General features: G+C 37.3%; 1 protein-coding gene across 1 annotated transcript; it reads left to right on the forward strand.

Moving 5' to 3' along the window:
• The first annotated feature begins 41,270 nt into the window (after positions 1-41,270).
• Positions 41,271-46,362, forward strand: LOC102025977 (chromosome unknown open reading frame, human C8orf22). Its single transcript, XM_005396047.2, has 5 exons — positions 41,271-41,439; positions 41,886-41,981; positions 43,089-43,166; positions 43,268-43,367; positions 44,267-46,362. Exons 2-5 carry the CDS (start codon positions 41,927-41,929, stop codon positions 44,277-44,279), a joined length of 246 nt encoding a protein of 81 aa, XP_005396104.1. The 5' UTR covers positions 41,271-41,439; positions 41,886-41,926; the 3' UTR covers positions 44,280-46,362.
• Positions 46,363-72,089: the final 25,727 nt, after the last annotated feature.

The following is a 72,089-nucleotide window of genomic DNA, read 5'->3' on the forward strand; positions in this document are numbered from 1 at the left end:
CTGTCTAGAATCTACTCATTGAGTTTTATCTGTGACACTGATCAGTTCTGTGATATTGGCCAGACATTTAGATATATTGCATAGAGTTCCTCACTCAGAAGGCCCTTGAACTACTCTCACCGGGCTTCATGTGTGGGCTGTCTCTGTGCTTGCACAGTGCCCAGTGCCCAGTGCCCAGTGCCCAGTGAGATCCTGGAATGGGTGCTCCATGAGCAGCTGACACCGTGGTTCGGGTTTGGGCCTTGCTTGCATCCCCAACTCCTGGAGGTCACAGACACGGGAAGTCTGTGATTGCTGTTGGTGCAGCCCACGGCTAGCTCCTGTGCATGTCCTGAACTGCCTGGAGACACAGAATGAGGTGGTTCACAAACTGTAGACCCTGAAATTCGTGTCTGAGTTTGCCTGTACCTTGAACTACCTGGGGACACAGGTCCACTATCCAGGATTGCACCACCAGTGCAACACAAGTCTGGATCATATGTGTGCCCTGAACTGTGAGGGGACACTGGACCAGATGGACTGACTTCAACTTATATCATAGTCTGTGTCTGAGACCTGGGAGAACTAGATACACTTCACCATCTGCCAGAAAGCCCCAGACTAAGCAGTGCATCTCAGCAGACACTGAGAGGCAAGCCTGACCAACAGGAAAACTAGGGTCACTCGCAGCCTTTGCTGAGCGGCCAGGGAAGAGAGAGACTAAGCTTTCTGCACCTGGTATCAAACATGACAAGATGAAGGATTAAACACCATCTCAGAACTCCACCCCACTCAGAACAAGTCCAGGAGACATTAACATAGGAGAACTTGGTAAAGACACACCTGAAATTGCTGAAATGATTGCAGTGGAAGTAAAAAACAACTTCATCAGGCCATAGAAGAGCTCATATCAGAAATAATCTCTCAGTCATAAATGAAATGACAATAATAATGAAAGAAATGCTCAGCACATCTGAAGAAGAAACATATAAGAAAATAGAAGAATATAAGCAATGGATGGAAATGTTAAATGAAAAATATAGCACTGACTTAGAATGCATGAACCAGATTCAATGAGACTTCCAGGAAATCAAAGCTTCCATTGAAAGCTGCCAAAACCACTTGAATGAAGCCGAAGACAGAATTTCAGATTTTGAAGACAGCATGGCAGCTAGCAACTGTGAAAGAAAGGATCTCTTAAAATGAACAAGGACCCAGGAAAAATTAATTCAACAGCTGCAAGTCGAGGCAAAGAGGAATAATGTACGACTAATAGGAGCCAATGAAACAACAGGAGGCAACACAAATGACATAAAAAGAATACTTACAGAAATAATAGTGGAAAATTTCCCAAGTATGGAAACAGAGCCTGATATACAGTAAATGAGGCATATAGAACTCCAACTAACCATAATCAAAATAAAACTACACCCAGACATATAAAAGTCAAGATTCCAGATCTTCAGCAAAAGAACAGAATATTAGAAGTTGCTAGAGAAAAGAAACAGATTACCTACAAAGGAAAGCCCATCAGAATCATGGCAGACTTCTCAACACAAATCATCCAATCGAGAAGAGCTTGGAACGAAGTATTACAGGACCTGAGACAAAACAGCTTCCAAGCAAGACTGATGTACCCTGCCAAATTCTCCTTCATATTCAATGGAGAAATAAAATATCTCCACCACAAAGAACAGCTGAAGAACTTCATGAGAGCCAAACTACCATTGCAAGGAGTACTAAAAGACATTCTAGACAGAGAAAAAAATGACCACAATTTCAAGAACAACAATAGAAAGGAACCCTCAAGAAGAGCAAGCAATTAAAAGGTAGGGAAAGTAGGAAAGCAAGAGCAAGTAAATAACATGGCAGTGATAAATCAACACATATTGGTTATAACTGTAAATGTAAATGGCCTCAATTCACCAGTCAAAAGAGGCAGACTGACAGTGTATTAAAAAACAAAAACCAACAATATGCTGTATAGAGGAAACACATTTTACTCAAAAGGAAATCCAGAGACTAAAAGTCAAAGGATGGAAAACAATCCTCCATGCAACAGGAACCCAGAAAAAAGCAGGAGTAGCTATTCTGTTTGCAGACCATGCAAACTTCAAACCAACAACAATCAAAAGAAATAAAGAAGGACACTACATACTTGTCAGGGGAAAACTGCAAGAGGATGAGATAACAACTATAAACATGTATGCACCAAATATCAGAGCACCAAACTATGTAAGACAAATCTCAACAGACATGAAAACCCATATAATTAATAACACTATAGTAACAGGGGACCTCAATACCCCATTGACACAAAGAGATAGGTCAACTGGACAAAAAATCACCAAAGAAGTAACAGATCTGAACCAAATCTGCAAACAAATGGACTTAGTAGATGTGTACAGAGTGTTCCACTCCACAATATCAGAATACACATTTTTCTCAGCTGCACATCGGTAATTCTCTAAAATAGACCACATCCTAGCCCATAGAGCATACCTACCTAAATGCAAAAAAATTGAAATTTTCCCATGCATATTATATGACCACAGTGCAATGAAATTGGAAATTAATGACAAAAGGAACTATAAAACTCCATAAACACTTGTAAATTAAACAACAACCTCCTGCAGAACAACTGGGTCACAGAAGAAATTAAAAAAATACCTACAAACAAATGAAAATACAAATACAACTTACTGGAATCTGTGGGATGCAATGAAAGCAGTCCTCAGAGGTAAATTTATAGCAGTGAATTTGCATATAAGGAAAACAGAAAGAGAACAAATAAATAGCTTAACGCTGTACCTCAAACTTTTAGAAAAAGAAGAACAAGTCAAGGTCAAAGCCCAAAGAAGGGAGGAGATTATAAAGATCAAAGCAGAAATTAATGTAATTGAGACAAAGAAAACCCCACAAAAAATTAATGAATCAAAGAGTTGGCTCTTTGAAAGAATAAATAAAAGTGATAAACCACAAGCCAACCTTATCAAAAAAGGTAGGAAAGAACTCAGATTCATACAATAAGGAATGAAAAGGATGAAATTACTACAGATTCCACAGAAATTCAGAAGATCATTAATACCTACTTTGAAAATCTTTACTTCCATAGGATAGAAAACTCAGAAGAAATGGACAGATTCCTAGATATGCACGAATTACCAAGGTTGAGTCGAGAAGATATAAAGATCCTGAACAACCCAATATGAATTAATGAGACTGAAAATGTGATTAAAAACCTACTGACAAAGAAAAGCCCAGGCACTGATGGATTCACAATAGAAATTTACAAGAAATTCAGAGAAGATTTAATACCAACACCCCTCAAACTCTTCAGTGAAACCGAAAAGGAAACAATTCTCCCTAACTCATTTCTGGAGGCAAGCATCATACTGATAACAATATCAGGGAAAGACTGAACCAAGAATGAGAACTACAGACCAATCTCCCTAATGAATATAGATGTAAAGATACTCAATAAAATAATAGTAAAGAGAATGCAGCAAATCATTAAGAAAATCATACACCACAACCAAGTCAGATTCATTCCAGGAATGCAGGGATGGGTCAATATTTGCAAATCAATAAATATTATATGCCACATCAATAGAGCCAAAAATAAAAACCGTACGATCATGTCAATAGATGCAGAAAAAGCTTTTGACAAAGTTCAATATGAATTCATGATCAAAACTATACAGAAAACAAGAATAGATGATCTTTACCTCAACCTGATCAAGGCCATCTATGAAAAACCAACAGCAAACATCATACCAAATGAACAAAACCTAAAAGTTTTACTTTAAAATCAGGAACAAGACAAGGATGTCCACTGTCACCACTCTTGTTAAGCATAGCTCTGGAACCATTAGTCAGAGCAATTAGACAAGAGAGAGAAATAAAAGGATTAATGATAGGAATGGAAGAAGTAAAACTATCACTATTTGCAGACAACATGAAACTTTACATGGAAGACCCCAAAAACTCCACAAGAAGACTTCTTGAATTAATCAACAAATTCAGCAGTGTAGCTGGATGCAAAGTCAACACCCAAAAATCCATAGCATTCATATACACAAACAACAAACAGACTGAGAGAGAAATTAAGCAAACTATACCTTTCACAATAGCATCCAAGAAATTGAAATATTTAGGAATCAGTCTAACAAAAGAAGTAAAAGATCTAGTCAATGTAAACTACAGTACTCTGAAAAAAGAGATTGAAGAGGTTTTCAATAAATGGAAAAATATCCCTTGCTCATGGATAGGAACCAACATTGTGAAAATGACCATAGTACCAAAATTATTGTACAGCTTCAATGCAATTCCCATTAAACTACCATTAGCGTACCTCACAGATCTAGAGAAAACAATCCTTAAATTCATCTGGAACCAGAAGAGACCCAGAATAGCAAAAGCAATCCTGGGCAACAAGGACAAGTCAGGTGGAATCACAATCCCTGACCTGAAACTATACTACAATCCCACTGTAATGAAATCAACATGGTACTGGCTATATAACAGACTCGAGGATCAATGGAACAGACTGGAGGACACAGACACAACCACAAACACCCTCAGCCACCTAATCTTTGATAAAAGGGGCAACTAAACTCACTGGAAGAACGATAGCCTCTTTAATAAATGGTGCTGGGAAAATTGGCTTGCCACCTACCAAAGACTGAAAATAGACCCAAGTCTATCACTATGCACCAAACTCAAGTCAAAATGGATAACATATCTCTGTTAAAACAGAAAGACTAAATCTGCTGGAAGAGAAAGTAGGTAAAAACCTTGAAGGCATAGGGGTAGGCATAGAGTTTATGAACAAAAACCAAACTGCACGGAAATACTTCAAAGAATCAACAACTGGGATTTTATCCTACTGAAAAATTTCTTCACATTTAAAGAAATCACCAGCAGAGTAAAAAGAAAACCCACAAACTGGGAAAAAATTTTAGCTGACTGCCCCTCAGAAAAAGGTCTTCTATCTAGAACATATAAAGAATAAATAAATTCAGCCCCCCAAACTCAAATATCCAATCCAAAAATTGGCAGCTGAGATGAATACACAGTTCTCAGATAAAGAAATACAAATGGCAAATAAATACATGAGAAAATGTTCAACATCATTAGTCATTTGAGAAATGCAAATTAAAACACAATTCAGAGTTCATCTCACCCCAGTAAGAATGGCTACTATTAAGAAATCAACCAATAACAAACGCTTGTGAGGCTGTGGAGAAACAAGAACTCTTCTCTAGTGCTGGTAGGAATGCAGACTGGTGAAACCACTGTGGAAATCAGTTTGGAGTCTCCTCAGCAAACTAGGTCTAGAGGTTCCATTCAACCCAGCTATTCCCCTTCTGGGTATTTTCCCAGAAGATCTGAAAACATCATATCACAGTGATATATGTGTACCCATGTTCATAGCAGCACAATTTGTAATTGCTAAATTGTGGAAGCAACCCAAATGTCCATCCACTGAGGACTAGATAAAAAAAATTGTGGTACTTTATATAATGGAATATACTCAGCTACAAAGAAAGATAAACTTGAAGCTTTTATATGTAAATGGTCACAATTAGCATACTCATAAGTGAAATAAATCAGACCTGCATGTGTAAGCATCACATTGTCTCACTAATGTAAGACCTGAAAGAGTGAATAAAAATTAGGAGTTATGATAGACATTCTGAAACGAAAGGAAAATGCTCAAAAGTAAAGGGCAACTTGGGTGTGGGAAAAGAAAAGTGAAAAAAGCAGAAATTATGTAAGTATGTATATACAGGATAGCTAACATAGTTCTACTACTGTCTTATATTGCTCTACAGAAAGAAACAATTAATGATTACTTGTTTTATCAATCTTGTATGCCTCTATTTGTTTTCCTGAGAAACCACTTTGAAGATATCAATAAGTAATAAAACAACCACAGTTAATTTCCTACAACTTTGCCTGTAACTCCATTTTGTTTGTATTGTTCTTATGCTATTTTGTAAATGGATGTCTGTCTGTTAATATATTTTCCTTCTTTTATTTTTTAAAATAAAAAAATGAAAAAAAGTAGATCTATTGCATAGTTTTACCATTCATTTGTTAAAGCCTGAAAGAAGTGGAGGCTGCAGATTCTGAGTTCCAATTGCAAATATGGTAGGTTCTGTTTAATGAACATAGCAGGAGGTAGTCATAATGTTAATAATAATTTTATTTGTAGTTAACATTTATTGAGTACTGACTCTATTGTCACAGAGCATCGTAAAGAGTTGGCATGACCTACCTAATGAAACTTTCAAACAACCTCCCCATCTTTGCCTATATCACTGCCAAAGTCAATCAGCTTTCAAGTGATGCCCTTGAGCAAGGAATCAGAGGCAGCGCTGCCAGCCTGGAGCCTACTGCCTAGATAAGACTGAATCTTTGACACGCTAGATTAGTCCTGTTGGACTCCCTCTCTTTGAAGAAGAGGTGGAACTTTTCTGTTCCGAGGGAAAATTGGCTATAGGTAGTGAGATAAGTGTACAAAGGAGAAAAATAGGAGATTTGACTATTTCAAGAAGGTGCTTGATCTTTGCTGAAACTATAAAGTACTTAACCATATCAAGATAGGAGACTGGCAGTAGTTCCAGGCAGTGCTTCAGTTTTATGTTACCTGGTTCAGAGAATATGAAACGAGAGCTCACATTTTTTTTGTCATGAACAAAATTTCATAACAAAATTGTAAGAGAATAACAGTAGTTGACACACTGTGTATCATTATCTTCAAAGTCTGCAGACATAAACCAAAAAGATTCTTAAAAAAAGAAACAGAATAACAAAACTTTCTCTTCAATGATGTGACATAAAGGAGTAGTATAAATGAAATAAATTAGCATATATATTAAATATATTTTAGGACAACTAAATATGTTGTTTGTGCAAGGATTTAAACTTCTCCCTAACTTCCAATTTATTTCTTTTCTATTTCTTTCTATCTCTCTGTCCTTCTCTCTCCATACATACAAAAATATAATTTATATAATATTATATGGCATACATGATTATATAATATATTAATAATGTATCATAATATACAATTATACATTATATATTATATCATATCTCATATCTCATTTCAAATCTATTGCTAGGTGACTATGGGGGCAAATAATCCAATCATCAGTAAATAATAAGTAATACAATGAACAAAAAATGCAGTTACATTTTCTATTACTCTGAATAAGCATTAAATTTATGATGCTAAATTTTCTTGTACGGTGATGAATGTATGTAAATTTCAAGTATATTTTATGTTTATTAAATGTAGGATAATGAAATGTTTTATTAGAATTATTTTTAATTACAAAAGTAATTAAATGAGAAATATTAAAGAGACAAAACCCAGGTGTCAGAATACATTAATGATAGGAGCATAAAATGGAATTCAGGTAAAGTCATTGATTATATTGGTATAAAATTTTGGATTTCATGCCCCAAGGTCTTAAAATTAATCTACTACCCCTTTACAGATCACTAGATCTCCTACTTCACTATAACAGAGGGCAATGTGGGACAAAGGAAGGGTTGAATTTTTTGTTCATTATATTATTTATTATTTACTGATGATTGGATTAGTTGCACCCGTAGTGCCTAGCAATAGGTTTTTAAACTTCTTCTTAGCTATTGTACATTGTTGTATTACTGTGTCTACATAGCTTATTGTTCTTTTAGGAAGTGTTTGGATAGGAAAGCTGTGAGTTTCCTTATAAACATGTGTAACAGCCTTACCCTTAATCTGGCCTTAAATCATCTTTTTTTTTTTTTGTTTTTGTTTTTCTCCGGTACCGGGAACTGAACTCACGACCTTGCGCTTGCCAGGCAGGCGCTTTTGCCGCTGAGCTAAATCCCCAGCCCCTATCTTAATATTTCATATGAAATTAGCTTTATGGGTTTTGGGGATTGTTCTTGTTGAGATTGCAAGTAGAGTAAATTACTCTTTGGCATAAGGGAGGTTAAAGATGAAGGCGGCCTGTTGAATTATAGTTACCACAAATAAATTTTAAAAATCATATTCTTAATATTGCTTTTACCTCCCCTTTTTGAAGAAAAGGCTTTATTTCTAAATAACAAAATGAAAGTCTTGACTCATTTGAAGCTGTTTGAAATGCATGAAAATAGCATTGGATTTAAAAAAAAAAATTGTAAAGTTCAGTGAAAACTTACCCTGCAACTGAATGCAAAAGAATACAGTGTCACTAGGAAATACAATGCAAAAACATTAACAAAGCTGATTAGGGACAAAAACAACTAATAGTAACTCAGCCTGGAATATCTATTTGTAAAACTTCATGGCCTTTTATGAGCACTAGAGAGAAAGTACTTAATGGCAGGTGTTTAAAAGTTGTAACCCAGATAGACCTCTATAGAGTTAGTGTTCATATTTTGTGCACAGGTGGCTTTGGAATGAAAATATATTGTCTGCCAAATAGTACAGACTTATAACTACTTTACTATCTTATATTTTAAGTCACGGAGGAAAGAAAAGGTGAATTTTCAAACTAAAAATACCACTTTTTCCATTCACTTTATGCAGTTACCTTTATCAATTATCTTTACTTCAGTATTCCTTCAGTTAGGGTGGTTATTTCATACACAAAGACTCCATTGTACAGCAATTCCAGTAGGAAAGAAATCCTTCAGTTTTTATTTACCTTGGAAATGTGGTCATGTCTTATTTATTTATTTACTTCGTTTTTGTGAGACAGAGTCTTGCTTTGTAGTTCATGCTGGGCTTGAATTCACTGTGTTGGTTAGGTCTGCCTCAAGCTCCTAGCAATCCTCCTGCCTCATCTCCAGAGGGTTGAGATTACAGGCGCACATCCCACGTTTGACTTCTTTATTTTTGAAGGATAATTTTTTCAAATAAAGTATTCATGGTTGACTTTTTTTTCTCATAACTTTTCATATATCACATTACTACATTCTAGATTCCATCATTTCTGCTGAAAAATTGGTTTTCAATCTTATTGAGAATCTCCTTTCCTTGAAAAATTGCTTTTCTGCTGCTGTTTTCAGTATTCTATCATTAGATTTTTACAGTTTGATTACAACGTGTTTGAAGTCTAGGTTTTTAATTGCACATCATATACACCTGAATCTTGTTGAGTTTATAGTGCTTGGAGTTGGTTAAACTTTATAGATGTGTACTTACATGCTCTTTATCAATATTGCGAGGCTTTGACCATGATTTCTTTAAATATCTTCTCCCTTTGTTATTTTTAGACTTCTAGATATATATGCAAAAGTCAGTTTGATATTATCCACTGCAGATTTTTCTTTCTTTGTTCAAATTAACTGTGGAAGAATTCTGATAATTATTTTCTTTAAAATAGCTATTGCTTATATTTGAAGGTATATGTAATATATAATACAACAACCATTGTTAATTTCCCATCACCTTATCTGAAATTCTGTATTGCTTATATTGTTTTTGTGTTCTTTTGTAAATGTCTGTATGTCTGTTAAAAAACAAAACAAAACAAAAAACCCCAAAATAAATAAATAAAATAGCTATTGCACACTTTGGCTCCAGAATTTCTATTTTGGACTTTTTTTTTTTTGGTTTTTCTCCGGTACCGGGAACCGAACTCACGACCTTGCGCTTGCCAGGCAGGCGCTTTTGCCGCTGAGCTAAATCCCCAGCCCTATTTTGGACTTTTTAATAGTTATTACCTCTTTGTAGTCATCTTCACTTGTTTCTGCATTGTTTTCCTAGCTCCCTTTAGCTCTTTGATTTACAGTATTTGAGCAGTACATCCAGAATTTGTGATTCCTCCAGGATTATTTTTTGTCAATTTATTTACTTATTTTTTGCAAATAGGGTATATTTTCCAGATTCTTTGTATGCTCTACACTTTTTTTGGTTGGAATCTGGATATTTGAGCATTGTAATGTGATTTCCTTCACCCACAGAGACTGATCTCTTTTCATTTTTACCAACTGCAATTGTCTACTTAGTAAATTTTACAAACTATTTTTGCAAAAATTGCATTTCTTGTCACGTGTGATCATATAAGGGCTCTGTTTCTTAGTTTATTTTCAACTGGAACTTAGAAAAAATTTCATTCTTAACTTTTTTTTCTTGATTCTACTTTTGCCTCACTGCTGTACAAGTGACTGCTCCTGAGTTCTGACAAAACTGTTTTGGCAAATTTCTTCTCGCTTTTCAGTGTTCTAGTGGAGGGACGTGAACCTACAGCTACTTTGCCATTTTGTTTTAAGGAACTATCTTAATCAAGTAAGTACTGACCTTGGGTCAGAGGGTTGCCTCAGGGAGAGATGTAGCACTGAACCTTGGGATGCCTGGGCCATTGATTGCTCCAGTGTTCACCCATAGATACTTTCATGACCTTCAATCATCAGTATCTTGAGGAACCTTGGAAGAATTTCACACATAGTATAATGCAATGAAGAGGGCAATACATGGAAAATATAGACACAACTGCTTTTTTTCTGTGTCATAATGACCATGGTACTTGCTTGTGCTTCACTATCCTGTTTTGTAATTAGAAGTAAAGCCAACACGGTGATGAGGCTCTTTCAGATGTTTTGATCTAATACTATATTTCTGGGTTTCAGAATCTAATTTATTATTCAACTTTTAGGCCTTAAAGTAGACCTGAAATCATTTCCTAGCTACTTGTTTAGATATCAGTAAGTTATTAGTGATTGAACAGCAACATAACACAAAGTACATTCGTTATTTGTAGCAGCAACGTTCCATTATGTGACCACAAATGTCGAATTAGTAAATAATGAATCTTTGCTTCTAGGGTGAATAGAGGGCCAGGTTCCTCGTTAACTGGCTGTTCCATAAATTTGCTTTACTTGTGTTTTCACTTGACAAACTATTTAATATACATTATTGATATATTAACTTCAAGAAAACAAGAGCATTGTAACTTGTGCCTGAACAAAGCTTATCTAGCATACATCTTCCCATGGGCAAGCACAACCCTTTTGTATTTAGGAGTACTAGCCAGTGAGAATGTTTGACTGTCCTTGGGGGACAGTTAAAAGAGGAACAGTACCAACAAAAAGCACAAAATTTTAAAAAAAGGAAAAATATGTACAACCATGACATTAAATAGAGAAGACATTTTGTTATGAGAAATGAAACAAGACTGTTACCATCTTCATTTCAGGTAGAAAGGTACAAATCAGTTGACTCAGATTATTGTTAGTCTTTATGTGTATCCACAAATGACCACACAAAAAAAATCAGAAGTACTAATTTGGGCATTACAGACAAATTTTAATGAGTAAGTTCATTCACAGATGTAGAACACATGAATCATATTTGACTGGGTGTAGTTGGAATAATCATCTTTTTCAAAATAAAGAACAAAATAAAATTAAACATTGCACCCTTATCTGATGGTATAGATTAACATCAATAGCTGCCATTTTATTTTTATGATTTTGAAAACTGACATTTGTTAAATGCATCAGATTAACATTTTTATTCATCAGGTTTCTGTCACTGTGACTAAATAACTGGAGAAATGAATTTAAAAGAGGCAAAGTTTTATTATAGTTCATGTTTTTTTGAGGTTGAGGTCATGATTTCTTGGCACTATTACCTTTGGATCAGTAATGAGACAACATCATGGAAAGGGATGTATCACTCAAGAAGCTGTTCACCTCATGGTGGAAGAGAGAGAGAGACAGAGAGAGAGACAGAGACAGAGAGAGGGGGGTGCTCAGGGTCCCAATATTCCCAGTAAAAGCATATTCTCACTCTTTCTTTCACTGACTTTCTTACACTAACCTCCTACTTTTTCTCTCTATTTTCAGTACTTAAGATTGGATCCAGGGCCTTTGCACTAAGCTACACAATCAGCCATTTTTTATTTGTATTTTTAAAACAGAGTTTAACTAAGTGTTATGGTTGATATATTGTGTCAACTTGAGGAGTTAAGAGGCTTGGCTAAGTGACTCAGCAGTTCTATATCCTGAGCCTGTGCAAGTGGAGGGTACAGAGATGGTGTGGGTGTACGCTGATAGCCAAGATACAATATAAGGGAAGAAAAGAGACTTGTTCCTCCCCTTTCTGCTCTTGCTGCTTTTGCTGTGTTGTGCCACCTTGAAGTGTTGCCCCTGTTCCATGCCACCCTGCCTTAGAGCCAGCTGAGTATGGACTGAAACATCCACAAACTGTGAGCTAAATAAACTTTTCCTTCCTTAATTTTGGGTGTTGGGTGTTTTGTCTCAGCAATGAGAGAAAAGTAACCAAGACACTAAGTTGCCCAGGTTAGGCTTGAACTTGCAATTCTCCTGCCTCAGCCTTGCAAAGCACTCATATTACAGGTGTGTGTCATGACACTTGACTCTTTCCATCTCTTAAAGGTTCCATCATCTCCCAGTAGTGTCACAGCCCATTCACTGAACCTTTCATACATGGAGAATATTTAAAATCTGAACCACAGAAGTCTTCATCTTTAGTTGATCTCTAGTATTTATAAATAATATGTGTATCCAGATTTAAACATTATATAAGGTGTACCTGTATCAAAATACCACATGGCACCCCATAAATTAATAAATATATGTATATATAATTCTATGTTTTGCACATCAAATACATTTCAACTTAAAAGAAAAATCCTACCTACTTAATCATCACTGTAGTTAAGTGATCCTATAATATTTCTAAAGATTGGCCAGATTTTTCTAATAGAATTGTATTTTATAAATAATAAGTAAGGCCTGTTTTAAACCATTAAGAATCATTTTGTTTATCTGCTCGTATTGTTGCTGAGTACCTATCATGGTTTATTTTCCAAGCTAGAAATGAAGAATATTGTCTTCAAATGAACCATTTCACTGTTGATTGCCTGGGTTTATTTGAAATAATCAACATTCTCCAGGCAAAAAGGAAAACAAAAACAGAAAATGAAACATTGCTCTTTCATCTTATTATACAGATGAAAATGATTACTATTTATTTATTTTTACAGACTAGTTAGTGAAAACTATGGAGACAGTCCCTGAAATATTTCTTCTGCTTACAGACACCAAATTAGTGTTTACTGCAGGCTCACAGAAGCCAGAATAATCTTAGGTACAAATATTCGAAACCATGTAATGTTGAATGTTTTAATTAGCTTTGGCTGTGTAACAAAAATCCCCAAAACATACTATTTTAAAAACAAGAATAAATTGTTAAGTTCATTATTCTGTGGGATAGTAATTTGGTCTGGGTTTGTTTCGATGGTTTTTCTTACCTGTTACAGAGCAGTCGGCCACCATGCCGAGGAGGTCTAAGCAGGGATGATTCACTGCTAGACTGCATGGCTGGCTGCTCAACAGCCAGTAGAGTTGGCAAGCCCTATTCAGATGGTAGCTGGAGAGAATTTCAAAGACTTTAATGAAAAATTTACAATTCTTCCTGCCACTTTGGTTTGGAACTGGGAATTGAATGGTTTCTGATATTTTATTTTGGTATTAGCATGTCAGAAAAAAGTATCAGATTCAATGAACATGAAAAGAGGTTCCACTGTATAACAAAAAGACCTGCAAATTTATGTCACAAAGACGTGGATACCTGGCATGAGTAGTTGTACGTTCTTTGCAGATAATCTATCACATGAGCTAAGCAAAGGAAGGTAGATCATTAGAGTGTGCAGTAATTTAGAGAACAAAGTACATAAATTTGCCAGCATATGAGGTCAGTTGATTAGTCAAAACTACAACTAAAATCTCAGTATAGAATCAGTCCCATGAAAACACTCTATTGCTCATCACTAGATGCTGCCACCAGTATTCCTTCTACTGATGGTACCTACCACTGCCACAGATCAGTGGTGACTACTACTTCATTAGAGTTGAATTTTACTGTCTCTTACCAGAGAGGATGCTTCACATGTCTTGCATTAAGGGTACAATGGCTTTGCTCCATTGAAAACATTTACTTGTCTACCCTGTGCTAAGGATGTTTAGGAAAGTGACCTAGTCATTTCTTTGGCTTTCAGAGAGGGAATAGTTGTTATACTTCAATGAGACCATAAGGTGGGAACCATTAAAAAGATTCAGGTTCTTGAGAAAAGAAAAGAAATATGCGAAGTACTTAACACATGTGACCAGAAGACAAGTGTAAAGGTATTGAAAAAGTGAAGAACTTACTTTGTTCTTTGTTTTGATTCTCTCTTTTCCTGTGCAGAAGCCCCCACAAGTGGGTGTAACCAAGGCTTGCAGTGTTATCATGGGGATGAGCCATTTGAAGTCCATTTAAAGAGGAGTGGAAGAGTCAGATACCAACGCTGGGATTTCCTAGATGAATTACATGTACCATGTGGTCATCCAATATGCCCTCTGGTCTGCAGGATTATTCTCTAGCAGGTCTCTTGAAATGCAGAGGAAATAAGGCAACATGAGGTGGGTAAGGAAGAATGTATATATCTGTGATTAAAGGGATTTCAGTTTGATGTGTGAAGATGCAAGACAGGCAGATTGGTGCTCAGGTAATATCTGAGCTGTCAATCCGAATAACTCACACCTCATCCTTCTCTGCCCCCATAAAATGACACTAACAATGACACTTACCTCCCAGCTTGCTATGATCATGAAATGTACATGAAGGATACTCGCAAGGAAGCTTTTGATAAATGTTGAAGTCAGCCTTATTCTTGGAGAATTACTTAATTATATAGGTAAAGAAGTCAGGGTACAAGAAATCATAAGTCTAGGAAGCATATAAGATTTGAGCAAAGGTCATTTCTAAGCTAAAAAAGTACACTGCATATTATTAAAGTGTTCTTTATAAAAGTATTAAATTTCTTTGTAATGGAAACAAATTTCTAACAGTGTCTACTTTTCTATGACAATAGCATCTAGTGCCATTGGATTCTAACTACTATAATCATTTTGTACAAAAGGCGTGGGTTAGCTTTCCAATTACACGCCACCTTCACTAAGCGATTTTTCTCATTGAGAGTAAATATCTGTAATTGTGCTCTTATTGTGTGGCTCGAAACAAGGTAGACACTTCACATGAAATAGTTCATTACTCCTCATACTGCCGTGTTATTGATTTCTTAAGTTTATAGTTTAAAAACTTATCCATAGAAGGCTAAACAAGTTGTCTAACATCATAAAACAAGGAGGTGGTGGGCCAAGGAGTCAAGTTTTCATTTCCAAATCAATGCATTTGGTGTCTGTACCTGAAACAACCTTTACTCTTGAAGCCAGGGCTCAGAATCCCAGAAGACCCCAGACCTCAAACTGATGTTGGAAATAATATTACTCAGGCCCCTCAACACCATGTCTGTGGGACCCTTCTGCACGGAAATTTCTATCCTGGGAGCAGTGATAGAAATTCTGGGTCTGGTGCTCTGGAAAGAGGCACATGTCATTAGACTGGCTTGTGTCTATTGTTTACTTCCACTGAGGACATTCTTCCTTTGAACAAGTTGCTGTGGAAAGTGGGCACTGCACCTTCTACCCTGGATTATCAGCCAAGTGGTTAAAAAAAGCCTGGTGAAACTCAATTCTTTGTCAACACCAGGACATAAAGGGTGTGAGCTTGGTTGCATTAATTTATTTTAAGTAGATTTATGAGGTGAAGTTATTTTGGCCTCAGTCACCGGGAAGAAGCTCTTTTTAAGTGATTAGGTCCAAGGCCATACTTTCCAACCTCTCCCTTTCTTCTTCCCAACTAAGGAAGCTGATGGGTGCAGAAAGAGAAGTACCCCATAATCCTGCTTGGGTGTGGAATCCACAAAATTCAACTCAGAAGCAGAGCTGAATGGCAGTTGTCAGGGTTTAGGATGACAGAAGGAGACTGGGGAGATATGGGTCGGTGTATATAAAATGTCAATTAGATTGAAGGAATAATTTCAGGAGACTTATTGAGGAATACTTTCAGGTGACTTTTACTGAGAATGATATTAAAATTTGCACAGCAAGTAAATCTTGTGTTCTCAGCGCAAACATAAATATGGTAGTGCATATGCTACTTAGCTGGATTAGCTACTCTACAATGTGTATAGTGTATATGTGTTTGCCAACATCAGATTTTGACCTTAAAATTATGCAATTTTTATTTTCGTCAACTTATAAAATTGAAAAAGACGCTAATTGCTAGAGCTGAGTTTTACTCAAAGTACAGAAATAGTAAAAATCTCAACCACAAACTATTTAAAATTACGTGTGTGACTGTGTCTATATTAAGTGCCCAACTGCATAGTTTATTTGTTTCATATTAACTTTTTAGTTCTAAGCAAACTAATGCTGATCCAGTCTGCAGTAGTTTAAAATCAGTCGTCACTGATTTTGAAACTGTGCATAAGCCCCTTCACTAGACCCTGTGGGCCTGTGCAAAGCTCGAAGATTGAGGACAATAGAAGCCTGTGATTCTCACACAGTAAAGGATGCGCATGACCATCTTTCAGGTCACACTGGGAGCAAGGAAAAGGCCATCTAAATCAGCCGTCAAGTGCAGGAGGTGAATCTCTGGAGAACTGAAGTACGAAGTGTAAGTGTCAGGTAAGAGCGATTAGGTAGGATCATACAAAAGATCATTTTCTTTGAGTCAAAAGTTCAGATGTCAGCAATTTCATATAGTTCAACCCAGTCATCAGCATGCTCTCCAAACATTATTGCACAGTGGGTAAAATCCAGGTGAGGAACAGGAGTCTGCAAATGCACTGTTCCTACTGTCTGAGCTCACGGCTGCAGGCCCATGGGACCCTGATCTTAGCAGCTAAAGCAACTTGGGCCTCCATCTCTCCCAGCACAGGACTAAGGATGGCCCACGGCTCATGTTTTGCACTGGGATATTTTGTTCCTTGCTGAACTGCTATAGCGCTAATTCTTCCTTCTCTTTTTATAGGACTAGGCCAAAGGAAGTGTGGGAATAGGAGGAGAAAGGGAAGGGAAGGAACCCCAGAAAAGTTGAGCTTGGGATGTATCAATTATCAGGAAGCAGGTTGTGTGAACAGGTCTACACTCAAGAAGCAGGTAATCCTGTATAGGAATTTTTCTCCCGGGAGGTCTGTAATACTCGGACAACCATTCTCCTTGTCAGAGGTGTGATTATGTGCTTTAGGCTGCAATGCATACTTGACTTCCAGCTTTTATGTAGCTATTCCCATGACTGCTTCGTATTTTGTGTACTCAATTCATGCGTCCTTCCTCCTAAAGAACTAAAGCTTCACTACACCTCAGGGACTGTCTTATTTCTCTGCTTGTCTAGCTCCCAAGGAGGAGAAGGAAAAGGACACTGTTTAATGCCAGCACTGGCCAGACAGTTTGAAACCTGTTACCTCTTTTTTATTTTTTAGGTTGATCTTTTAAGGAAATGTGTTAGTGCAAATTAGTTACACAAAATAATGAGCTCGTTTTTGGCATATTGGCACACGCATACAAGATACTTTGATTATCTCTGCCCTCTCATTACCCTCTCCCGGCCCCTTCCTCCTCATCTCTTATATGCTTTCTTCTTTCTCTCTCTCTGCCTCCAGATTCTTTACATAACAGAAAATATGCTGTATTTCACTCTCCGGGTTTGTTTTCTTCGTCTTATGATGGTCTCCAGCTTGATCCATTTCCTTGCAGATGACATGACTTTGTTCTTCTTTTATGGTTGGAATGCCAGTGATAGAGTGCTGATGTCACCCAGAGGACATCTGCTTCACCAGCATCCCGAGAACAGCCAGCTGGGATGGAGACCTCCACCATGGGAGGTGTGTGGGGGGAACTCATTCATCATCAACCAACTTTGCCCGCTTGCATCCAGTGAGGAGTGGCTCCCTTATTCCTCCCTAAAAGTCAGACCTAGGCAAAGCAGGGGGGGTGGGGAGCCAAAGGCTAGCTGGTGGGAGCAGGTGACAGCCCAGGAAAAACCAGGCTTAGAAGCCATTTCTCACTCTGTTCAAAGGACACTTACATTTGACAGTCATTTGTAATGGGAACTACATTTGCTAAATTCAAGGGAAATAAAACCAAATTAATTCTTCCTTTCGCTCTCTAAAGGAAGTCCACTGAAGGAAAGTGTCTCTATAGCTGCCACATAAATAAGGCTTGCTGCCCAGTATGTAGTGCGACCCTCTGTGGACAGAATGGCAGATGAAGACCGTAAAGTGATGAGAAGGGTTTGCAGCTGTTGTGAGTTGGGGTTTTTGCAAAGGGGAAAAATATAATATAGCGCACATATTTTATAAGATTATTTATCAAAGTCACCCAAAGAATCATATACAAAGAGTGCAGGAAATCTGTTCACACACTAGATACCAAAGAATCCAGCTGAGGGCCTGGATCCCACAGAAATGTCCTGCATGAGTCCAGCTGAAGACCTGGAGCCCATAACAGTGACCCCCCATAGGTCTAGCTGGAGGTCAAGAGCCCATGACAACGTCTCATGCAGGCCTGTTTCACGGATCTGCACTGGGAAGGCCCAAAGGTCAGTGGTAGAAGCTAGAAAGTCTGTGCCAGCGGGATGAAGGATCTGTGCCAGCGGGATGAAGGATCTGTGCCAGCAGTCTGAGGGATCTGAACTGGAGCCAGGAAGCAATGCTCAAAGTCAGAACCAGAGCTCCCCTGAAAAGCACCACAGCCATCTTCAGCAACAGTGAGGTCCTGGGCTCCTCTGATGATGAGGAAAGCCTAACTCCCATCAGGAAAGCCAACGTGACAGGCTTCTCCGGGATATTGAACAGTGTACCATCTTCCCCTCCAGAGCCTGGAAGTGATGCTCAAAGTGAGGACCAGAGCTCCCCCAAAGTGAACTGCAGCCATTTTCAGTGACAACAAGGTCCCAAGCTCCTTGGATGATAACAGCCTAGTTCATCAGGAAAGCCAGCGTGACAAATTCCTCCAGGAAAACCAACAACATCCTGTAACTTCTTAACAGTTTCCAACAGGTTCCCAACAGTCTCTGTCAGCTCCCAGTAGCCTTCCTTCTTCTTCTGCCGTTCTGCCTCTTATGCTGCTGGCAGCGATCCTCAGGTGGGCCTCCCACACCCAGCACTATGCTGATTCAGTTCAGCTGGGTGTTACCAGTTGGGCATCAGGTGTCAATCCACCACAGCAGCCATGGACAGCACAATTTCTCTGTGCTCATGCATTCATAGATTGCCGCAATCGTATATTTCAACAAAATATTTAAGGATTGAATTTATTGAAATATTTATTTGTATATTTCTGTCTTACTTTTTAACAGACATTTATATTACAACCCTTTTCTATCTTCTGTAAATTATATCTCCTTTGCTTTTCAGGTATATCTTTTTTTTATTTTAAAGAAAATAGTACAAAAAAGAGGACAATAGCAAAATACAAACAAAGCAAAGCAAGGACATTAAAAATGATCTGGGGTTTCAAACCAAATGATAGGGATTAACAGTGCTTGGTATATTACATATTGTTATCTTCAACGAAATTGCTGAAAGTATCAGATGTAAGAATAGAAGACTGAACAAGCCATTAAAGGGAATAAGAAAATAATAGTTTAAAAGAACATTAGAGACAATACATAGTTTGACTAGACAGGATTGTAGGAATTCACCAATGGTTGTTATACTGAAAATTGTTGTCTTCACATAAATTGCTCAGATTACCAGATATGAGCATGCAAAATTGGTCAAAATATTAAAAAAAACCCTTTTAACCATTAACTATTCCCCTCAATAAACCATCAGACATCAGCAGTACAGTCATGCCACTGATCCATATATATATAAAATTCCTTAGTATTTTCTTTTTCTTCTCTCCCTCATCTCAGTTGTTCCTTCCTTTCAGTAATTTCTTTCCCTTTCCTCTTATCTATTGTACATTTTGGGTTTTATTTACTCTTTCATGTTCTTACACCAGGGAGACAAGGGTATATCTTTCTTACTACAGTGACACCTTTCCATTAATAGGTAGATTTTATTGCCTTAAGGAGCATAAATATTTTTAAACTAAGAGCTTATTGATCTTAAAAGAGCTTTTCTCTAGTTGGAATTTTTCCTTGCTTTGCCGACATCTCTACATTTGTAACTATACTGTGAATTTCCAAATACATCTCTGTGTTCATCTCATTTGCATAACTGATGCTATTTGGAAAGAGAACTGGACATTTGAAGAGAAAAGGCAACTTTTCCACTGTTTTTTTTTTCAATTTGATCATGATGGAGAAACCATCCAGCTATCTCAATATCTGCCTAAATTTGGATCATGATTAGGAGAAAAAGATACTGATCATAGCTGTTATTCTACCCATGACTGAGATTAAAAACACCTGGAAATGCTATATGTCAGTACCCAGAGAGCTCCCTGGGGCTCTCTCTGATCACTACACATGAGCAACAGGTGGACATGTGCACAGATATTTCTGAATATACATACCAGAAAAGGGAAGATAGCTTTGTATTACTTTTTTATAACATGTGTCTTTGTAACCTATCCTTCAGATAATGAAATGATCACACAGTGGAAAATCAATACATAGTTGGCATTAAATGAATTAAAATTGCAGTTGGATCACTAACTGCATTTTGCTTTCAGGAAAGTTGTCATATTGGGTTTCATTTAATTTGTTTTTTTGAAGTGTAGAACTGCCTAGCTAAAGTAGTCAGTAACTAAGCCACCAAATAACATTGCCCAAACGATTAGAAAAATCATCAGGATATAGTTAAGCAAATAAAAGAAACAGAGAAAAACTACTTTTCTAGAACCAATATTCTTTTGCAGCTTGTAATAATTGAAATTATCTGCTTTATGTCTTCTCCACAGGAGTTTGCAGTCAAACCTATCATTCAGTGGGGTAAGCATCATTTCACGAGTTGGGCTTTCATTAATGATCTATGTAGTAGAATGGAGTTCAACTAGTAGAGGTTGTAACATGTATGATGCTTTTGTTCTGAGCCCCTTTGGGAGAATTATGCTTACACAAGATACCAAGCACCGTGGAAAACATTTTCAAGTTTGACCTCAGACAAGAATGACCAAAATTGAGAAATGGATGGAATCCTGACCCACAGGCTCTGTTTGTTAGGGGCTATGCTCCACCCAGGTCTGGCCACCCCTAGCTCTCCTTCTTGTGCATGGGGCAGAGGATTGCACCAGTCCTCCTGGTGGTGGGAGAAAGTGAAGGATGCATGCTGGAGCTGAAGTGGGGCATCATCAAGCTCTCCTAGTTGGAGGACAGTTCTGTTCTCTGGGAACATCTACAGCTCCTGGAGTCAGGCCTGGCACTGCTGTTCTAACTTGAGGCTCAACAGAGCCAGCCCAAGCAACAGGATAAGAGAGTCAAATTTAAAAAGTGCATAAAAACTCAACATACGGTTTTGCTGAAATCATCCAAGGTGTCTGGATGCTAATCTGGACTGCGGACAGCAGCAGGACCCCTGGTATCAGGTGCTGGCACTCTGTGGGTACAGGAGCCTACAAAAGAAACCCCCACCTTTTTGGGCAGAGGGAGAAAAGGCCTGGATGGATGTTTTTTCTTTTATATCAGTGGCAACAGGAGCTTCCGGGTCAGGCCTAGAGATTAACAAAAACAGAATTTTGGTAGGTATGGTGTGTTGTCCAGAGACAAAGTGAGTGCCTCGGGAGCTCCTAGAATCATCTGGAAAGAAAGCATGAGGATCAGAATTTCCGGCAGACAAACAGGGGTGTCTGAATTAGGCATGTTTTGCTGTCAGGCTGATGGGGCTTGTGTAGGAGCCTAGTGCTCCTGGGGATCCACAGCTCCCTGATTCCACAGCTTGGGTAAAGTGTGTTACCAGGCAATTGAACCTGCAATTTTAGTCCAGAATGCAGGTTTGCAGGGAAATAACCAGCAGGCACAGGGGCAGGAGGGTGTATTTATACCAGACAGTAGAACATTATAGCGGCACAAAGGTTAAATATGTAAAATTAGGTAGACAGCAGAAAAACCTGGTGTTTTAATAGTGTACATAATGTCAAAGTGACATTTCTTTAGTCAACACACAGTTTTTTTTTTTTTTTTTTGAAGTAAGGGACAGTTATCAAACTGGCACATTTTCAAAACAGCTTCAGGGAGCATAATGCAAAGTGATGATAGTTAGGTAGATTAAATTTGTTATTTTCCTACATTAGTTTAGGAAAATAGTATTTTTCATTATGGAGAGATAAAGTGGACTTCCTTTTATTTTCAAATTTAGAAATCATTATCTTCTGAAAGGTTAATGTAAAAATAATTTGAGATCTTAGATGTATTTTCACCATGGCATAAATGAACAAGAAATGCTTTATAAATCACTTGATATATTTCAGGCCATGAAATGAAATTTCCTCTGAAATCTGAGGCCCAGCATGTATTTGTTTAGATATTGTGAGCAGATTCCAAAGGGGAAAACTGTAAAAGTACTCAGGTTTCATTATATCCGGGTAATTCTAAAAACTCAAATCACTTTTTCCATGATATTGTTGTTATAACTGTTCCTACTACTTAAAGGTTTTGAGAAGTACTAATGTGAAACATACATTGTGTTCTACTTTTCTGTTTTATTTCATTTTAATATTAGAGATACAAAATGTGGTACCTTCTGGATGAATTTCATTTCAACCAGCTTATAAGGCAACTAGTCAACAAGGAGGATTAGAAATGTATGTACTCTAAAGAAAGATCACATTATGAACCCAAAGGTGGGTGATTATTCATAAACACCATCTCATTCCATGGAAAGCCATTTAAAGTTTTATTACCACAGAAAATCCAGAATATATGAAAGTATATTTTTAAAAATTAATATTTATTACACAAATATTTTAGATGAATCATTTGTGAAAATATAAAATTTGAAGGTACAATATTTATAGACAAAATATGAGAAGATATCTTTGAAATCCTAAGGAAAGCAAAGATTACTTAGCAAGAACATGAAAAGCACTTAAAAATTTTTTAAAATAGTTAATTGACCGTCATCAAAATGAACAATGTTAGCCCATCAGAGGAGATCATTAAGAAAATGAAAAGGCAGTACACAGAATGGAAGACAAATAATTTAGAATAAATGAAGAGCTCTAATAAAGAACTAAAACATAGTGAAGAATGGACATTAACATATTTGGACAGTTCATAAAATATGAGGTCAGCCAGAGCAAATAAATCATCATGGGGAAGGAAGAAGGAGTACCTTTAGTGATGAAAATTGCATATTTTTGTTTGTTTGTTTGTTTTTTGTCTTTTTGAGACAGGGTCTCGCTAGGCAATTCCAGCTGCCCTTGAGCTCACTCTGTAGTCCAGGCTGGCTTTGAACTCACAGTGATCCTCCTGCCTCAGCCTCCAGAGTTCTGGGATTACAGACATGTGCCACCATGCCTGGCCATGAAAACTGCACATTGTTTTAGGGAATGGTGCTTTATGGAAGCATATGCTCATTGGAACTCAACCAATTGTATCCATTTCATTGCATATACATTTTACCTTAATGAAATAATTAAATTGTTAAGCAATTTAAAAAACAATTAACTTGTGTTATTTCAACTTTCCCCAACTATAACTATTAAAATTATATAACATGTTTGAAAACATAATTATGATGGTTTTCAGCTGAGATTTAATTGGGGTCAAAGTTCTCCAGAATACATCACAGGAGCTGTGAGAAGGAGACTAGCATTTGTTAAGCATCGATGAACTGATCCTTGTGCTGAAACGTTCATGTGTGTAGTATATCTGTGTGAACACAGTAACGTCTCTTTCATGATCCTCAGTTGATAGATGAGGAGACTGAGCTATGGGGAAAAATAAATTGCTGACGGCTACACAGCAGGATTTCTCTCCTTTCAGTACATCAAGCTACGGCTCTATCATTCCTCAAATCAGCTTAAAGAAGCTGGTTTATGAACAAAACTATATGTTCTATAATCTTTTCATTTTATTTATCACTGGAAGGAAACTATTGGACTGATTAACCTCTTCTCCACAGGCAGAGTTGGAACCAAATTGACATGGCTTGAGGAAAGTTAAGACAAGAAAATATAAAACTCACCATCATCACTCAGAAGCCCATTTGTATTTCACACGTGTGTCAATACATTCTTTTAGTTGTCCAAATTTTCTCAGGCAGCCCGTCCAATGACGTCTTTAAGTGTTTAAGGTGGTGCTCCTTATAGCTCTATTTGCTGCATATATTTGCTTCAGCTCTACTAGCTGAAGCTTTGCTGTCCCACTAATGGTCATCTTTAGGTCTGATTTGGGCACCTTGAGCTTGAAATGTCTGAAACTTAGAAGTTTCCTAAGATATGATTTGTGTATGTGTGTGTGTGTGTGTGTGTGTGTGTGTGTTTTCTGTTTAGGAAACCACACTGTTGTCTCCTCCTGTGAGTCATCCTTGACTCTTGGTTTCCAGGGTCTGTGGATTTTACTTGGGTACAGAGCGCGCACCTCACGTCTCACCTGTCTCTCCTTGCTATTGTCTTATGAAACACTCTCCAAAACTGGTGATGGAGGCCTCTATTTGCAAATCAATGATCTGTGCTTTGATGCAATTTCTAAATCCTTCTTTCCACCTTTATCTCATTTTGCTCCTCAGATAACACACATCTTCAAACTTGCTTTTACTGTGCTCCCTTCCGCAAACTGCATTTTTTGTGCTGGCTCTAGCTCAGCTGCATAATTTCTAATGTTGGGTCGGTATGGCTTGGGCTTGGCCTTCCACATTCTTTACTTGTATCTGTGTATCGCACCACGGAGTAATTATGTCCAGCCTCTTGGTGCTTAAATGCTGTATTATCCTGGTAATATTTAAAGTTTACATCTTGAAATCCAGCTCTGATCTCAGTACTAAGCTGCAGACGTGCATCTCCACTTCAGCGTCTAATGAAATGTCTCAGGTTGGACTGTCCAAACTGGAACTTTTATTCTCCACCCCCAACACACAAGCTCTAGACTTTATTTGTTCTCCGTCTACTCACTCCATTTCATTCCATTATGCCTTCAGTTTCTCAGGTACAAAAACAGGGAGTGAAGTTTTAAAATCATTTCCACCTAATGATAATGAGGATATTTTGTCAAATCTAGCAGGATGGCTCTTGCCGTTCCAATCTCCACCTACCTGTCTGTTTCTGCTTTAATTCCTGGCAAACCTCCACTGTAATAGCTCTTGTTTTGTAACCCTTCTCTACTCTTCTGGTAGAATTCATGTCCCATTGCTTATGTAGCTTCTGTTGTTTATATCCTCCCCCAGTATTTTGTGGAGCTAGGGCATCAAACCCAGGGCCTTGCTCATGACAGTCCGGTGCTCTACCACTGAGCCACATCCCTAGCTTTGTACAGACCTTAATGACAGCAAGTATCACACTGTTTTGTATAGAGCTGTATCCTCAGCTTTGTACATACCTTTGTGATGGCAATTGTATTATATTATTGTTTTATTAAGCTGTAATCAGCAAATAAAAATTGTATATACTCAGAAAAATTTCAGATTTGATCCATACCACTTTTTTTCCTCCTATCTCTCTTATCTATTTGCCAATAACAACCTCAGTCATCTGCTTGCATCCACTTTTGACACAGTCAGAGTCTTTATTCCACAGAGAAGCTAGGAACACCTTTTTAAAAACATGAATATAGGATGGTTATGCTTCCATTAAAAACCCAGATGTAGCTTCCCACCATATTCAAAATACCACCCTCAATGTAATCCATGTCAAAATACCACCCCCAACCTAACCCACGTCCTTACTAGCTGCCCTTACCTCTGCCTACCCTTCCTAGCAGTCATTTCCTCTCTCCACCTCACTTTCTCAGCTGAATCCGTATACAGGACCTTTACTTCCATTTCAGCTCTTCACTTCTTCTCAGGGCAACCACACTTGCTCCTTTTTCTTGTCTGGAATTCTCCTCACACAGATCCCATGTATAGGTTTGCTCCTTCATTCAGGTTCTGCCCAAATGATCCTCTTCAGAGAAACTGTTTCCTGTTAGTAAATCTAAATTAGCTGTCTTCAACACTCTTTTTATTTTATGTGTAGCATATTTCCCCACCATAAGTTCTATCACTAATTTATATGTTTGGTCAAGTCTATGAGATAGGGGCTGGGGATTTAGCTCAGCGGCAAAGCGCCTGCCTGGCAAGCAGAAGGTCGTGAGTTCGGTTCCCGGTACCGGAGAAAAACCAAAAAAAAAAAAAAAAAAAGTCTATGAGATAGAGAATTTTGCTTTGTTACATCTATCTATCTCTATCTCTATCTGTATCTCTATCATTTCTATCTCTATCTCTATCTATCTCTATCTCTATCTCTATCTCTATCTATCTCTATCTCAACATGGTAACAAGCCTTGGAACATATGACATACTAGAAAACATATTTGAATGTTGAATGGATGGATTAACACCTTACTACTGTCAGTTCTATAAGCTCCTCGAATATCCAAAGAATACCAACAATGAAGCTCGCTTTCACCAATGCCTATAGAATGATGTCATCAAAAATAATGCCTTTGATTGATAAATGTCAAATTTATATTTGAAATGCACTGGTGATTTTAATCCCAGCCTGTTCATTCTATTTTAGATGGGGACATGACACTCAGGTAACCTTTGATATTCTTTATGAAGTCCAGAGTCTCCTTGGAAATAGAAATAGAATATCTGACACATAACAGCTACTCCTATAAATAGCCATGACATTGAACTACATGCTGAAAAAGTTGTTTACATCTTAGTATAACATTTGGTGATGCTTGTGTCCCTGATTTCTAAATCAGAAAGTTAATCTTCAGTATTGTTTGGGGACTTGGCAATTATCTGTAAAGTTGTTTTTCAAATTTTGTGTTATCTCATTGTTTCTTGAATAACTAAGCAAGGACTGCAATATGTTATTGATCTGAGTAGTGCCAGAAACAGTGGTTGTCCTACACAGGCATTTATAACTGTTCTGAAGGAAAAACACAAATGCTTTTAGTATCTCATTAGCATAGCATTGTTTTAATACACGGGCATTCTTTATTGAAAGAATTACAAAGTGCTTCATTTTATGATCTCAACTTCTGATGAAATATTCATAAGCTCATTTATGAATCTGAAGGAAGCTTTTTGAATTTGGAATGATGAGCTTTCATAAATATTGACTGGAAAAACATAAACACTTCATCCTTGGTATGGAAAATTTAATTAATTAAAAGTTAAAATAAAATATTTCAGTATATTTCTTTTAAATCTGAAAGAGTTAGTTTTGTTACATTTATTGTAAGTGCATTAAAGATTATGTTTTATAAGCTCGTATCAGTGAGTTTGCCATCACTGAATGTGTTGATAACACAAAACACTACTGAAAGGGCATGAGAACTCTCAGCAATTCTAAATTTAACTTTAGATCAAAGATATTTCAGGAATAACTTCAAAGACATTTCACCAAAAGACTAATTCACCCAGAAAAGCTGTTACAAAGATGAACGATGTTTTAATGATCAAGGGAAGTTAGTTTTAATGAAGTTCACTGAAGAAAGCCCTTCACATCCACAAATATGATTATGTGCTTCAGTGACCCAATTCCAACAGACAAATCTCCTTGGGGTTTTACTAAAAGAGGGTGAAGAGAGTTCATGATCTTTCACAAATTTTCTAGTGCCCAATTAGAAGTTAACTTAAAAATAAAAAGAGAACACTAATTGGGTTAAATCAGTAACAAATGATACAATATACCATATTTTTAGTGGGTACAATAATTTACAATTCCCTATATATAAAACTTTGAAGAAATTTACATTTTGATAATTATATTTTAACAAGAAGAAATAAAGGCACAAGGAGATGTGCACTATATTTTTTTTATCCCAACACATTTAGATAAAATATTGTCCTCAGCAGACTGGCTCCTGAATTTCAGTAGCCCTCAGTGACAAATATGTAAAAATTATATATTTGTGAGAATTAAATATAGAGAAATGTGTCATGATTTATGTGATTACCTGAAAATATCATTCAGCATGGAAGTTCTGACCATCAAATTTTCATCCTGAAGTCTAGATTATACTTCTTCCTAATTCTATGAAATATAGCATTACTAAAAATATTAAATAAGTGGAATACTATGTATCATATTAAAATTTGTACTTCTCTGACTCATTGATTGACTTATGTGTTCAGACATTCTTCTGTTGCTGGTGGGTCCCTACTTGGAGTATGTGGGAGGTGAAGATAGTGGTGGAATGATGGAGACCACTATGAAGCAGCTCTGAGCAGGACTTAAATTAATCAATTGGCTTTTCATGTTCACTTGTGAATGTGTCCAGTTCCTAGGCTCCCTGTCTGGAAATGGGCAATGGATTCATAGTAAGTGAACCTCTATGAGTGCCTAATCCCTACTAAAACCTGTAATGGCAGAAGAAGCCAGAAAGACTCAAAGGATAAGACAAGATCACAGTCAAGGACACCTGGATCTGATCTCAACTAGATAAACACTACAGCCTCAGGCATCTCACTCCTGGGTAGATTAATTTAATCCTTACTAAGGATTAATTTAATACCTTACTTGGAGATGTCCTTGAGTAATTCCACTGTTCTTGAGTACTCTCCTCCCTTTTTCTGATAATCAAATAAATACAGGACACCCAGAGAAGGTCTTGATTTTAACCCTAAAAGAATCTCAGATTCTGTGAGGGCTTTGATCCTCCAAGAGCCCTGAAATCATTCCATTTGCCTCTTTTTATTTAGCCCTCATGATACACTCATTCGAGAGATTGCGGACCTGATCAGCCCGCAATAACTAATGAATATCATTAACTTGATAGTGGAATCCCAGGCGAGAGACAGAGAACATGTGTCAGTGTGCCATCCTGGAGACACAAAAGAACATATCAGCCTTCTGGAGGTGCTTACCCAATCAGATTGAGCATATTCAGTGTGAGTTCAGGGGAAATGTGTTTTAATTACAGTTTACACACACTCTGACCGCAAGTACAACAAAGATTGAAGCACTTTATTTTCCTTGGCACAATATTTTCCATTTAGCATATTGCTTGCCATGGAATATTTAAAAAGTTACTTTCACTGGAAAGTTTTCATAATTTCATCATGAGAGAAGGGGGCAGACAAGACAGACAGTTAGTTTATCACTTAATAATCTGGACCTCAGAAGTCTCCTGATTCTAGGAAATGGGTTTACCCAGCTCCAGGTTAGGGTCTCCCTCTGCCTTTTCTCTCTAACACACTGAGTGTTACTTCCACCCACTTCTAGATTCCCTTACAAAGTTCTCTTTAGGTGTCTGCTTAGAAAAATGATCTCCACCAATCAAACTGTAAATATCCCGAGGCAGGGATTTCTTTTTCCCCCCTCAGTCATGCTTATTATATTGCTTTATGCAAGATAGTGGGTGATTATGTCAACTGCACAACTCCTGGTAATGTCACTAATAGAAATGGACACAGTTTATGACAGTGGTGTCTGTCTCACCTTCCTACACTTCTAAGGTACACTGCAGAGAACTCGGCTTGATTTTCCATGTCAGCTCTTTGTCTTTCACACTTACTTTTCAATATTATCCAGTTTCCCAATTTTGGGCTACTGTAGTCAGGGTTTACAGGGGAACAGATTTAATACAGGACACATAATTCATAGGGTTATTTTATAATATTCACGCTGAGTCAAATTCAGAAGAGTGCCAGAAATCTGTCCACACACTAGAGGAGCAAAGAACCCAGCTGAGGGTCTGGATCCCATTGGAGTGCTCTGCACAAGTCTAGCTGAAGACCTAGAGCCCATAGCAATGTCCTCCATGAGTCCAGTTGGAGGCTTAGAGCTCAGGACAATGTCTCATGCAAGTCTATACCAAGTTCTGCACTGAGAAGACTCAGAGGTCAGTGGTGGAAGCTAGAAAGTCTGCACCAGTGGGATGGAGGATCTGTGCCAGCAGGCAGGGGGATCTGCATTGGAGTCAGGAAGGGACATTCAAGGATCAGAGCTCCCCCAAAGAAGACTGCAGCCATCCTCAGTGACAAGGACCCGAGCTCCTCCAGTGATGAGAACAGCTGAGTTCATATCAGGAAAACCAGCGTGAGAAGCTTCTCCAGGAGAATCAACAGCACCATCTTCCCCTTCAGTTCTCCTTTTATGCTCTTGGTAACAATCATCCGGTGGGCTTTCTACACACAACACCACACTGATTCAGTTCAGTGGGGTGTTTCAAGTTGACGATTAGTTAATCCACCACAAAGTCCAAATATACTCCATGCTATAGAGAGTTGGAAGAGAACAGTAGTATAAAACAGAGCTGAAGGACAAATACTGTACTTCTGGCCCTAAATTAAGTGGAGAAAAAGGTACAATAGTTCCAGTGGTGGTAGAAAATGTGTTAGTAAGAGAAGTAAAATTTCATAAAGATGCAATAAAATCTTCTGTGTTTGATTCATTTTGATATAGGAGTGATATCAGACCTCCAAATGATATAAGGAAAATATTATAATTCCCAACATGCTCGGTGTCTGATACGCCAAGTTTGTGTTCCCCAAGACTGAAGAATTAATTCTGAGGACCAACGCAGGTTAAGAATAGGAAATTTTATTGATGGACAGACAGCTCCTGAGAGAAACAATAGGGGACCTAGAAGGTGGGTTGCTGTGGATCCACTTACAGAGGAAGGTTTCATATAGCAAAATCATGAGAAGGGTATGAAATCATAAGGTGGGACAAAACTATGATCAACCAATAAGAATACAAGTATGGTCAGATAACGTGGCTCCAATGGGGGAAGCAAGTCATAGGGCAAGTTTAAGTGGAAAGAACAGGGACCTTTCCTGGAAGGGATGGGTCAGGAGATCTTGGCCCTCCATGCAGGTGACTCACATGTATTTATAATATCCATCGTTATTCTTTATCTCTAGGGAAGTATGTAGGTGTGGTCATCCTATCTTTATCTGGAGATCTGGCCTTCACCTCCAGCTACAGCTGTAGTGTGTTCTAATCGTCTGTACTGACTTCTTTGAGGGCATTGCCCTGCCTATTGTTGGGGACCAGAAATTATAAATTGACTCACCCTTTCCTTGGGGGTTGGGTTTTGATTGTGGAAATCCTGCTTCCTCCCAGTCAGTAAGGCTCACAGAGTTGGAGAAAGCTTCCTGAGGACAACATGGGGAAACTAGCACCCAGGTGTGAAGATGAGTTAACTGGTTACCTTCAAGATGTTAAACTTGCCCATTCAACTATTACTTCTATGCTGTTCCAGGAAAAGCACTGTACCCTTCCCACTGTATGGGCTAAATAAAATGGTGGGGAGATGGAGATCCTGGGCCTTTTGTTCCCAGAGAACAACTGGCCATCCCAGAGCCCTGGGGTAGGGGTATATCCTACTTTATAGTTTTGTCATACCTTATATCCACCTCTATTTTACCTTTTGCTCTTTTTTCCTACCATGAGCCATCACCTGCACAGGAATTTGGAAACTCACTGAAGGAATCCCCAGTATAATGACTGGAACTCTGGAAAGGCTCACTAATAGCCTGTAATATTTCTGCCTAACTTAGCTGTCTATAGTAATTTCACTGAGATTATGATCTCATGATCCATTCATTCTCCCACTAACAGCGCAAATTTATCCTTCCTTATGAATGAGTAGTCATCATTGAGTATATGTATATTTTCTTTGTTCAGTCATCTGTCCATGGGCATTTAGCCTACTTTCATAGTCTGGCGACTGTGAATTGTGTTGCTACAAGCATGGATTGGCACATGTCACTGGGATAGGATGGCTGTAACTCTTTTGAGAAGATACAGAGAAAAGTTATGGTGGAGATAAATATCCCATGATGTCCCTAATATGAGAAACCCAAATTATAAATAATTTAAGGGAGCAAAATGAAAGAGTGAGGATGGGGGATCGTTGTAAGTTCAAGGTCAGCCTGGGCTACAAAGTGAGCTCAAAGCCAGTGCAAACTCCATAGCTAGACCCTGTCTCAAAAAGACAAAAAAAGTCATTTCTGATGCACAAAAAAAGCAAAACCAAAATGAACAACAAAAGCAGCCAGCATCATATTAAATGGGGAGAAGCTAAACGTTTTCCCTCTACATCAGGAATAAGACAAGGATGGCCACCTTCACCACTTTTGTTCATCACAGTTCCCAGAAAAATTAGAGCAATCAGGCAAGAGAAAGAAATGAAAGGGATATGATACTCTACATAGAAAAGCTAGAAAATTCCACCCAAAGAGTCCCAGAATTAAAAGCCAAATTCAGGCTAGGTCTGTGGTGCATGCCAGTAATTCCAGCTCTCAAGAGGCTGAGGATCCTGTGAATTTGAAGCCAGCTGGGGCCACATAGTGAGTTCAAGGCCAGCCTGAATTATATAATGAGACCCCGTCACAAACAAATCAATCATTCAGTGGTATAACAGGATACAAACACAAAAAGCAATAGCATTCCTGTATACCAGCAATAAACTCACCAGAATAGAAATTAGGGAAACAATACCATTCACAATAACCTCAAGAAAAATTAATACTTAAGAATTATTATTGTTGGCAGGAATGTAAAATAGTACAACATTATAGAATCAAAAATTAAAACTAGAAATTCCATTTGACTTAGCTATTCCCTTTCTATGTATCTTCCCTAAAGAACTAAGAACATTATATTGCAGTGATACGTGCATACCCATGTTTATAGTAGTACAATTCATAATAGATAAATCTTGGAAGTGGCCTATATGTCTATAAGTAGCTGAATGGATTCAGAAAAGGTAGTATTTATACACAGTGATAAAGAAGGATAAGCTTGAGTCTGTAGGAAAATGGATGTAGTTTGAGGCCATAATGTTAAGTGAAATAAATCAAATACACAAGCTTAAATAGTGCATGGTTTCTCTTATATGAGAAACTCAAAATACAAATAAATGACAAAATAAAAGATATCTATTGGAAATAGGAAGTTAGGTCTTTTGCCAAAGAGAAGGGGACCACATCAGGTGCGGTGGTGCATGCCTGTAATCCCAGCACTCGGGAGGGAGGTAGATTCTGTGGAGGTGGGAATGGGATCTGGGAAAGGAGGGAGAGGAGAGATTAGGGAAACGAAAAATGATCAAAATGCAATTCATGTATGTACACATCCCCCAAGATGAATGTCACTCATTTGTATTGCAAAAATATACTAATTAAAGCAGAACTAATAAAACCACAAACTATTTACCAATAGCTTGAATTGAGTGCAGAGTCATGAAAGTACTAACTTGTACCTTAAAGTTCAATGTCAGAGATCTATTAATTGAAAATGGTATCAAATAACTGTATTGAGGCAATTCTGGTTTTTTCAAATGTTTCATCAATATTTTTCCTACATGGCAACCAAAATTTGTTCTGCAAACTTTTGCTGCATAATCACTTAAAATTCCATATCCTTTTGTATGTTTTTATATTTAAGTGTATATATTTCCATACATATAGACATAACATTATAGCAAAGTTTCTATGGTTAACACAACATTAATTACTTGCATCTTATAGTTATCTATTCATACATTACTTTTAACTACTGGTATTAGTGGATTTGCAATATAAATGAGTTTTCTCTAGTTTCTGTCAACAGCTGGGGAAAGTTCTGCTAAAGTAACGTTTTGTTTTGTTTTATCAATTTACTTTTATTATGATTAAACTCATTAAGATATATTGTCCCCCTTGGGGTGAAGTTGAAATCTATTTGGAGGTTTGGGTTATCTAATAAAAGTTAATACTTTATCAGAAATTTCTGAACTATTTATTTCCAAAAAAGAAAAAAAATAGATGAGAAATGAAGTAACATCATAGTTGAAAATTATACTTTCAATTAAGCCTAAAGTGAAAGCACAATAAAGTAAATGCTGCTGCTAAAACTCTTCTTTTTTCTGTGTAGGTCTCAGACTGTAACATTTTATTTCAAATTAATAATGTATAATTTAATGCTCTCCACATGTTAGGTTGATTTGGGCTCTCTGATAATTATAGCAAGGTTATTAAAAATGCATCTTGTGTCTCTATTCAGGCTTATTTCATCTCTGGCTTTCATTCTAAAATGTTGTTTTGTGTTTAGTTGGAGGATCAGTAGAAAAAAGCGACAATAGCTTATGAACTTTATGTTGAAAAGTATAGATATTCCATTCCAGAAATAGCAACATTTACCTTTATGGGTGAATTACAGATAAATTTAATTTGGTGTACTAGGAGATATTGTAGTAAATGGATAAATTATGTCCAAATATAAAAATTTTACTCTAACATACATTTTATATTTTAAATATTACTTCTATTTAGTAAATTATCTGAATGAGATAATGGGATTGATTAAGATTTGGATGCTTCGGGCTACTCATGTTGGACACCACACCCTCACATGCTTTAAACTTTTCCACATACAGCTCAGGGAAACAGTCCATAGTTCATACCAGCAGTAGGGCTGGGACGTCAAAGCTAGGTTGGACTTCAGCTGGTTGGAAATATGGATCTTGTCCCTGGGGGTAGGCGGAATACTGAAAGTCATTGGTATTCTCTAGTAATGTGGTATGTGCTGCCTTGTGTCCTCCCAACCTCCAATACCTCAGAAAGTTAAGTTAAAATGAGACTACTAGGACAGGCTGTAACCTAATATGAACGATATCATTATGTGAAGAGGAGATTTGGTTACACAGACTTGCAGGGAAGACTACAAACCAAGGAGAAAGATCTCAAAAGAATCCAAAATTGCCAAAGCTTGATCTCATGCTTCTCCCTCCAAATTTATGGGAAAATACATTTCTGCTGTTTAAGAGACTCCAATTGTGGTATTTTGTTATAGTGGGCCTAAGAAACTAACCCATTGGCCAGCTGTTCATCACTGTGTAGGGGGATGGAATGATTGTGGAAGAGGACACACTAGGATTCATAAAATCACAGTACATGAGAAGGTTGCAGGGAAGAGCAGTTGCTAGGACCATGATACAAGAGGGATATTGCTCAGTATTGATGATAGACACAAAAATGTGGGAAAGGAGAGAATAATCACTTGTCCATGTAAGGTACTGGATGGACCCTTCATCACTTTAGATGGCTGATATCTCTTGCAGCTAAATGACAGAAAAAGCAGAGTATAAAGGACTTAACTGTAAGAGGCTGAAAGTTTAAAGAAGACGGATTTCTCACCCTGAAAACTGCTTCACCAAGGTCATAGCTCTATTTGGCAAGAAGTTAGACACTGAGATTTGTGATAAGGACGTTGGAGTCAATGTGCTAAAAAAACCATAGAACAAAACAAAGCAAAAAGAAAAGCAACAGCAAAAACAAAAAAACCCAAAACCATTTAATCACAAGATGGTCACAAATCATTTATGTCTACAGAAATGGCCAACTCCTCCCTGTTAAAGTTAATTCTTCTCCCTCACCTGAGAATGATAAATAAGCCCCTGCTTTGCAAGGCACTGGAAATGTGGATGAAGGATCCAGGAAGCATCCACCCCTCCCTCCTTATCTGGCCAAATGTCGTGGGTCAGTGACGACATTAGGTGGCTTCAGCATGCTGTGCCAACTTGGGTTGAAAAGAGATGAAGCAATAGGGGAGTCACACAGCTTAGCTAACATTTATGGGGTGATTACAAATGGAACTGCCTCCTTATGGTGCTGGGTCAAGGAGTGCAGGGCTAGAGTTGGTTACGTGAGCTTTTGGTATAGATGACATTATCATGCTGCTGGGCAGGGTAGCACTAATATTTTGTGTGCTTGTGGAAAAACAATAGCTCATGCAAAATAAGATAGAAATTTTAGAATTTTCATGTGAGGTGTTTGAGAAAGAAGTCACAAAAACTCAGGGAAATGAACATAGTACAATGGGTATCCTATTTAAAAGCAAGGAACCCTGCTGTTTTTCACAGCACATTATCTCTTTTCTGAAAATGTAGAGTGAGAGGAGAACTAGCTTCTTTGAGAGGTTCAGTGAAGAGTTTTTCTGTAGTTCAGAGCTGAGCACTGGAGGAACTTCATAGAATTCAAATTGTAGTGGGAATGATAAGATGTCCAAAAGAAGGCCAGATGGTGCATTCAACCATCAGAAGCTGGGGAAGCATCATTATCCTCGTGAGTGCTAATGTCAGGTTCGGGTGCCTTACATCCAGGGAGATGACTGGTAGAACATGATGTTACTGGGGAAAAGGTGGATGTATGGTCCAGAAGCATGGCTTAATTTAAATAAGCAAAATAAATCAAAGACTTTGAGGACAACTGTGTCATGAATATTTATGATCTCTGGCCTGGTTTCTGGGTAAAGACAATTCTATCCAGAACTCATTGAGAGAAGGAGGTCTAGACTCTTATGAATAACGATCATCTAACACAATGAAAGTACATCCTAAAACCGCTTTCTGTCTTCCCCAAAGGGGTTTTAGGGGCACTTACTGTGGACTGGGAATATATAGACAATGTGAAGGCCTCCAATCAGAAGTCCAATGTTGAAGTTAATTCTCAGGGATCAGAAATGTCATTTGAAATCATTGTTAGGGTGTGATGTATAATACTCAGGTCATTAACAGAAGCCTGACTCAGTTCTTGCTCATACTTCTTCTGTCTATTAATCCTAACAAACACCAGTGTGGTCCCTAAATGTAAACCACAAACTGATACACTGAATGGTTGGCAGAAAACCATTTTTATTATTGCAATGTGGTGGTATACAAGGGGCACGTATATGATGGTCCTGGAGGAAGCTTCTAGAACGATTCCTTGCCATACCACACTCCAGCTTCATAGCCAACATAATAAAGTTTTTAAAAATTGGAGTTTGGGAAAGTGGTTGATTTTCTTGCTTCTTTTAAAGATAGAAAGAATGCATGAGTGATAGTTGAGTGGTCTCTATAAAAACTAGTTGGAGCCTATGAATGACAGTGGACTTGTAGACCTTCCCTGGTTGCCTAACTATTCTCACATCCTGGCTTCTAAGAAGTTTTCTAAAGTTACTATTTCCCAGCCAGTAAGTGAAAAAGGAAGTCCAAGCCAAGTGGCTTAGTCTCTCAGGAGACAACCTTGAAGTTGAGCAATATATATCTCATCTTTCACTGGCCCAACATTGCTGCTGCAAGAGTTTGAGAAATGTAGTCTCTAGTTGAGTGGATATGCTCAATGGATGTTAAAAACAAGGGAGAACAGATCCAAAAAGGCAGTGATTTCTGCTACAAGGATATGAATTTTTTTCTATCTCTCTTCAGCTATGTAGTGGCCTAGGACTAGCCCATCACATCATTCCCACTTGAGACTTTAGACTGAAGAACGGGGCACAGTCAATAGCAGGTCTTCACCATCTCCTGCACATGGTGTGTCCTGGCAGTTACTTCTCTTCTTATATATGTTAGTTTCTTGCTACCTTCAAAGCCTTGCACCTAGGAGTAACTTCCCCAAAGTGCAACAGTTCTTAGGATGAAATACATTAGATCACATAACACAGACTGAAATACAGGGTTGTGGGAAAGCCTGTGAGCCAGGGCTCAGTATAACAGAGTACTCCAAACCTGTCACTCATTCCTCGAAAGAGATGAGGGCCAGGGTTTCTGGTCAACATATTTTATTGTCATTACTCTTCCTATATGCTAAGCGCATCTTTCTTCACGGAGAACTGAGCAGCCTGCTTGTTAGCAGGCAGACTCTTTATAATGTCCCTGTTAATTAGAGGTGCTTAACAGAACAGACACTCAGTTCTGGGGAGTGTGCCTGTGCTAATACCAGCTCCTTAGTCCATGATTATTTCGAGTCTGTTACCTTTTCCCATGCCCCAGATCAGGTGATGAGTTTCCAGAAGATACCATGTCTGTCCTGGAATTTTTTTTCTGAGAATCATACTTATCAAAGCAAAGCTCATGTTTCCTGCTGATCTTTTGAACTGACAAATATCATCCCAATGATTTATTTCCTAGCTCTAGAGGCAATGATGATGATTGATAGATTATAAAGATGCTTTATATGGGTCAACTTAATGATTTTTCAGTATTATGATGGTGCAAAACTAGTACGCATTAAGTAGAGTGTCATACTTGGAATTTGGACTTTTTCCTGGTCTAGTGATATGCTGTGTGAAAATAGACAGTGCTCACTTGAAATGCTAGGCAGAAGCAATAAGTAGCAGCTCCTAACCAGACACATGATGTCAAAGCTGAGCAATTGATTGTCTATAGTGTTCTGCACTGCTAAGCTGGGATATTTAGAAGATTAGGTGCACTGAATGCATTTTTGACTTAGCATATTTTCAGTGTATGATTGATTTATCATTTATCAAGATTTAACCCAACCAAAGTTTGAGGAATATTTACATATGACTCGGAGAAGTATAAAATTTAAGAAAAATAATTAAATTACATATATTGAACCTGGAATGGATTTCAAATACATTTAGATATTATTGCTCACACTTTACAGATTACTTGCAAACGCTCAGAAATACTTAGTGACTAATTGGTAATTTTCATGAAAGTTTTACAACGGAACAGTATACCAAAAGATATCGTTATACCTATTTGAATATCTGCTACACATATTCACTTTCAGCATTCGTTTTTAGGAGTGATTTATCTATGCTTAATGTGGCACATATATTGGTCCATGTATACTGTATATTCATATTACAATATATTTAAAATCCCTGACGTCTTGTGGGTCCACTCAAATGCTTTATAATACCAGACTGGAATCAGATTTAGACAGTTTGAGATTTCCAGGGCAGTCAGATATTGATCTCATGTTGCATACTTGACCACTTATCTGTGACAGTGTTGGGAGTGAAGAATTATCTACAAGCTCAGCTGGAATTCCTGCCATGGGTTTCCACGCTCTGGAAAACAGCAATCTGATATCTGTTGACTACTCTACCCAAAGCCAAGAAAGTTAGAAAGAGTAATTGTACCTTGTGTGTGATAAATAGGGCATCCTTCAGAGAGGTTGCACTGGTCTTTAATTAGTACTTACTCTTTCTTAACCCTATTTTAACTCTACCTGTTATAACACATCATTAGGGAGCAGCTTGTAACTTGTCTGAACAGAAACATGCTCACGGAGGCTCCATCTCCCCTGCTGGTTTTCAGCATGTATTCAGAGTCAGATAGTCACTTTCCTCTTGTTGCCATCAAAGAGAAATGAGCACAGATAATTCTCTGACACAAGGCTCAATGAAAATGTGATTGTAAGGTATTGGAGAAAAAGAAACTACCATGAATCAACAATCAGGAAAAAACAATCTAATTATGTCAGGCATAGTGTGCAAATCTGAGCCCTGTTATGCTGCTTCAAATTACTAGCCAAGAACAGAATCTTTGCTACCATGCATAGAGGACCATGTTGGTTTTATATGAATTTTAGAACATGATTGACTTTATATGTCTGTTTTATTCTGGGTGCTGCTAATGAAGAAAAGAAGAGGATATTCTCTGCCCTTGGGAAATTCATACTCTAACGTATAAAATACCTGTCTGTTATGGTTTGTGTCTGCATGTGCCCCCAAATCCTCATGCAGTCATGGGGTGAGCTTCTAGGATTTGTGATTGATCCATGATCCAATGCTGGAATTATGGGTGTGAGTGCTACACCTGCCCTAGGGTGGGTAGTTTGCATACAATGTAAGGGAGGGAAAGAGGCTGCTTCCTGCCTTTGCTCCCTTTTGCTTTTGTTGCTTTGCTGTTCTGCCTCCATGAACTGTTGCCCTCTGCCATGTGCCACTCTGCCTTGGAGCCAGCTGAGTATGGACTGAAACCTCCACAAACTGTTAGCTAAATAAACCTTTCCTTCCTTAACTTTGGGCATCAGGTATTTTGTCTTAGCAACTCAAGAAAAGTAACTAAGACACTGTCTCAGTGAAATGTGCATAGTATTATCATTCAAAGATTTGGAAGTTAGGATCTGGTGGGAGGCTACCTCAAGCCATGCCATCATCAGATGGAGTGGTGAGGGTGGCGTCTAGGCTGGGAAGTTGCAGAGAAGGGGAGAACGATACAACTATATCTAATTTTCAGAAAGTAGGCTTGTACACCTGCAACCCAAAGCCTATGAAGAGATCTAATGCTGAGCACGACAACCAAGAGATTACAATTGTGACAAAAGTATAACAGACTAAGTTAATTTTATTAATCTCACAGTGATCCTCTTGCTTCAGCCTCCTGAACACTGGGATTAAAGGAATGCACCATCACACCAGCTGGCATTTATGTTTACTGTATATTTAAGGTATATAATATAATGCTTTGATATCTATACAGAGTGAAATGATTACTACTATCAAGCAACTTAAAGTATCCATTATTGCATGTGAATATGTAAAATAAATTACCTTTAATTTTATGGCAAGAGCTCCCCAACTCTACTTTGTTGGCAAATTTGCCATGTAGAATATAGTATTACTATAGTTCTCATGCTGTTTCTTATATCTCTAGGCTTACTCGTTTTACAACACTGCAACTCTTAACCCTTTGACCAACATACCCAATTTCACCTATTCTCCATCTCTGATAATCATTGTTCAACAATCTCTTTTTACTATTCAATGTTTTTAGATTCCACATGTGAGATCATGCAGCATTTTCTTTCTGTAACTAGAGTGGATTTCTAAAAATGGCACACTACAATAAGTGCTTTGAATACATTTGAAAACCTAGCTGACATGCATAATTTTATAGCAAAATTGAATTAAGAATACACAAGTGAAAGCAACATCCACCAATAATTTGAAACAGCAATTGAAATGACCACCCTTCAACATAAAGCAAAGCCAAAATCTGATAAATCAACTAAATCTATCAAATGCCAAATCAACCTACATTACTAAAATTAGAATAAAAGAATTTTTGCATAGATAAATAATATTGATGCAATGTCATAAGTTTTTTCACATTATCCCATCTGTCTTTTGTGAATCTTGCTGGAATTACTCTCTGTCTGCCCACTAAGTCCTAGTGTAGGTGTCCCTTTTCCAGAAAGTTTTTGAGTCTCCAGAATTCTTTGTTTGCTCCTGTGATTGTTGGAATCTGCCTTGCATCACCTGTGGGTATGTTCAGCCTCCCCAGCTACACTGCAGACAATCTGTGACATCCTCTGCTGTGCCCAGCTTGATGCTTTTGGTGGAGTGTGTCTTTGTCTAAAGTGAAAGAGATACCCGAGTGCCAGTTCCTTCCAGTAGTGAGTTTTAAGCTGTGACATCAAAAAGAATGAATCCAAAGTGGATCCGAGGCCAAATGTCCTGCTGACTGCAGCCTGTGTTGGCCTGCTGGCAAGCTGGAAGGACCGAGAAGGGCAGCTGGAGGGCAGAGGAGCGGAGCGTGTTCCCTCACAGCCTCTGTCTGGCTGGGCGCCGCCTGACGTCACATCGCCCACTGCGCAGGCTTCAACCAGCCTGGACTCCCGCATAAAGTGTCCTCAGGGCTCCCGATGACATTACCAAGCACTGCAGTAGATTCCTGGTTTCGGCCTGTCGCAGCCTCTCTCATATTACTAAGAGTCGGTGCTTTTAGTGTGTGTTTCTGAAGAAATATTCAAGCCACATTTGTTCTCAAAGCACAAATTGGGAAAATAGGTGAGCTGTTATGCTGTGTCTGTGTTAACTTTATTTTTTCTACTTTTAAGTTTGCTTTAGGTGGAATAAATTGTGTGGACATTGTTTTTAGCTGAATATGTAGTTTTTCCTGTTTCCTCCCCAAGTAAATGTCCTAGTTGATTATTGTTTTTGTTCCAACATAGGGGTTGAACTCCGGGCCTTGGCACAAAGCTTCATCTCCAGTCATTTTTATGTAATTTTTCTCTAACTTTTTGCATGCTCCTCTTAAAGTTCTGGGACTATAAGCACGCTTCATTTTTCTTCACTACTTCATATTTGCAACTTTGTGTAAATACTTAAGTTCCTGTTATGAGATATTTATTAAACATCAAATGATACCGCTTTGCAAAAACAATTCACACAGAAAAGGAAAAGGAAACTCCACGTGCTAATAGGAATGTCCCTTTTCTGTCACTGTTCCTCAGATTGCTCCTCACCTGCTCTCCGAGCTCTCTCGCTGGAAGCCATGGCGTCAGTTCCTTCTATTGGTTGCCTTCTGGCCAAAAATCAGTATTATCGAAGTAAGTTGTGTCCTCACTACGGAATACCCCTGGAGAACGTGGTGTGAGGCGATCTTTGTGAGGCAGGAGCTGTGTATCATGTGCAGAATTTAAGGGAGAAAGCTTGACAGTAGAGGAAACAAAGATTGAAGGCAGAAATCTCCCAAAACCATGTTACCCTAGCTCATACCTGGGCTTTAGCAGTGTTAGCTGTTGTTTCATGTATTTTGTATTCCTTAGAGTATTTTAAAATCTGAAACTTTTGCATAAATAGACTATTATTCAGTTCTTTAGAAAAGGGGGCAGCATGACTTTGCTTCAAAGAGTTTTACAATTTCCATCTTCTGCTGCAAATAATAGGTCAGTATCTGCCTGGTCAATTTTATTGTTATTAATCTATTCATTTGTGCTTATTCATAGATGAAGAAAACAGTGTAGCTTCTTAAAGAAGATTGAGAAATTTTATAAAGTTAAATGAGCATTTTAGGACAAAATTAACATTTATTGAAAGCATGTACACCAATAACCTGTAAAAAATTCTTATTTCAAGGATTGTGTGTAATGGTTCAAATATCTATGAATTTATTCTTTTTGTACAAAGGTTACATTATTCTGCTGTTATCAGCGGAAGTTATATTCTGATCATACAAATGACTTATCAGTATAAGCTGAATAACACAAAAATATTCTTTTAAAATAACTTCTTAATGTTTAAACTTGGTAATTTTTATAGCATTAATGTATGTCTATGTAATGTTTTAACATAGTACAGCAGACATTTTTGATCTTGTACTTCTTTTTATCTTTGTTCTTTTTATTTATATTTTGTACTTCTTGAGTTGCAGAATTTGACAACATTTATCACATATTTTAAATTCTATATCTATATCTATTGAGGAAGAGAGAAGAGAGTTATTTGCCATAGTAATATGCCTTGTTAGTAGAAAATGTAATCATTTTTACTATGGAAGACTTTTCATGGATTAGATCAAGTTTTCATTTACTAAATTCATGAGCTAAGATTAAATTATTTCAAACCCTGCTACTGGAAATTTCATCTCCATAGACAATATGTATGTGCGTGTTGCTTTGTTATTTACTTGCCTTTTTCATATCTGTTTCCTACAGAACCTAGTATCTCTTCACTTAGTTCAGTGACTGGCACTGACTCTGCCAGCATCGGAGATGAAGAGAAACCTCTACCAGGTGCTTACTTTGTATCTTAATGCCATCTTCCTTATTTCCCTGTGCTGTTTATCTCTTAAATTGTTTTGATACGGGATTTTAATATGAATGTTATTTGATAGGGTTACCGGAAGTGGCAGAATCCACCTGGTGGTTTAAATCCTTTTTCTATTCTGAACCTGTGCTTTCAAATGTGAGAAGCAAAGATCTGTCTGCCAGTGGGTGAGTTTTAGCCTTTTCTGATAAACACATTTCTTACTTTGAGATTGGACCACTACGTGCGGTAGCTGTCATGGAACTGATCAGGGGGACACACAGCAAGGCTTTGATGTGAGGGACACCTGAGGGCTGAGGATGGAGCCAACAGCTGCTCGCCATCATAGCAGCCATCAGTAAGAGCTGGGGCCCCACTCCTGCATCAGTTCCTGAGCAAAGACCGAAAAGTTATTTGCCAGTTTGCATCACTGTTTGGGGAGGGTCAAGTGGAACTCTGAGGCTGGGTTCTAAGTGTATCTTTACAGTAGCTTCAGGGAAGGGGTAGATGTGATCAGGTTACCTTTGACCAAGAATGGCTGCCTTCCTGAGTAGGCAGTAGGCATTCGACCAAGAATGGCTGCCTTCCTGGTTCGGACCCAAGGCTGATCTGTCAGCTTCTGTGCCTAGCCAGTTCTCAGACTGATGGAACCTGCAGCTTTGTGAGCTGTCATTTTCACACAATTTGAACTCTAACTCACTGAACAGCACACTTGTTATTCTATTTTTTTTTAAAAAAAACCTCGTTTTCTGTGTGTTTTAGAAACTTTAACAGCTCACTGTTAAGTGGAATAAAAAGAATATAATAACACTCCCAGACTGAGTTAAAACATAGTGGTTTTGATGAATTTTCCAAGTAAAATACATATTTGAAATAAAATGAATATTTTAAATTTAATGTGAGGCTATTTCTTGAAAAGATGTTGTACATTTCCTTGTTGCTTACAGATTTCAATTATCTAGTGTTTCAATTTTCCACCTTATTTTGGCTATAGAGACAATAAAAGTTACAGATAAGTGTTTCACATGTAGTCAGCTTTGCACTGTTACTTGGTGAACACTGTGAGAATGTTGACTATTTTCTGCAGCACTCACAGCTGATTTTCAAATGAAGATTTCTCCCTGCTTTGGAGCTGCAGAAGAGAGTCCTATCCTCAGCATGCCAGCTATTCCAAAAGACTCTTCTGATTAGATCTTGTCTTTGAGACTGCATCAAAAAGTCAGTAACAGAGAAGAAGTTGGTGCATTCTTCTCAATGCTAAGAGGGTCACTGGAAGCAGCATCAGCTACAGGGAGACTGGAAAACACACTTTGAGAGAAATGTGTTTCTACTTTGTTTCCTTAGAACAGGAAGAGTTTTTTTTATTATTTGTATTATTTTTACCTGGAAATTTAAGTTAGACTCTTTTTATGTCTGTTAAATGATTTATAATGTCTTAAAGTTGGAGCATCTATGTTCCCTGTAATAGTTCAGGGTACTGGATTCCAACGTGTAGAAAAGAGTTGCAAAGTTATATTTCTAATCACAAAGACTGCAAATAGCAACACACCTTTAAATGTTTTACCTTTCAAATACACTATTATAGATCAAACTTCAGAGGGTTTAAAATTCATGATCTTAATACATAAAAACATGTGAAAGTATGGTGATACAATGTTAAGGAAAAAAGCACAAAAATCTTAATATATGATGTGATTTTAATTGTATTAAAATTATAAATGGATAGGAATAGATTAGAAAGAATGACACCAAAAGGGAGATGGTGGTTATTTCTAGAGATGAGATAATGAATAATTACAATGTTCTTCTTCATATGTCTTTTTGTATCTTTGTATTTTCTAGGGTGACAGTTTTTGTACATAAAGTCAAAATCATGATTGTTAACATAAAAAGAAATGCTGAAATAAATTGTCTGAATATACATGTTCCTGAAATTTAGCAGAATATTCTCTATTTTCTTCAATCTTTAGATTTCAATTTCAATTAGATGAAAGTTAATGAGTTAATGAGTTTTATTTGAAAACCTTCAGTAAGCTGCTTGTAAGTGTTTTTCAATGTAAGATGGGAGGCTTAGAGGTTAGGGTTACTGAATTCACTTAGAGGTAGATGATACCAAAGACATGTAGCTAACGTTGTGTGAAACACCCAACAAAGTGCATGTGGTTGTAACCCTATTATAGAATCAGGACAAAATGTCAAGCCTGGTGTTTGTATCGTTGACATTAGTGATGGATCATCTACTCTTTCCCAATGGGAAGTACATTTTTTTCAGTTTTGGTTTTTTGTTTTCCGTTTCTTCACTGTCAGTTGAGAACTCAAATGTTACATTCTCCTATTTGAGCGAGGGCAAACCTTTTAATGATACAAACATCCCACTGTGGTGTGCATGGCATAAGTTCGTCACCCCTGTCCTAGATCATTGCTTGCCAATTATGGCTTTCCTGGTGTTTGCTTGCATACATACTTCTTATTAATTTATGGAAGCCAGTGTAATGTTTTGCATGTGTATTTCACTTGATTTAAGTCTAAAATAAAATCACAACATTTAGCAACTGACCAAATCGAGAGGGAAAATGTAGTAAAACAAAATGCTAAACTGAGAGGTCTGTTTTTATGTTTATATTATCAACAAATTCCACTTTTGTTAAGTACTTGTTTAATGTGTGAACAGATTGTTTATAGGATGAATGTATCAAAATGAGAACTTAGTCCCTACTTTGTTTACTTAGAAAGATACCGTTTATTCAATTATTTAATTTTTTGGCCAATATAATTTTTGCATTTAGAACATGTTAAAAATATAACTTTTAACTTAACTTAGACAAATGTTATTGTTTCTAAAAGCTGTTACTATTTAAAGTAGCTGCACTTTGTATAATGCTTCAAGTCAAACATTACATGAGCATAATTGTTGACTATTTTTAGCATGGTTGTGTGTACAAACATATGCACACAAACATATATATATATGTAGATATAGATATAAATATAGGTATAGGTATAGATATAAATCTATGGATACATTGTGAGGATGGATACCTTGCAAATATATAATCTTTCTCAAAATAATATTAAAATAAATACATAAAATTATTTGAAAAACTGAAAGAATTCTCATGTGCTACCCCAGAATTTCTACAAAATTAGGATGAAAAATAAAGAGAACAAATGTCATCTTACTAATTCTGAGTCATTTCTTTTAATAAATTAGAATGCAGCTGGTGCTGTCTTTACAGAATGTGGCTGTTTTTCTTAGGAAGGCTGGCCATTATCAAGGACAAAAACCAAAACAAACGCTGATGAAGTTTTTGGGAAAAGGAACCCTTCTACATTATTGGTGGGCATGCAAAACATTAAAACCATTATGGAAATCAATATGGTCATTCCCTAAAACACAGAAAAAAGAAATTCCATTTGGACTGCCTGTTCTTCTTAGTATCTTCTATAAATAGTTAAAGTGATCATATTATAATGATACGTACATATCCATACTTATAGTGACACAATCCACAATAGATATAAGAGCAGCCTATATACCCATCAAGAAATGAATGTCAACGAAAAAAATATACATATGTGCATATTACTCAGCCATGAAGAAAGATAAATTTGAGTCATTTGTAAGAAAATGGATCTTGAGATCATAATGTTAAATGAAATAAATAAATTGCAGAAAGATAAATGTCACATGGTTTCTCTAATATAAGTCACCTGATGTACAAATGATTTAAACTGCAAATCTAAGAGCTGTGGAAGAACACAAGGAGTTAGTTAGACTTCGTGGAGATCAGAGGAAGGAGGAAGAGAGAAGATGGGAGGTAAAGTAAAGGTGATGGAGATGTGATGTGTGTACGTATCAAGTCCCCAAGATGAATGTAATCATTGTGTATCACGACAACCTACCAAGAATAAAAACTAAAGTACATTTAAAACTGCTTATTTTTAGCAATAAAATGTTACAGATAGGTGTCAGTGTAAGAGTTAATTTTGTCAAAATTTCTTCTGCGTGGTTTCATTGTCTATTAGGTAGATAATCTAGTGATGGCTAAATATGTTAGAAAAATGTCATAAGTTCCAATGCCTGAAGATGCTTTTTAATTATTCTAGTTTGATATTGTCAAATGCCATTTGACTTGGCTTGACTGTCTGTATGAAATATAACAAAATTTTGACAATTTTTGTTCAAGAACCATGTAAATGTAGTTGACGTTTCCACTATTTTTTAATAAGTAGTTTTGATAGCTGCTTCTAAGTTATTGACCTGATGGCCTTTAGAGTTGAAACTACCAGCAGCCAATCAATCAGTTCTCACTAGAGTAAAATTGATCTGTTCAGAATTTAGGTCTACTTGAAGCTTTATTCACATTGTCAAATTTCGGAGTATGTGAAAAAACCTGCATAATTATATTTTGATGTAAAAGAGTGATAATAGCAAAAAATATTTTAAAAAGTGAAAATAACTAGTCAGGCTGAATAGGATTGAGATAGTCTACGGCCATACCACCCTGAACGAGCCCGATCTCATCTGAATAGGATAGAGATAAATCTCTAACTCTTAGAAATTCAAGAAACATAGTCATAATACAGTCAAACCAACATCAAATTCTCTAATCTAATCTGTCAAATCCAAAGCTCATGACCTCAGGACCTCCCAACAGTCCTTGCAGTGTCTTCTCTCAAGGAATGGCAATACCATTTCATCAGCTCCAATGATCAGCAAGTTATCCTTGGAATCTTCCTTCCTATCCTATCCAGGATCAATTCTTTTAAATTTTAGTCTGTAAATGTTTTGGGGATCAGTCTATTCATTTCTTACCATAGCAGCATGATCTGAATATAAACCTCCATCATTTCATTCCTGGGATATTTTCATGACATCCTCTGTGGTCCACTCATACCAATGTTAACTCTCTCCAATCTTCCTATACAGAATATCTAAGATCATCTCTACAAAACATAAATGTGATGATTTTCACCTGTCAAGACATTCAGCTGTGCATAATCATGCACATGCATGCACACACATCCATGCACGCACACACACACACACACACACACACACACACACAAGCTCCTATCACTCTCAGAATAATGCCATCTACAGAGTAAAGCCTCACAGTAGTGGCACAAACCCCAGTGTGGTCTCACCCTTCCATCTCTAGCATATATTTCTTTACCCTGCTCCCAACATCTTACGTCCAACTTCATAGGGTTTATTTTGGTACCAGGACTCGATCTCAGGACCTCATGCTTGCCAGGCAGGCGCTGTGCCACTGAGCTATATCCCCGGCAGCTTCGTAGATTTGTTTTCCAGTCCCCCTTCTATGTCATCTTCTGCATTGCCACAGTGTCTTTTTCTGTGCTGTTCCCTCAGCTGAGAAGCCCCTCACTTAAGTAATGTCTAGTCATTGTACATCTTAGCTCAGAAGTCATTTCCTTCTAGAAAGTTTCTTCTGACTCCTTCACTCAATGTGTTTCCCTCATCAGCTAATGCTCTCTCTCCTTCCTAGCGCTCCTTGCAGGTATAACTTTACATCTGTTTGCATCCTTATTTACTTAGCATACATTTTACCTACTACACTCTGCCCTTATGGGGGCAAGGGTCCTTTCTCCTTGGCTGGTATTCCACATCCAGGTTCTGATCTATTTCTGAATATTTGTCACATGGATGACAGTGGTTCTTTGCCCAGGGCTGTTTCCTGTCTCAACACTGTTACATTTCAGTCAAGCACGTGTAATTCCAGCACTCTGGAAGGCTGAGGCTGGAGGATAGCAAGTTCGTGCCCAGGCTTCGCAAATTAGTGACTTAATGAGACCCTGTATCAAAGTCAAATGAATAAGTAAATAAGTAAATGATAAGGAAAAAAGTGGCTAAGGCTATAAATTCATGTGAAAGCCTTGGATTCACTCCTGAGTACTGAAAAAAAGAAAGAAATTTTATGTTTTCTTAGGGAGAAGTAAACACTAAATCAATAAATGAATACAGAACATATTTTTCATAATAAAGGAAATGTACATTTTCCTATAAGGAAATGTACAAGGTGTTTTGATGAAGCTTGAGAGAGAAGCAGTGAAGGAGAGGGAGGTCTGCTTTGGCTGGCAGAGGTAGGGAAAGCCTCCGCCATGCTCTAAGCTGAAATTGAAATGGGTCAAAGATTGAAATATTAAAACAGACACACTGAATCTGCTGGCAGACAGCATAGGTAGAACTCTTGAAGACATCGTAGGTGCCCAGTCTGAAGTCTCCTGCTACACTGCTGGCTAGAGGCAGCTGCTTGGGAGGCATCTGACATTTTTCTGTGGAAGGACAAATTGCTAGCCGTGTTTTTCTTAAGTAAGTCCAGGATGAGAAATGGTGGGTTTGGAGGTTATGTCCTCTCTCCTTAAAGTCCTTAAGGGTGATTATGAGCCGCTCAACACCGTCCTGCATGGCAGCATGCACAGGGCAGAATCTGCATCTCTCAGCTCCTGTGAGGCAGAGTGTCACAGGCGTCTCCCCCTCTTGGAATGATTTTTTAGAGTAATAAGACAGGTGGCTTTCACGCTGTGCTTTCCTTCCCAACTCCACGGCTGGATGGACAAATATGCCCTTATATTAAGTCTCTTCTCTTTGTTATTTTTTTCTCTTTAAAATAAAAAACTAATTTTACAACTGCTTTTTATATTCAGGAAACAGAAAAGAGGGTACTACACAGTCATCATCCGTATTCAATAAATTAGGAAGAACACAGTTCTCCTGTCTGAAAAAATTTCCCCCGTTAAAGTCTAACGCGGATTTCTGAAAGGTAAAAGAAAAAGAAAAAAATTACGATTTGTTTCTAATTTGGGGCTTCAAACAGGTTTTATTCAACCTTTAAACATATTTTAATTAAATTTATTATAACTAAATATTTATTTCATTTATTCAGTAAAAATGAATGAATTTCATTACTGTTTTCTCACAGTAGTTTTGATATATTAGTTTTACTACATTATTTACAATCAGCTGTATTGGAGCTTATTTGCCTGCACTCGTAAACTCAAAGATATTAAATCCTTTGCACCCTAGTAAGTTTTTGATGAGCAGTCAATTGAATTATAAGCCTCATGAATATTTCATTCTTTCCACATGCCTAGCTGAGGTTTTCAAATTAAGGAAGGCAAGTTGTCTGTACCATGATTTGTATGTCAAGTTACTATAAAAGCCAAGATTTCACAGTTCTTTTGCAAGAAAAAGTATCTTTGAAATATCTGTGCAATCTTAAGAAAGACCTGGAGGGGGTTACTTGACCTCCAATTTTAAGCTATAGTTCAACATGAAAAAGATGACTGATAAAACCTGTAAACTGATCATTGTGTGTTGTTCTTTTTCACCCTAGATGGGATTTAACCTGTTCATTAATTTTCTGTTACTGTGGATACTGCTTAGTATTCTGGAACAAGACCATATTTTTGTCTCTCTGCTATACAAAACCCCCTCCTTCTAACTTCTACCTGTGCATGTTTGGATGCTATTTATTATGGACTCTGAGTTTAGAAAACATTTGATTTTTTTGTCAGTGAATTGAAGATTTCAATTGGTGCTGTATTTTGGAGCCAACAGAATTGAGGATTCCACTTTGAAAGCAAAACAGGCTTTGTTTAAGCAACTGTAGGACCAGAATAAGTATATGCTCAAAATTTAAATATGTGTTAGAGAAATTAATTCACCTCTGCTGATCTCAGAAAATCATACATTTCAAATGAAACAAAAGAAAATAATTTAAAAAATATACATTCTCCTTTACTCCCCCTTATGGACTTTCCAATCTGTGACAATTATTATGAAATATGTGCAACTGAGGCAACATTTTAAAGCTACAAAATTAAAAAGATATGCATATTTATGCATTTTAATGGTAGCAAGCCAACCTAAATATATTGTGCTTTGTAAGTTTTTATTTAATAAATGTTAAGAACTTTCATATCATTCCCATTAGAGACACCTCTATTTTGGTAATGGCTCTTAATTATTTCCATTAATCTCATATTAAGAGATTTTTAAGATTTCCATCAACACTTTATATTACCGAATGGTACTCCATACACTTTATTTCATAAATATTCAAAAGTTAATTTGTATGATACATACTTATAAATGTCAATCCTGGGTTGAAGTATAATTTTATATTTTAATTTAGTAGGTTGAAGTGTTAATTGTGAATTTTGATTTTATTTTAATCCATTCGCTGGCTGAAAGTTGTACTAACCAGACTCCCTTGTAGCCGCAATACATTCACTGTCCTGTCAATCCACATCACAGCCAGCAACCTCTGTGTATAAACAATTGTGGATCCTTTTGAGTGTGTTAGGAAAAGACAGGATATGCCATTAGCCTTTATTAGAAAACTCATTACAAACATAGATGCATATTTCTCTTTCATTTGGTTCAGATAGTCTTTGTATATCTTCTACATTGATCCCTCTGCTCACAGAACTTGTAAGCATGTTTTATATTCTGAGGATGTTTTTAAATATTATTCATTACAAATGTTATACATCTTTAAATGTTATGCATTATGTTACACATGTTTGTTAGGTTTACATTTAAAATTGGGTTTGTTAATGAGGTTTTTGACTATGAAGAAATTTTTTATGCTGTACTATTTAAAAATATTTTCTTTTTTCATTCCAGTACTTTCTTTCATAATTTGAAATTCTTCCCCATCTAAATATTTGTTCAGTGCTAAGAATTGAACCTAGGGCCTTGAACACGGCAGGCAAGTGCATTACCATTGAGATGCATTCCAGCATCCCTCCAATATTTTTGAATTCTCCTTTATCTCTAATACTTTCAATAATTAATTTTTATTATTTTTTATCTGTAATACATCTTTGGCAAAAGACGTAATGAATAGTTTTAAAACTTTTTTTCTTTAGAGCTAATCTGCCCTTCCAACTTAAGAAACTCAGGTTTTCTCCTCAATGTGTTTGTTTCTCCTTTTGAATATTATTTTCGCTTCTCTTGCTGTGTTTGTGTACTTCTGCAATGCCAGGTTTTAACTACCATAGTTTTACAATTCATACTAATATTCAAAAGGCTGCTCAGCTCAATTTTTAAACTTTTCATTTAAAAATAACTATAGCATCACAAATAAGTTGCCCAGTAATACAGATGGCTGTATGATATTGGCCTAATGTGTGACTAGAGTTCTACGTCACTTCACCACCTGTGTGGACTTCACGCCCGCATCTTCACCATGACATAGAAGTACTCCATCAGTTACCCTTCTAAAGTCTCCTTCACAACTTTCCCTCCAAGCCCCCTGGTCACAGGTGACCACTAATCTAATTCCATACTACAGTTTTGTCATTGTTATGGTTGATACATTGTGTCGAATTGGGGAGTCTAGATGTTTGGCTAAGTTAGTCAGCAGGGAACCAGGGTGCTTACTTTGTATTCATCCTGAGCCTGTGCAAGAGGAGGGCATGGAGACTATGTGAGTGCTGCATGCACCTTAGATGGGGGGATCCTGTTTACAGTGTAAGGGAAGAAAAGAGGTTGTTTGCCGCCATTCCTCCCTTTTGCTCTTATTTTTGCTGTGTTCTGCCTCCATGAACATTTGCCCTCTGCCGTGTTTCACTCTGCCTCGGAGCCAGCCAAGTATGGACTGAAACCTCCACAAACTGTGAGCTAAATAAACCTTTCCTTCCTTAATTTTGGGAGTAGGTATTTTGTCTCAGCAAGGAGAGAAAATAACCAAGACAGTCGTGTTTAGCAATTAATTACCCATAAATGTAATCTTACATTATGCTTCCTTTGGGGATTGAATTTTTTTCTTAAATTTCCTGAGGATTCATTCACACTGTTGTGTATGCTAATAGCATGTTTCTTTTTATAGTTGAATACTATCGCATGGCATTTATTACATGTGCCATAGCTTTTAGCCATTCACCCGTAAAGTTAGGGCATTACAAAAATCAATAATGAATTGCCAAGAACATTGGTCGTGTATATGCATGTATGTTTTTTTGTATGTTTATTTGGTGTTTTTTTGAGCCACAGTCTCACTACATAGTCCAGACGCCCTTGAACTCACATTGATCCTCTTACTTCAGCCTCCTGAGTGCTGTGATTGCATATGTGAGCCACCAGGCCCAGCTGTATATATGTGTTTGTGTCAACACAACTTTCATTGTTCAAGTACAATTGCTGATCATGTGGTAATTTTGTAATTAGTCTTCCAAGATCCCAAGAAGCTATTTTCCAGAGTTGCTGTACCATTTTATATTCCATCAGCAATGAATAATTTAGTTTTTTACATCCCAAGAATTTGATACTGTCACTATTCCTGTTTCACTTGTTCTGATAGGTGTGCAGTGATATCTAATTTTTACTCTAATCTCAAAAGAAGGAAATTCTACACTTGAGAGGCCAAGATAGGAGGATCATTGTGAGTTCAAGACCAGCCTGGGCTACATAGTGAACTCAAGGCCAGCCTGAACTGCATAGTGAGACTCTGTCTCAAAAAGACCATAAAAAAAAAGGAAATGAAAAAGAAAAAGAATTATACTTATTAAAAAAAAAAAGGAAATTCTATTGCACTCATTTCTTCCTCACCTTCAAAGACTCCAAAAGCCCCAATGGATTCTTGAGGTTCTAATCACTATATTTTTAAAGTTTATTTTCCTTTGCTGTTCATATATGGTAATTTTTATTTTTCTAGGATTCACTGACAATTTCCTTATTACCCTCCATCAATTACTGAGTCTACTATTTGAACTTGATATTCTGTTTATTTTTATCCTTCTGCTCTAAAATTTCCATTTGGTTCTTTATAGTTTCTGTCTTCCTAAAACTATGGCTTTACAAAATTTATTTCAAGCAGTTGTTTAAATTCTCCTGGAAATTTTCTACAGTGACTGCTTTGAAATCCTTGTCAGAGGATCCTAACATCTCAGTGTTGGCACTTGCTGAGTATCTTTTTTTTTAACTGAACTTGCGATCTTTGCGGGTTTTGGTATGATGAGTGACTTTTATTAGAAATCTGGAATTTTTAAGCATTGTATTATGAAACTTTGGGTCTCATTTGTGCCCTGCGTTTTAGCATCTTAACTGCATCTTAGACTGTGAAGGTGGGGAACTGCTTCATTAGTGCCATGAGGGTGTGGAGGTCCAGAATCTGTTGACACCTGGGAGGAAAAGAACTCTGAGTCACTGTCTAGTGGGGTTATTCCAGCTGTCCATCTCGTCTACATGACCCTGGGAATAACACTCCAGTGAGGACGGGAAGGCCTGCCTTGTCCCCACTGAGAGAGCCTGGAGTCCAGTCTCCAACATGAGCTGCACTGACATCCGCATGACCTTTGGTGATGTCAGGACCTCCACTGATATTGAGGGACACAGAGTCGTGAGTGCTGTGCCCACCTGCCTACATACTTCACGTCATGGAAGCAGCACTCATAACTTCATTGTGGCTGTTGAAGTCTCTTGCTTCAGCCATAAATAGACCCTCTGCGGTATCATAACTGTAGGTGGTGTGGCCTCCCAGTGCTGAGTCCCTTAGCAAGGTCTAGGATGTTTCAGCCTGTCTCCCCTCTCCACTTGCCCAGTGAGCTCCTTGGGATCACTGGAGTGAGCAGCCCACCCTCAGTGAACAGGACCAGTCCTACACACGTGATGGGCCGCCCTGGGAAGCCCCTGGTGTTCATTCCTTCACTGGGATGTCCCAGGGAATGATGGGAAGGGTCAATAGCAGTAAAGTTGTCCAGACTTCAGGCAGACATCTTAGCACTGGGTGCCTTGGCCAGTGGTTGGTCCCACCTGTAAATACTCTAGGAATCTCTTGCCTCAAAGACACACAAAATATAAATTGGGCTCACACGTATCTTTACACCTACAAAAACCACAATGCAAAGCCTCAGAAGGGCGGTTCTTCCTCCCTTTGTATTTGCAGACACTAGTGACAGATATTACTGGCATGGGCATTTCTCTCACTGCTAAGAAGTACAGTTTTGGAGGCTTAAACAGGGCTATTTAATGGGATGTTTATTTTGCTTCCCAGATCGGGTTACAGGTCTCATACAACACCATGCTTCCCTATTAATCAGAGTTTAAATTTGTATGATAATAGCACAATTCAGTGATCAGTCTAATACCAGGGGTGAAGTTTAATAGTTTGTCTCTATTTTTTGTATTCTTTGCAAACAACTTTTAAGCCTTTCACCCATCTGTTTATGCTCTGCCTCTGTCCTGTAGCTTAATTATATCAGGTATTTAAAAATTTTGAGAAACCCAAAGATGTTCAAAAGCTTCCACTTTCGTATCTTTTCCTTTTCTAATTTTATAAACACTTGTACATTCAGTTTTTATATTTTTGCATATTTGTAACCATAATAACCATATTTATTTTTAGACTTTATCAGAAAATTAATTTGCTCAATGCTCAGGGCTGGAATTTTGCCATAATAATTTCATTTACTAATTGGTGGACTTATTAAAATTCACCTCTGGTATTTGACTGCATCAGGCTATGTTTCATACAAATTTCAACTTGAGTAAATAGGTCATTTTGTTGCTTTGTAAAGCTTGTAACTCAAAGCAAGATAAATGTTCAATTAAATGTCTTAATACCCCCGAATTTTGTATTTTTAGAAATAATATTCTCTAATGGTTTTCTTTAAAAAAATCACGTAGATGAAAATATTCCTTAGGCATCCGTATGCTTGGGTTTCCATTCTGATTTGTGTATACTGTTATTTGGCCAGATTTGAAATCTTTGTGCCTCTCTGTCTGTGCCTGAGGGTTCTGTGTGTCTTGCTCAAAGGTAGATGCAAGCCTTGAATAGCATGTACAAAATTCAGTGTTGCTTTATTATTTCTGTGTAGAAGTCTAATATTTTATGTAATCAAATTATCATTTTTATCAGTAATTTTATTTGAATATCTTTGTGTTACTTGTTTTGCTTTATTTTCTTCCCTCACATACATGGTTTTTCTTTTAAATACAAATATTTGAGTAATTCTTTACATCTGAGTAACAGCACACATAAAATGTAATGTTTCTGTTTCATCATTGTGTTGGTTCGTTTTTGGTGGGTACATTGAATGTGTAATTTGAGTTTCTTTCCATATTTTCATGTTCTCCCATGATATTTGCCAAAATAAAATATAACTCATAGAGCATAACATCCTGTCTTTTAGACTGAAATTTAGTGGAATTTATTATTTTCACAAGCAGTTGTCAACTTCATTACTTCTAAATCTTTCTCATTTTAATCACCTGAAAAGTAATCTCATACCCTTTAGAAGTCAATCTGCATTACCTTGGCCATTCATATCACGGCAACCACAAATCTAATTTCTATCTCTGGACTTATTATTCTGTATATTTCGTAGTATGGAGTAATGCAATATATGACCTTTTGCATTTTTTCTTTTGTTTGCAGTGTTTCAAAGTTCATCCATGTTATATGTACCAGTATATAGCATGTTATATGTCCCTTTTTAATACCTAATATCATTGGATTTGTGAAATCATCACAATTTGTTTCTTCATTTATCACTCACTGTGCATTTAGGTGGTTTTTACATATTGGCTATAATAAATGACGTTGCTGTGAATATGCATGTCCGGGTCATTGTGTGAAGGCAGGTATTCAGTGCTTTTAAGCCACTGTGTCAACACAGGAGCTTATTTCTTTTAAATACATAGCTTGGAGCAGAATGGAGAGGATCATATTAACTCCCTGCTCCCTTTTTTTGAGAAACTGACAACCTTTCCCAAAGCACTATACTGTTTGACATTCCCACCAGAAATGTATGTTTTCTATTTCTCCACATCCTCCCCAATCCTTCTTGTTCTTTTTGATTATAGCCGTACTGGTATACATGAAGTGAACCACACTGTAGTTTTGATTTGCCTTTCCTTGATAATTAATTACGTTGAACATTGTTTAATTTGCTTGCAACTCATTAGTATATCTTTTTGAATAAACTTCTAATCAAATTCTTTACAATTTAAAAAATTGAGCTACGGTTTTATTGTTAAGTTTTAAGTGTACTACACATACTCTAGTTACTAGATCTTTATGAATTTACATCTTTATGAAAGATGTAATTGATAAATATATTCTCCCATTCTTGGAGTTATCCATTTGCTTTTTTGATAATATATGCTTTAAAACAAATGGTTTTATGGTGATAAAGATGAACATATTTCTATTATTTATTTGTTTATTTATTTTTGGTTGCCTGTAACTTTGGCATCTTATCTGAGAGCTATAGGTGCATGAATGCTGAGACCTGTGTTTCTCCTAAAAATTCAGTATCGTCTCACTTTTGTCCTCATTAGGCACCCATTCCCATGTACCCATGAGGCCTTGATTCGCTGGCAAATATCAAATCATTTGCAAGGCTCTAGTGACCTCTCATTCCTCAGGTTTTCCTTTAAAGTTTACCGGGCATTTTCCCTCCAGTGTTATCTATTGCCTCAAGTGTTCACAGGATGTAAACAGTTGCCTCTGATTTCTTCATCAGACACTTCCAAAAGAGATGGTTGTTCAGGGTGGATGAGCTTTCATTTTGCAACCACCAGATAAAAGTTTCCTTGAGAGTAGAGCCTTCCATGGAACCATCTGACAGTTCAAGTAAGTGTAATTCTTTGTAAATTGAAGGAACTCAAGTCCTGCCTTGTCCTCTCCAGTGACAGCCAGGCTCCTGATTTTCAATCCAGAGCAACCTGATTGTCTCCAAGACCTCTTTGGAGGTTGAGAGAGTACTGTAGGAATACAAATTCCAGTGCTTGATCACAAAGCTTGAACTTCTGACCAATGTTCACTTATATTTCTTTAATGAATGCTCTCAATTGTTGCAATAATTTCCAAAGCTCTAAGAAAGTTTATGCTCTTTTTTGTCACCACTATCATTGCTTTTATGTCTATAGCAGTGCAATTTGTCATAGGTAAATCTTGGAAACAACACAAATGCCCATCAACTGAGGAATGGATAAAAAAGATGTGGTTTTTTTATACAATGCAGTATTACTCACCTGTAAAGAAAGATAATCTTGAAATTTATAGATAAATGGATGCAACTAGAGACCATACTCATAAGTGAAATAAATCAGACCTGCATGTGTGAACATCATATTATCTCCCTAGTGTAAGAACCTGAAGGAGTAAATAAAATCTGAAGGATACAATAGATATTGTAAAAGGGAAAGAAACTGCTCCAAAGGAAAGAATGACTGGGATAAAGGAAAGGAAAAAAGAAAGAAAGAAGGGAAAAAAATATATACATGCACACAGGATAGCTAATATAATTGTACTGTTGATTTGGTTTATTGAAAGGAATAGTTAACGCTCAGCTTTTTAGACCAGTTTTGCATACTTCTATCTGGTAATCTGAACAACTAATTTGAAGACGACAGTATGCAATGTAACAATGTTGAATTCCTATCATCTTGTTTTGTTTAATTCTGTATTGTTTCTAATGCTTTTTTAAAATTTATTTTTATTCTTCTTAAAATAAAAAAAAATTTAAAAAGGAGGAGAATATTTCTGGAGATCTCTATCCACCATTTAGGGTAATATAACTGTAGGGCAAAATGTTAGCATAAGGATTATTTTGAACTGATCATTTTACTTAGCCAGGGTTCCTCATCTGGGTGAAATAAATGTGTTGACAAATTTCTGTTTATTTTTCTTTTATTAACCTGAAATTATTTTTGCTTTATTGCAAGTATTTAATTTTTAAATCATTGTGCTTGCCTTTATTATATGATTTTTTCATCATTTTTACTCTCATTTAAGCTACAATTACTTAGTGTATGACTTACTTTTTCTCATTGTTATGACAAAATGACTGACACCTAAAAATTGAAGGAAGAAAGGTTTATTTAGTTCACAGTTTGTAGAGGCTCCAGCTCCTAGTTGGCTAGCTCAAGTGCAGAGGGGCACAGCAGAGGAGAAACTGTTCATGGTGGGTCTGATTTATTTCACTCATGAGTATGGACTCTAGTTGCATCTATTTACCCATGAAGGCCTTGAGTTTATCTTTATCTTTATAGCTGAGTAATACTTCATTATATAAAAATGCCACATCTTTTTTATCCATTCCTCAGTTGATGGGCATTTGGGTTGCTTCCATGCTTTAGCGTTTGTTAATAGGTTTTCATTCTTTTAACTTTAAAATAAAAATAAAGAAAACAGTTCATGGTGGGAAGAAAGCAGAGAAGTAGTGAGGCAGCAAAGAAGCAGCCAGCCACAGACAGCAGCCTTCCTTCCATCCCTTATATTCTATGTAGACTACACAACCTTAGGGTGGGTCTTCCCATTACCCATACCCATAACTTTACCAAACCAATCAGTGGGCTGATATAGTAATCACACACCCTTGATCCCAGCCTCACACCTTTTAGATCCAGCCACCTCCCCAAACTCCCACCTACATGTGCATGAGGCTTTGAGGAGATAGTTAGACACAAGCTATAGCAGTGTAATTGCTGTTATATTGTCATATTAAAGCTTACAGTTCCGTAGCTTATGATAAGCATCACATACAGCTAGAGAAAAGATAATTAATTTTAGCATTTTCAATAAACATATACAGTACAATCACAGTAGAATCTGTCCTTTGAATTTTCTTCACTGCAGTATTAATTATTTGCTTAAAATATCTTGCTAGATCCCATGGAACCAATTACCTTTATATAACATCCTTTCTGGGACAGAGATTAAGACTTAACTGATATATCATTCTTCTTCTTCTTCTGCATCCCCCTCTATTGGGAAACACTCTTGTGACTATGTCAGAACCACCAGAGTGGCCCAGGAAAATCTCTTTATTTCTAGGTATTCAATGTTTTTAATCTGAAAAGTTCTTTGCCCTCCAAAGAGGTATATCCAGGGGCTCTGGGGAGTAGAATATGGACAATTTTGGGACTACATTATTCTGCCAACTGCAAAACCCTTCTGGCAAAGCCAGTTTGCATTAAAGTACAACCTGGAAATATTCCCGCTCACGGGGAAGTCAGGCAAGCCTCCTTCCCTGTGCTTCTAGTTCACAGCTTCTGTGCAGTTCTCATTATTTATTCTCTCCTTCGCACCAATGCACCTTTGATCAAGTGTGAATCTCCTCATGTACTTGGGGATTCACATGTGAATCTGTCACATTTCCCCCCTTGGTTTTTATTTCTTGAGATAGGGTCTTCCTCTGTAGTCTAGTCTGGCACTGAACTTAGTACATAGCTCAAACTGGCCTTGAAGTTAACATGCTCCTCCTGCCTCACCCTCCTGAGTGTAGTGATTACAGCTATAAGCCACAACCCGTCATAGTTCCACATTTCTTTGAGTTCTTTCAGATAGTTAATACATAAGGAAGTTTATTTAAAGACAACTAGTAGCAACTATCACTTTGGAGTGCTTTGCAGGAATATTATATATTAAAAAGTATACCTAAAGGCCGAGGATGCTTGGAAAAATACTGTATTTTAGGGCAGATTCCTTTGGTACTACCACCTTGCTATCACTATTGTGGCCTGCCTTGCACTCCAGGTGGCTTGTCTATTGCAGAGTCCCCAGCCCTCTGCCAGCTGGGACCCAAGTGTCCTGGGACCTAACCTGGCTTTCATGTGCCTCCTTCTTGGGCTTGCACTTCTCAGTGATTCAATAGGGATGGAGAACATGGTGTTTCGCTTTTAACAGTTCGGATAAACGGAGAGGAAGCAAGCAATTTTAGGTCCTGTTTAAAGTCTAAGAATCAGCATGAGCTTCTTTGCATCAGAAGAGAAATGCAAGTACAAGTTTGAAGCATGTAGGTTTTCTTTTATTTTCTACCTCTGTGTTAGACCTCAACTTCCTTTCTAATCTTGTTGCATTTTTTATGTATGTGTGTACATATATATATAAATTGTATCTCAAGCAGGGCGTGGTGGTGCACACCTGTAATCCCATCACTGTGAAGGCTGAGGCAGGAGGATTGTTGCAAGTTTGAGACCAGCCTGGGCTACAAAGTGAGCTCAAGACCAGCCTGAAGTGCATAGGGAGATCCTGTCTCAAAAAGACAAAAAAAAAAAAAAAAAAAAAAAATGGTATCTCACCCCAAAACTCCTCAGACCCATTCACAAACACAAATTATTATTCCTCACTTTTAAAAAGCAGTGATTTTTGCTTTCCAATACAAAACAAATACAACACAGAACTAACAACCCCAAAACAAAGACAAAAACTTTCACATTCAAATACCTATTGAATATGCCGTTTCCCCTTTATTCTTAGGGATCAACTCAAAAAATTCAAGAACACTAGAGTTTTAGTTATGTTTGGCTACTAGCAATACTTTTCCTTGTTTGTTTAGAGATGAGATAAGACAACGCTACTTTCCAGGAGCTATTAACCGAAATGGTTCCATCACTGCCTGCTTAGTCCATTAAGAGAGATAGACTGGCCTGGTGCATCCATTGCTCTTTCTGTCAAAGCCTGTTAACAATCCAATTCAAGGTTGTCCAAAATGAGTGCAAATGTGCTTCGCAAATGAAGTCAACTTATTTTTAGTGATTGTGGTGGTGGTGGAGAGTAATGGTGTCCAGACAGCTTTGCACTGGACCTAACTGTAGTATGTTAGACTCTATTTTACCCTGATTCAGGCTTAAAACTGTTAAATAAAATTTCTGGGAAACCTGCACATGACCCCAATAAAGCTCAAATGGAATCACTCGTGGTCAGTGCTATGCAATCAAGCTGAAACTGAGGAAAAACTGGAGACTCAAAGGCAGCAGTCAGAGTGGGTCTTGTCAGCCTGAGAGGACAGTGAAATCCCCCAGCGCCTACTTGAACCTATACAAGGAATGTATCCACACAGCAACCAGTGCGCTTCTTGGACTGTGCTGTTTCCTCGCTCCTGCTAAGTTGTAGCATAAAAGCAGATCATTATTCACACCGCAGAGTGCTTTTCTATTTTGGACATGGGATGCTGACAAGTTCTCGTATAGCTACTGAGGCTGGTTAAAACTACAAGAGAGAAGTTTAAAGGTTCCTAACATAAAGAAATGGCAAATATTTAAGGCAACAGAAATGCTAATTCCTCGAATTTGTTTATTATACAGTTTCTGATGTATAGAATGATCACAGTATACTTTATTGTGTACATTTAGAAAAACACAATTAGATGTCTGAAAAATTTTGTTGAAATTGTGTTCTCAGACAACTACTTAAAAGTATCATGCCATGTCAGTTTTGCAGTCTTTCCCTTCCCTAGCCAAGTTTATTTCCTTTTCGATAAAGCCCTCAGTGTTACATTTTCTCTAAGTCTGTGCTTAAATTTTCCTCTTGGTGAGCAATACCCCCATTTGCCCTTGCTCTCCCACACAATCCATATTCTGAATGAAGAGGTTGGGTTTAAACATTACAATTTTACCTTGTTTGTTCCTCTTCCCAAGTGAAATTGCTGTTTACATGCCATGGTAATTACGTATGTCAGCAAGACTCCTGCGACGATGTGTTCATCAACTGCTTTAGTCAGCCCCCAGTAGAGGGAAGAAAAAATATGCACTGTACTCAGTAAAAATAATAATAATGAACTTGGGCTTATTTTTGAAAGTATATTTTATTATTAAAATGCCAATGTAGGGAGCTAAGGCATAATCCACATGCAAAATTAAATCAATGGTCTATTTTAGTAGCAGTTTTTAGTATGACACTGCTATCAAAAGTATGCATTGTAGTGCAACTAGGAGACAACACTAATTCTGAGCAAAAAGGGAATCTTGTGTATTCTCTGGAAGATTGTTCTGTGATTCATTTAAATTTTTTTCTTTGTATGTAACAACACCCACCAGCATTTTGCACTTCATCTTTTAGTACAAAGAAATGCTATTTATTAGCGGTCTGAAAAATTTCAACCTGCAATTAACTATTTTCCTATGTGGGGAATGGTAAGGACAGCTATCCCATAACAGTAAAATGATGAGTACTCTTGTAGCTGCAATGCAGAACACCGAAGGAGAGAGTTTGTCTGGTTTGGAGAAGGATCATGAGGGCATTGTCAATTTTGCTTCTAGATGTGTTTAATGATTACTGGATTGACAAAAACAGAAAAGAAGAGCTGCGAAAATATTTAAGTTCTAGCCGATCATACTCATTCCACTGAGGTTGTTTTAAGATAGCTATCCTACTGGGTATAAAATTTTATATTACTGTAACTGGGATTTGCATTTTCTTGAAGATTAATAATCTTGAAAATCTTTTCTTGTATGGGCTATGTGTATTTCTTTGGAGAAATGTCAGCTCATTTCCATTGCCCATTTGTAAGCTGGGCTGTTTGGTGTTTCCTTATTGAGTTGTAAATATACTATATTTTATATCTTCTAAGTATCATACACGACACTGTTGGCCCACTCAGCTGCAGACATAGCAGCCTTATGTAGGAGAGGCCCTGCCCCTGGTCCCTGAGCCCTACCTTCTGCCCCAGACACTGGCCCTACAGGAGGTTCAGAGGTCACAGAGGGAATAATCAAAAGACTGAAGATGAGACCAACACCCAGGAAGAGAGTTTAGCTCCAGGACTGAAGTGCTACCCTACAGTAGAGAGTGAGTGAGCAACTCTGTGAGACAGGCTTGAGAAGGTAAGAGTTCAACAGGGATCTCCTGGGACCTGCTTGGAGGCTCTGGCTGAGACCAAGAGGATCATGGGGCCTGTACTGTGGTGGGAGGCCATGTTTGGAGGGTGTAATCTGCAAAGGGGATGGACCCCCCAAAAATGATATTTAGTCCAGTGGTATGCTTTATTTCTTGTACCAGAGCCTGCATGTAGCAGAAATTAGTGGCCTGAATTACTACAGATCAGTATCTGGGGAGCCTAATTATCTTCATTAAATCCAAGACATCTTTGCTGTGGATAAAGTTTGTTTGTGAGTAGTTCTTAGGGTGTGTCAGTATCCAGTTGAGATGTGAGGGCATTGCTATCTCCAACTAGAATATATAAAGAACTCAAAAATATTAGACTCCTCAAAATAAAAGAAGCAGTCCAATAATATGCAACTAAATTGAATAGACACTTCTCAGAACAAGAAGTACAACAACCTGTTTATGGAGGAAAAAATGTTCAACATCACTGGCGTGTTACAGAAATGTAAATTAAAATTACATTGAGATACCCCAGAAAGAATAATTAGCATCAGAAATCCTAATACTAATAACAAATGCTGGTGAGAATGTGGGGGAATAGCTCTTCCACATTGTCGCCAGTAATGTAAACCAGCACAGCTACTTTGAAAATCAGTGTGGAAATTCCTCAAAAAACGAAAACTAGAAATTCCATTTTGTGCAGGTATGCTCCTTCTAGGTATCTTCCAAAAAGAGTTCAAAGCAGCATATTATAGGGATACATGCATATCCATGTTTTTTTTTTTTTTTTTTGTCTTTCTGAGACAGGGTCTGGTTATGTAGTTCAGGCTGGACTTGAGCTCACTTTGTAGCCCAGGCTGGTCTTGAACTTGCAACAATCCCCCTGCCTCAGCTTCCTGAGTGCTGGGATTACAGGCGTGCACCACCATGTCCGGCCATACCCATATTTATAGCAGCAAAATTTATAATAGCTAGATCTTAGACAGCATATCAGCGGAGGAGTAGATAAAGAAAGTGTGGTGTTTATACACAATGAATCCTACTCTGCCATAAAGAAAGATAAACCTTGAAGAACTGAAGAATTTGTATGTAAATGGGTGCAATTTGAGAACATAATAAGTAAAACAAGCCAGAATCGTACAATTAAATATCCTATTATTTCTCTCATAGGAGAAACAAAAAAATATAAAAATAAAGAGAAAAATAGAAGATAGATAAATAGGAAGAAGAAATTAATTCCTCAAATTACCTATTCCATTATGTCAACAATATCTTAATACATGTGCTAGTTTCTTTCATTTATACTACTTGTTTCTCTTAGTTCATTGAAAAGAAAGTTTTGTACTATTATCTGTTCTTTGTAAGACAGAATCTTTTTGGTCTACATTTTGTACTCTGAAAACCACTTTGAAGATAATGACAAACAGTATACTGCCTATTGTTATTGCCTCACTTTGTTATGAAATTTTGTTTTACATTTTTATAAAATAAAAAATTGAAAGATACTTGGATATATGACATGCCTATATTTTCCTATGTAGTATATAATTTCCTTCAACAGCCAAATTTTAAATTTTGTTGAAGTCTAATTTATATAATTTGCCTTTTGCTGCTTACATTTAGGTGTGTGTCAAAAAAAAATCAGTAAATATGAGGTCAGGAAGATTTAATCTTAATTTCCTTTTGATAGTTTTATGGTTTTAGCACTGTGCAAGTTGATCCATTTGGAGTTAATTTATAAATCATGTGAGATTGGGAACTTTTTAAAATTTGGTTTTACAGCTATTCTTGTTTCATTTGATGTAGAGAATTTGTTTCTCCATTAATGGATCTTGCCATCCTTGGGAACAATCAATTGACCATAACTCTGTTAGTTTATTTCTGAATTTTAATTCTAACAATGGGTATCTTGACATCAGCACTGTATTTTTTGAATAATGTAGTTTTACACTAGGTGTAAAATTGTGAAGAGTGTGAGTCTCCATCTTCTCCTTCTCCATCTCCTTCTCCTTCTCCTTCTTTTTTCCTCCTCTTCCTTTTTCTCCTCTGCCTCCTCCTTCTCCTCTGCCTCCTCTCTCTTTATTGTTTTTAGTTTAGTTTAGTTTTGATGGATCTGAGGATTAAACCCAATGCCTTTTACTGAGCTACAGCCACAGCCATTTTTTATTTTTAAAACTTTGAGACAGGTTCTAGAGAAGTTATCCAGGCTGTGCTTGACCCTGCCATCCTCCTGCCTCAGCCTCCCAGAGTGCTGGGATTAAAGATGTGCATAGCCTGCTATATCCAGATGGACTGAAGATATTTCTATGAAAAGCACTGAAAGTGTAAATTGTCACCCACCTTCTCCTTACTGCTCTTGATATAATGTGAAAGGAAAGAAATAAATTGAGGGTGGAAGTGTTAAGCAAAAATAAATAATAACTGGAAGATTTGGGAGATTCTCAGGCTCTCCATTTTTTCAAAAATGAGAAAATATGTTCCTGAGAGGACACTAAGGATGTGCCTGGGCTGCCATTTCATGAAGATGTTACTCAGCACGTTAGTCAGCCATCTCAGGAAAAACCAACTATAGAGAGGCGATTACCTTGGAATATATTTTTCCAGTTTTGACCAAAAGGGATAGAGATAGGATGAAATGACGGATGGCTTCTGGAAATTTTCATCTCTACTGTTTGAGACAATAGAGGTGAAGTTCAACTGTATATCTGCAATCCTTCAAGCAAGGTAAGAATGATTCTCAAAGGTGATTCAGAGATTAACATGTTTTCCATTATACTGTACAACTGGTGGGCCTGACTTTTCCTTTTGTGTTCAGAAGATGGAGCCCTTGGCTGGTCAGTGAGATACCCTGCTCCCAGCCCCTGCTCCCACCCAGTGTGTCAGCAACAGGGCTTCCACAAGGAACTATATGGTTGGTACTAGCTCAAAGAACCTTGGAGCTAATTGGATGGAGTCAGGCGGTGGAACAATGCTGCAGCCCTCCTGGAGGATATAGGGTAAAGCCAAAGAGAACCATTCTCAAGCTGAAGACCTAATGGAATTCACCTTCCTAGATTTGGCCCTTGCTTTGGACCTCAACCCCTTCCTTCTTCCATAGTTTTTTTCTTTTGTAATGGTATTGCCTATCCTAGGGCTACTACGCCATGGTATTTTGGAAGTACCTAAGTTGTCTGGTTTCACAGATTCACAGCTGGAGATTTTGCTTGAAGTTCACCCATCCCTGATCTGGACAATATTTTCATGAACTTTTGTCTTGAAATGGATGCCGAAATGGGCTAAGACCTTTGGAATTATTGGGATTCAGGGAATATATTTTACACGTGAGAAGGACATAAACTGTGGGGTGAGGTAGCACAAGACAAAATTTTGTGGGCTGAATTGTGTTGAAGCCATAAACTCCAAAGTGGTTTTACTTAGGGAAAGGCATTTAGGGGGGTGATTAAAGTTAAATGCTATCATAGGTCCTAATCTCATAGGCTTGATGTCCTTACAAAGGAAGAGACATTAGAAAGCTCTCTCTTTGTGCCTGTGGAAAGGAGGTCACAGAAAGAAGATAAGAAGAAAGAACAGCCACACCAGAAATCAGTAATGAGGGCACCCTGATCTTGAACTTGAAGGCTTTAGAAGTGGGAGACTATAATCTGTTGTTTAGGTGCCCTGTTGTTAAGGCACATGATATTTTGTCATGACAACCTTAGTAGATTAATACAGATAATAAATGTCCCCACTCTTCAATAGGTCTCTTCTGACCTTGTCCCAGCTGAAGGAAGAGGAACAGCTTATCACTGCTGTGCTGTGGTGGAAGTCAGCACTTGCTAGTGTTCTTCAGTTGATCATGTGATAGGACTTGATGTGATCATGTGATAGGACAAGATTGTTTCCACTTGACTTTTATTAGAAGTAATACAGTCATCTCTCAGTATCCATGTGATCTTTGTCCCAGGATGCCTGCGTATACCCAAATCTATGGATTCTCAGGTCCCTTATATAAAAATAGCGTAAAACTTTCACATAACCTATGCCTGTCCACTAGTTATACTTATTGCTATATTATTTGTGACACCTTGTAAATATACATGCTTTATAAATGTTTCTTATCCTGCTTTGTCCAGGGGATAATGACTTGAGAAATTCTGCACAAGTTCAGCACAGGTATAATTTTTCTTGAATATTTTCAATCTGCAGCTAATTGAATATGCAGATAGACAATCTGAGAAGTTTGAGGGATAATTCTATTTTAATTTTATCTGTGGTATTTGGCTGTAGTAGATGTTATGTTTTGAATTTTTTTTCCCCTGATAAGCTACCATTTTCATTATCCTTTGACTAGAGTGAAAAGGGTTTTCTGAATGTTTTATTTTCTTATAATGTTATTTGTTCTGGCTGTTAGTTACTTTATATCTGGGTCTGGGATATATGATGATAAAGAAAATCCAGAGAAGTCACAACTGTGTTTTTCCTCAGGTTCTGATGTCCCCTTTCAGCCTGCTCCACCTATGAGGATTTTTTAAATACTTGTTTTCTTATTTACCAAAGATTTTAGACATCAGAGCAGGAAGGGTAATGTTACGGTTGATGTACTATGGCAATTTGAGGAGTCTAGAAGCTTAACTAAGTGACTCAGCAGTTCTACATCCTGGGGTGTAGAGGACATACCCTTACCTCTCTAGGATGTTGTTCATTGTGTCAACTTGAGAAGTTTAAGAGTTGAACTAAGTGATTCAGCAGGGGACTGGGGTCCTTACTTTGTGAACATCCTCAGCTTGTGGGAGAGGAGGGCATGGAGATGGTGTGGGCAATGGTGGATAGCTGATACACAATGTAAAGGAGGGAGAGGAGTCTGACCCCCTTTGCTCTTGCTGCTTTTGCTGTCTTCTGCCACCGTGAAGTGTTGCCCTGTGCCATGCCACCCAGCCTTGGAGCCAGCTGATTATAGACTGCAACCACCACAAACTGTGAGCTAAATAAACCTTTTTTTCCTTAATTTGGGACATTGGGTATTTTGTCTCAGCAATGCGAGAAAAGGAACCAAGACAGATAAGAAGCCTATACCATCCTCCTAAAAACAGAAATCCTAGACCTAATTTTCATGTCATATATTTAATTTTCTAGTCTTCTGCTAAATTTCTTTATTAAAATTCCTGCATTGTAAACTCACTTGTTTTGTTATTTGCTCATGATTTATTGACATATTGAATAATATTAATAATGATTTTCCCCACCATGGGTCCTGGTTCTTGCTTCACATGTATGCATTTTCACGCCATGCATTTAACGTGATACAGAGATTATTTTTCCATTTTGCATACAATAATCCAGAAGAGATGGGCAGCAGATAAGAAGGTATCTTGTACCCTCTGTCAGGTGGCCAGGGTGACAGGTTGATGACCGGGGCCATGAGAAGTTAAGCAGGTTGACATCTACATTGTAGTCAAGGAGTTCATTTGCATTCTTGGTTTCAAATACTTTGGGGTGGAAATCCGAATCTTTTCTGCACAAAACACCTTTGCCCACACCCCTGGAAGTCAGTTCAGCCTCATGATTTACAGGCCATACTTTTGCTTCCACAGCACTGCTACTGCTAAATGGAGCCTTTTCAAAAAATCTTTACCAGTTTTATCTTTGTTTTAAGGTACATTTTCTATTAAGGTCTGCAGTCAAAGATCTACATTAAGAGATTTCTGTTTGTTTTATAATCAGCAAGTTTCACATCACAGATTGGAATGGTAGGAATGCTAAATTTGGTATTTGGAGCCAAAGATTTGTGAAAAGTTCAGCAGCTAGAATTTGTATTCTAGTAAAGTTTCCCTACCTATAGCAGTCCTTACCTTTTACTACTTGATTCCAGACCAGATGGCCTGACCATGTCTGAGAGTAGCTCATCTCAAATGGGCGTTTCTTCCTTTAGAACCTAGTTATTTAGAACTTTTGTGCATACAGGATTTACAACATTTTTAAAGATGGTAAAGAACATTAGCTTTCTGATGTTTAGTATTTTCTTTGACAGGAATAATGGTGTTATATGATTATCTATGAATTTCTGTTCTTGACTGGAGAAAGGATATCACTTTCCTCAATAGTACAATGAGAGGCCTATTCCTGGTGTACCGCAGACACAGAAATATCCAGATTAGCCCAGAAAGTCCCTTAATCTATGCTTCTTAAGACCCAAATGTACCTTCTGCCTTTTGTGAAAAGCAAATTAAGTTTGTCTGTTACTAAGTCAATATTGATGCTCCTGGAAACGTGTTAAATAAAAGAACTTACAAGGGTTCAGATATCTTTATAATAGGATTTAAAGCTAGAAAACAGGAGCATGAGTCTAAAGCCGCACTCCTCAGAGGACCTTTCATGAGCCTTCAAGTGTAAATGGCCAGATATTATTTTAAAAAGTATACGATCACCTGCCTTGTGGCTATTATGTGTAAACCTAGCACGAGCTACCTTCAAACTGACCAAATAAATAGACATGTGAACTTGGTGCTAAGGCACAAAAGGAGCCATTTATATGAATAAAAGTTTATAACAAAATAAAAAGTTTCTAGCATTAAAAATAAAGAAAAACTATGTTTGAATAGATTTAAAATTCTGTGTCCTGTTTCCAAGTATAATATTTGCATTTCTTCTCATTGTGTTACGAGGAATACCAGTGACAGTGCCAGGGGCAAGAACATCTATATACTAAAAACACTGAGGCTGTGAGTCAGAAAGAGAACCAAAGTAAATATTTGCTTCTCTGTAATCCAAAAGAGTGGAAAATTTAAATGAGATTTTTTTTCTGTCTCTTATTTGATTGCTGCTTTTCGATACAGGTAAAAAACCATAGCAACACAATAGATTGCCAGAATAAATTTTCTTGACTTATATTAGAATGAGTATAGATTCAGAATAATCTAAGTCACATATGCTGTAATGAGAACTGATATGCGTCATGATCATATTAAGATTACAAAATCTGGAATATAGTAATCTGAGCAATGTTAAATATTACTCTCAGGGTGGTTGTTAAGGTTGAATTGTGTTTCCCCAACATTTATAAGTTGAGGCCGTAACTCTTGGTAGCATAGAACATGACTGTATTTAGAGACATAAGTTTTAAAGAATTAAAGGTAGTCCCCTAAGGTGTGTTCTGGTTCCCATCTGACTGCTGAGCTTCCAGGACGGGGAGTGTAGATGGCAGAGGGCCTCCTTCAATGGACGACGGTGTAAGGAGGTAACAAAATGGTGGCGTCTGCAAGCGGGCAAGGGCCCGAGGGGAAACCATCCGGGCATCTTGACCGCCATGTCTCCAGGACCACGAATAATGCAGGCTGTAGTTTAGGCTGCTCAGTCTTTGGTGTTTCCTTTTTACGGCAGTTTGAGAGGAGTAAACAATATTTTTATCCTTTATTATTAAATATCGGCATTTTCCTGTCATATATCCAACCCATGCTAACTAGATATTAGGAAATATAAATGCAGGAAAAAATAACAGTCACACTTAGCTATTAGTAGATTTTAGTATAAAACCTTCAAGATTTTAATCATTCAATACATATGTACATATCCATATGGGCATATAAATGCAAATGGATATACAAGGATATGTACATATGCATACATATGGAGAAATAATTATTTTTTAAAAATGAAATCACTTGTTCTATATTACACATTTTGTGCTAGGTCGCACCATGTTATTTTATTACATTCACGATATATATCAATAAATTAATATGTTTGTCCTGTTTTTATTTCAGTGCATGCTATTAAATACCTAATTTTAAAGTCAAGCCCTTGCTGTTGGAAATTATCCAGTACCTTACTCTCTAAGCAAGACTGTAGCAATACAATTTTACATGCATTTGTCATACTTTTTCAACAATGAATACATTTCTATACGTGAAAGAATTGGGGTGAACTTTGTAAAGCATCTATGTTATGTATAACATTGCTCAGGGAATTTCTATTAAGACTGATCTTGTAATTCTTTTGGCAGATGAATTATTTTACCATGCATAGCTTATTAAATTTAATGAATTATAACCTGCTTCCATGATTTATGGAGACCTCAAATCCGGTAGTAAGGCCCGTTCACCGTTCTTTTCCTTCAATTAGATTTCAAAACTTTTAAAACATATTCATTTTTTTAATGTTTAAAATGCAGACATCTGTGTGTTTTCTTTTCATCTTTTAAAGATTAGTGCTATATTTTTCCCACAAGGATATTATTTTCTTCATTATTTCCTGAGGACAATTATAAATAAGGTTATGTTCAAACATCTATTATCTCTTGCAAATAATGTGTGTCTCCTTTGTATGGTTGTTACTGATATATTGTTTGTGCTT

Source organism: Chinchilla lanigera, unplaced genomic scaffold (genome assembly GCF_000276665.1).
Source record: "Chinchilla lanigera isolate Chin_1 unplaced genomic scaffold, ChiLan1.0 scaffold00053, whole genome shotgun sequence".
NCBI lineage: Eukaryota > Metazoa > Chordata > Mammalia > Rodentia > Chinchillidae > Chinchilla > Chinchilla lanigera.

Coding starts and splice junctions, on each gene's coding strand:
- LOC102025977 (XM_005396047.2), top strand. CDS start 41,927: ATGGCGTCAGTTCCTTCTATTGGTTGCCTTCTGGCCAAAAATCAGTAT. Junction 41,982..43,088: donor CAAAAATCAGTATTATCGAA/GTAAGTTGTGTC, acceptor TGTTTCCTACAG/AACCTAGTATCTCTTCACTT. Junction 43,167..43,267: donor TGAAGAGAAACCTCTACCAG/GTGCTTACTTTG, acceptor GTTATTTGATAG/GGTTACCGGAAGTGGCAGAA.